General features: G+C 37.6%; 6 protein-coding genes and 1 pseudogene across 7 annotated transcripts in view; 3 read left to right on the forward strand and 4 right to left on the reverse strand.

Annotated features, from left to right (window-relative positions):
• The first annotated feature begins 2,346 nt into the window (after positions 1 to 2,346).
• LOC103680086 (olfactory receptor 52N2) lies at positions 2,347 to 3,348 on the forward strand. Its single transcript, XM_008709624.1, has one exon. It carries the CDS (start codon positions 2,377 to 2,379, stop codon positions 3,346 to 3,348), a length of 972 nt encoding a protein of 323 aa, XP_008707846.1. The 5' UTR covers positions 2,347 to 2,376.
• Positions 3,349 to 16,783: 13,435 nt separating this feature from the next.
• On the forward strand, positions 16,784 to 17,718 carry LOC103680085 (annotated as a pseudogene).
• Positions 17,719 to 25,115: 7,397 nt separating this feature from the next.
• LOC103680083 (olfactory receptor 52E4-like) lies at positions 25,116 to 26,291 on the forward strand. The gene has a single exon (XM_008709623.1). The coding sequence runs from the start codon at positions 25,116 to 25,118 to the stop codon at positions 26,289 to 26,291; it is 1,176 nt and encodes a 391-aa protein (XP_008707845.1).
• A 4,971-nt stretch (positions 26,292 to 31,262) lies between these two features.
• Positions 31,263 to 32,204, reverse strand: LOC103680036 (olfactory receptor 52E8-like). The gene has a single exon (XM_008709562.1). The coding sequence runs from the start codon at positions 32,202 to 32,204 to the stop codon at positions 31,263 to 31,265; it is 942 nt and encodes a 313-aa protein (XP_008707784.1).
• Positions 32,205 to 43,410: 11,206 nt separating this feature from the next.
• LOC103680082 (olfactory receptor 52E8-like) lies at positions 43,411 to 44,373 on the reverse strand. The gene has a single exon (XM_008709622.2). The coding sequence runs from the start codon at positions 44,365 to 44,367 to the stop codon at positions 43,411 to 43,413; it is 957 nt and encodes a 318-aa protein (XP_008707844.2). The 5' UTR covers positions 44,368 to 44,373.
• A 12,476-nt stretch (positions 44,374 to 56,849) lies between these two features.
• LOC103680081 (olfactory receptor 52E8) lies at positions 56,850 to 58,765 on the reverse strand. Its single transcript, XM_008709621.2, has one exon. It carries the CDS (start codon positions 57,783 to 57,785, stop codon positions 56,850 to 56,852), a length of 936 nt encoding a protein of 311 aa, XP_008707843.1. The 5' UTR covers positions 57,786 to 58,765.
• A 12,405-nt stretch (positions 58,766 to 71,170) lies between these two features.
• LOC103680080 (olfactory receptor 52E8-like) overlaps positions 71,171 to 72,089 on the reverse strand; it is a 1,397-nt gene continuing 478 nt past the window's right edge. Inside the window, exon 1 of one of the 2 annotated variants that reach the window (XM_008709620.2) lies at positions 71,171 to 72,089. This exon is cut by the window's right edge and continues 478 nt beyond it. In XM_008709620.2, the coding sequence (XP_008707842.2) occupies positions 71,171 to 72,089 (919 nt within the window). The other variant, XM_040630673.1, reaches the window with a different exon arrangement.

Consider the following 72,089-nt stretch of genomic DNA (forward strand, 5'->3'; position numbering starts at 1 on the left):
TCTTTGTGAACAAGTGGAAAGTAACTGAAGACTAGACTTGAATCCCAGAAGGCATTGAAAGGAGTTCCTGAAAGGGGTTTCCCTATAGAAATTTTCCTGTGCATCCCCCCTAGCAAGTGCCCTATAGTGTCTATGTGAATAAGTCCAGAAGTAGGAATCCAGCTATCTCACAGACAGGTTCTCTCTCACAGGAAGAGTTTCTCTGCAAAGATACCTCCCTTGGCTAAGACTGATTTCCTGTAAATTTACACATTTATTCTTTCTCTTCTTGGGACACTATTAAGAACAAGCTTTTTCCTCTTTCAATGTTGTAATGAATTATTTAAGCTGGTTATGCCCAGCAACTATTCCTCAGGACCAGGATCAGGATCACTAATTTAGGACCATGGATAGAGATGGATTAAACACATGACTTCAAAGTCGAACCAAATTAAATCTTGGCTCTACCAGTTTTTAAGTGTTGTCAACTTAGACTTTTTATTGAGTTACCTTGCACTTAACATTCCCTTATATATAAAATGAGGTTAATTACATGTATCCGTGGCATTAATAGAAGTTTGAATACAGGAGTCAACACCATTGAAATAGTAAATCCATTAGTGGAGCAGATTTTGTTTGGTTCACTAATGTATCCCCCCAAACTAGAATGATACCTGGCACATATATCAATCAATAAATACCTGTTAAGTGAATAATATGTGTTTAGCACATAATCTGACAATTACTATCTATTATTATAATAGCTCACATATACTGATTACTTACTAAATGCCAGGCATTTAAAAGGATCAACTCTCATTTAACTGTTCTAACACCTCTATAGTCTATACTATTATCACCTTCCCTTTACAAGTGATGAAAATTGTACAAGGGTTTGAAACGTGTTCAAGTCCATCCAGCTAGTTAGTGTTGGACACTTACGAAGCTTCACTATCTATGTTTCCATAAATAAGCATACAGTAAGACTCTGCTTTCATATTTTCAGAGGTCAGACGTATCCAACTAGTTTTCTTCCTTTTTATATTCTAAGTTTAAAAATAGCCTACTCAATAGCAAAATTCACATGCATCTTGGAGAATCCTCTGAGAGGGATAAGTGTACACAGAAATCTTATACTGAAGGGGAAAAAGAGCTGGCACTCTGCTTATTTGTGATTCATGAGTGTAGATTAATTGCTGAGTTATATGGTGTTGATGTTTGGAGGAGCCTGAGAGTTTTCCATGATAGGCAATCCGGTTTAGTTTATAAGCCAGTTATGCAGAATGAAATATTATTTCCCCTTTGTTATCTCAATATCCTGATCTTTTCAGTCTTGTGGCTGCAGTGTTCCCTTAGAAGGAAGTAGACATCAGTGGTGGCCTCCTATCCACACCATTCTCTCTGCAGACATCCCAACGGCCACCTGATGAGTTACCTAGAATTAGCAGGAGACTTGCAAGGATTTAGCTGGATAAGATGTCCCGGGATATCATTCGAATGACAAGAGATATTTATCATTTTTTTCTGCCTAAAATATAAATTCAAGATAAGAGAATATATTTTCCTTTCTTGAAGGCCCTAGTAACAAGTGTTTGTTTTCTAAAGCTCAATTCTCTTTTTTTCTGTGTGGCATGCAACTTTATTTTTTTACTTAAATTCAATTAGCCAAGATATAATACATCATTAGTTTTTGATGTAATGTTCAATGATTCATTAGTTGCATATAACACCCAGTGCTCATCACATCATGTGCCCTCCTTAATGCCCATCACCCAGTTACCCTATCCCCCCACCCACATCCCTTTCCAAAACCCTCAGTTTGTTTCCAGAGTCAAGAGCTTCTCATGGTTTGTCTCTAAAGTTCAATTCTCAATCACCCAATATAATTAAGGTTTTCAAAATCTAATACTACCTTTCACACCCTAAGTGCACAGTGACACTTGAATTATAGCAGGCTCAACAGCTCCATTTGTATATTAAATAAGATCACATGGGGTGCCTTATAGTGAGGTAGGAATAGTAATAACAGCAGCTAATATTTATTGAGCATTCACTATATACTATGCACAATTTTAGCACACTATATAAATGTATTATTGAATAATTCTGACAACGTTCTGAGGGTGGCTCAATTATTATCCTCATTTCAGATTTAGAAAAATGAGGCATAAAATGACGAAGCAGTTTGTCCACGTCGTGTGCAAGGTTAAGAACCAGAGATGGAATATGATGATGGATAATGTGACTCTAAGGAAACTTAATTACCAATTTTCATTTAAAAAAAAAAAATTCCTTTTGTACTTGGTTTCCAAGCCCCCTACTCACCCTTGAGTTATTTCTTGTCCAGGAAATCACCACTTTTAAAGAACATAAAATGCCCTCCTCTTGTCAGCCATTATGTGTGGGGAAAACAGCTCCAGCCTGACCCCAGGATTCTTCGTCTTGAATGGCGTCCCCGGGCTGGAAGCCGCGCACCCCTGGATCGCCCTGCCGTTCTGCTTCATGTACGTCACCGCTGTCCTGGGGAACTGTGGGCTCATCCACCTCATCGGCCACGAGGAGGCCCTGCACCGGCCCATGTACTACTTCCTGGCCCTGCTCTCCTTCACAGATGTCACCCTGTGCACCACCACCGTACCCAATATGCTGTGCATACTCTGGTTCAACCTCAAGGAGATCGACTTCAACGCCTGCCTGGCTCAGATGTTTTTTGTCCACATGCTGACTGGGATGGAGTCTGGGGTGCTCATGCTCATGGCCCTGGACCGCTATGTGGCCATCTGCTACCCCTTGCGGTATTCCACCATCCTCACCAACCCCGTCATCGCCAAGGCCGGTCTTGCCACCTTCCTGCGCGGTGTGCTGCTCATCCTCCCATTCGCTTTCCTCACCAAGCGTCTGCCCTATTGTCGGGGCAACTCCATTCCCCACACCTACTGCGACCACATGTCTGTGGCCAAGGTGTCCTGTGGTAATTTCAAGGTCAACGCTATCTATGGTCTGATGGTTGCTCTCCTGATTGGTGTGTTCGATATCTGCTGTATTTCTGTGTCTTACACTATGATATTGAGGGCGGTAGTGAGCCTGTCATCTGCAGATGCGCGTCACAAGGCCTTCAGCACCTGTACGTCTCATATCTGTGCCATTGTGATCACCTATGTTCCAGCTTTTTTCACGTTTTTCACCCACCGTTTTGGGGGACACAGTATCCCCCACCACATACACATCATTGTAGCCAACATTTACCTGCTACTGCCTCCTACAATGAACCCAATTGTTTATGGAGTCAAGACCAAGCAGATCCGGGAAGGAGTGATCAAGTTGTTACTTGGAGACAGGTTGTCTTTATCCAAAACAAATAAATCATAAGATAGATATATTGCTTAGGGGGAGGGGCATTTAAAGAGAATGGAGAAGACATTTGTAAATGCTGTGAGTAAAAGGATATTAAACACACACGTCCCTCTAATATGTAGATTTTCTGAAGCCTTTGTAAGTATATATTATGAAATGTTTCTACTGTGTAAGATCTGCCAAAGAAGAGAATGCAGACTAAAAAAGTAATGTACCCATTCCTTACAGGTTTTATGTTCTACAAAGGGTTTATAGGTTTCTATGTCTAGTGAGAAAAAGCAGGTAATAAAATGAGGGATGCAGGCCTGGTGTCGATACGTACTGTGCATGAGAAGAGGGGACTCTAGTGGTGGGAAGCAAGGATGTGCTCTCCGTAAAGAACAAACTGACATAAACCAAGCACGTTACTGCCATGCATAATGTGGGCCCAGCGCGGCGATATTGATCTAAAGACAATTAGATTGAGATGTTTTCTGACATCTCCTGATTTTATTGGCTAAATGTATTTTTTTAAAAATACTCTACATTTTATTTAAGACATGTCTAGGAATTGTTTTTTTCCCCATTTCATCAGTTTAGGACCTCCACTTAAAATGGACCTACAGGGGCGCCTGGGTGGTACAGTCAGTTGAGCGCCCAGCTCTCAGTTTTGGCTCAGGGTCGTGAGATTCAGCCCCACATCAGGCTCTGTGCTCACTGTGGAGTCTGCTTGGGATTCACTCTCTCTCTCTCCCTCTGCCCACTGCCCCAAACGCTCTCTCTCTCAAATAAACAAGTAAATAAATCTTTAAAGTGCACCTACAAAATGTAATTGTGACGTTATCAGTGAAACAGACAAAACCAACACTTAAATTACTAGTATGGATTATAATTCTTTCACTCATTCATTCATTTTGAGATACTTATTTAGGTCATATTATTGGTCATACATTAGGTTTATGAAAGAGAGAGGCAGAGTTGAATTGAGACAATCCCTGGCCTCAGGGTACTCAGAATCGGGACTCTGGCCAGGGACACAGGAGAGGAAACATAAATGAAGGAAAGAAGAGAGATGATACAAATGGATGCAGCGTGGACAGAATAAAATGTTAGTTAGGAAAGAGTTGGGGGGAACGTGAGTTTTCTATCCAGATAGTCCAGGATGTAAATCTTATGCCTTCGTTTCTGGCCACTCGACTTTAACAGGACATTTCATCTCTCTTAATTTCAGCTTCTAGGGCACCTGGGTCGCTCAGTTGGTTAAGTGGCTGCCTTCAACTCAGGTCACAATCCCAGGGTCCTGGGACGGAGCCCCACATCAGGCTCCTTGCTCAGTGGGGAGCCTGCTTCTCCCTCTCCCTCTGCCAGCTGCTGCCTCTGCTTGTGCTCACATGCTCTTTCTTTCTCTCTCTCTCTCTCTCTGTCAAGAAAGTGTTTAAATTTCAGCTTCTAAACTTTTTATCAAATGTGGGGAAAACATACCACAAAGATTTATCTGACTGATTAAATGCTCTAATGCAAAAAAAAGAAGAAGAAGAAGAACTTAGCATAATTTCTGATACATACTAACCACTTAGTAAATTATAGCTGAGATTATTGTTATTATAATCTATAGTTTCAACTCTGATTCGTTCTGAACATTATAGTTTGAAGAGAAACCTTTCCAGTTATACAGGTAGTAGAAATCAGTTTTATTTCATCTCCCAAACATGTCATCAAAATTAACCCATAAAGTTTTCTGGATACCTTCCATGTGCCTGATTCCATGATATGCACTGAAAAATAGAAGTGAATACAAACACACTAATGAATTTCTAGTTTAGTGGAAGATATAAAATGCAATGGAATCACTGTTATAAAATGGTAACAGGGTCATCATACAAAAATTATTACAAAATTCATGAAAAATAATGATTATCAATGGCCATTGTGGGTGGTAAGTAAAGCTTTTAGAGAGAAGTTAGTAGATGAGATGAATCTTGATACGTGTAAAAGTATTTTAAGAGAAAGGGTGGTAGAGCACCTGTGTGGCTCAGTTGTTAAGTGTCTGCCTTCAGCTCAGGTCATGATCCCAGGGTCCTGGGATCAAGCCCCTCATTGGGCTCTCCCCTCAACGGGAAGCCTGCTTCTCCCTCTCCCACTTCCCCTGCTTGTGTTCCCTCTCTCGCTGTCTCTCTCTCTGTCAAATAAGTAAATAAAATCTTAAAAAGAGAGAGAGAGAAAGGGTGGATGGGGATTATTATTTTTTTTTTTTAAAGATTTTATTTATTTATTTGACAGAGAGAGAGACAGCCAGCGAGAGAGGGAACACAGTCAGGGGGAGTGGGAGAGGAAGAAGCAGGCTTATAGTGGAGGAGCCTGATGTGGGGCTCGATCCCACAACGCCGGGATCACGCCCTGAGCCGAAGGCAGACGCTTAACCGCTGTGCCACCCAGGCACCCCAAATTTTTAAAAATGAAACAATATAGGCAAAATATCGAGGCTAAATAAAGCATAGCCAGTTTGAGCCTAGAAATGTTTTAGGGTGACTGGAGATAAAAGAGAAAGGGAGAGGAACAAAAGACTCAGAAAGATAGATAGAGGTCGTACCTGGAAGTCCCCTGTCTGTGAGTTTCTGCATGACCACAGTCATGCCAACCTCTGCTCTTGGACTCTAAGAGATACCAAGTTCTTAGAATTGCCCTTGACCTGAAAGTAGCTGCAGCCCCATTTGTCACCTGCTTGGACTCTTCAGATCTCCAGCATACCCTCTGCCCCTGAAGCCTGTCTCCCTCTCCTTCCTCCTCCACCTGTCTTCTCTCATCCCTAGAAACTCAATTTTCTCAGTTCCTACTCACTTCTCCAGTGCCCCACCCCAGCTTCTCAACCTTTGAGTCATTTTGGCAGAGTGGAGATTCCTTGTGTAGTCCCCCTGAGTAGCTTTCTGTCAAAGGGTCGATAGCTTGCCTCCATAGAAAATGGTTTTTCAGAAAATAATAGTGACAACAAGAAACATACAAGCATTTATTTTCCAGGTACTTTTCCAAGAGTTGTATACTTATTCGATCCTAAAAATAACTATGAGGATGATGCTATTTTACACCCAGTTTTCAGACAAGCAAACTGAGGTACAGAGAAGTTAATGACTAAATGAAAGTCACATACCCAGTAAATGATAAAGCATGTATTTAAACCCAGCCAGTTTGGTTCCAGAATCTTTGATTATAATGTCTATAATATACTGCATGTTTTCTCTAAGAGATTAAAAACATAAGGGTTTGTGGACCACTCTTTATGACTGCAATGGTGAAAAGTCCCCTCCCTGATGACCCTGCAACACTTCAAGGAATTTTTTAAATGGCTTATTAAAGCACAGAAGTTTGACATCAGATTCTTCAAGGTCCTTCATAGTACAGTCTCACGAGCAAACACTATTATTGCCTCTTTTCTAGTTTACCCTGACAGAGGACTACTACAAAGGGCCTGAGGACAAATTTTAACAAAAACTTTATGTTGTAACTTCTGGACTTTCTCCCACCATGAATGGAAATATCAACTTCTTGTTGATATTCAAATCAAGATATTCACCCTAACACCATAAGTCCTGTCTAGTACTCCTGATTTTCTTTGACCTGCTCTCATTTTTTTCATAGCACTTAGTCCTTTCTATTTTATAATACATCTCACCTAGTCATTATGTTAATGTTTATTGGATGCCCTCCCCAACTCTGCTGAGGATTTTAGTATCCTGAGCATAGATCTTTACCTTATTTGTTTACTGATGTGTCTCAAACTCCAGAGTGATTACCTGTCACATAGTAGGTACAATGAAAGCATTTCATCAGGGGCTTAATCTAGAAAAGGTGAGTAGGCAAATCTATGCTGGGAAAACAACATTTAAATTGTCATGTGAAAGTAGACAAAAAGCCAACTAGAAAAAGGGGGAAAAAAAAGTTCTGTATCTGACATGCTTTATCATGTGGTTATACTGTAAAATTTTATAACTCTCATTTTATTTCATAACATATTATGAACATTTTTCATGCCAATAAGCATACTCCCAACTTATAATTTTTGTTCTAGATAGTGATCATATATTTTCTTTGTAGGGGATGGAAACGTTTCTTCCTAGGGTCCCTGGCTGGTCTGAAAATTAAACTGACAAAGAGAGACTAACAGAAGAAAAGCATGTACATTTTATCGAATTTTTGCACGCACATGAGAGCCTTCATAAGAGAATGAAGTGAAGAGCAGGAAGCTTTTTTACTTTTTAGACAAAGAAACAATAGATGGGAAGAACTGACACACAGGTTTGGGTGAGGGGAAGTCAATGGGAAAGTAGCAACTAAGAAAATAACAGTGTAACAAGGTTGATTTGTAGATTCCTTTGGTGCATTTGCTGGGCTGGTAAGAGTCTGTTTCCACTAAAAGAATTTATTTCTTGCCTCCAGGCAAAACAGCAGAAACTTTGCTGCATTTACTTCTTAATTGCCTTCAGCTCAAAATAATTTTTTATGCCAAAGAGGCATATTTTGAATTTACAAATTCTGGTTTCCTTCAGTTTCATACATATGGGTCATATATGCATGAAATTCAATATTCAAATTTGCCAAACATTGTATAGTGAAATAAAATCTCTCACAACCTAACATTCCTCTCCGGAGGCAATCACTATCATCAGATCTTAATGTGTTCTTTCAGATTCTTCCATGTATATAGACTTTTTAAAATCAAAGTGGTAGCATACTGAATACTTCACTCCTTTTCATTTTATAATATATGCTGTTATTCCTATATCCCATATCTTTTTATATACAACTTCTTTCCTCTTTGTATGATAATTTCCCTCTTTTACTTGGGGTGTATCTAAACAATGTTGGGGAGCATAAGCTTTTACAAACCTCGTTTTTTTCCATTTAAGTGTAAAAGGAAACTTAAAAATTATTTCTGGGAGGAAATGTTGGATCTTAGGGCATCTTCCCTTTCTTCAGAGAGGTGATATCGATTTGTACCCCCATGAATAAAGTACAAGATCTACTTTTTCCCTATGTCCATTAAAAAATGTTTTAGTAAGTTTTCAAATATTTGCCATTTGGAGAGGTAAAACAGTGTATCTTTGTAATTTACACATTTTCTTATTTTGAATGAAATCAAGCATCCTTCCAAATGCTTATAACTGATTGATTTTTATGTGTACTACCTATTTATACCATCACCTGCTGTTTCATTAAGCATTTGAAAGTGATTTGTTTCAGCTCTTTACTTATTTAGGTATTCGTTCTTTCGCCTTTGACATGGATCACATCCCTCTGTGCCCTTGGGTCTCTCTCTGGACATTGTTTATGGCTGTTTGTCACAAGGAAATTTAGTTAGTTAGTTAGTTAGTTAGTTAGTTAGTTAGTTAGTTAGTAGAGCAGGGCGGGGGGTGGGGTGGGAGGCTGAGGGAGAGAGAGAATCTTAAGCAGTCTCCACACCCAGTGTGAAGCCCCACACAGGGCTCAATTTCACAACCCTGAGATCATGACCTGAGCCAAAATCAAGAGTCAGATGCTTAACTGTCTGAGCCACCCAGGTGCCCCAAGAATTTTTTTAAAGAGTCAAATGTCCTGAGCTTTCCTTTAATGACTACTGAGTTTTATTGTGAGTTTAGGATTATTTTTTGCTCATTTGGAACTATTAAAATAAAAGTACTTTTATTTTGCTCATCTGAAATTATTAAAAGTATTCTCCTATATTTTCTTCTATATTGTTGTTTTACTTTAATCCTCACTATTTAAAATAAGTGAAACAGAACACATGTACAAACAGTGCCCAAAGCTTAATAAATTATCAACATTCATGCAACTACAACACAGGTCAAGAACTAAAACACTGTCAGCCCCCAAAAGCCACTGTCATGGAAATTCCACTTTTCCTCCACACGCTCAAAGAGTAACCACTATCTTAACTTTTTTTTGGCCAATTTATCCTTGCTTTTCTCTCTGTACTTTCATCATTCCGCATGCATCCCTAAACGTTATAATTTAGCTTGATACATAGTTACCTATCTTATATAAATGGGACCATATGGTATATATTCTTTTGTGCCTGGCTTCTATTTCAACATAAGAATAATCCATGTTGTTGCATACATCTGTGATACAATCATGTCTATTGCTAGACATTATGTGAAAATACTACACTTCTTTTAATCCATTCTACCGTTAACAGACACTAAAGTTACTTTCAGGTTTGGGCCATTATGAATAATATTTTTACACATTTCTCCATGCTCATATGCATGTAATTCCCCTGATCCAGGGTGATCTGTTAACAGTTTCTGAAGAATGTCCAACCAGCCAAAAGCAGAGACCAGTGTTTGAACTTCTGATATGAGACCATTTCCTTGAGAGAAGTGCCCAGTCAATTGTTGGTGGATTCCATGATGATGGGAGTAATAGCAGGAGTGGCATTTCTTTATGTGAGGAGATATGAATGTCAGATACAAATATGTCTTTACTGTCTGCAATACGGTGGTTTGTGTTACGGTCAGGGGTTCATGCAACATTCTTGTGACACCAAATAATTTGTTTTTCAAATAAAGAGTTGTTACACTATAATCACACCCATGGAATTCATGGAATTTACTACGTACTTTATCACCCCAAGCAGACGGGCTAAGAAAATAATGGGATAGATTATGCAGGATAAGGAAAGTTGCCAGCTGAGAAAAAAACCTCCAAATGAGAGGTACTATCCTATAGCATGTGGTATATGCTTGAATAAGGACAACTTAGGTTGCCATATTCTCTCCAGTCAAATTTCTAAATCCAGTAACCAAGGGATGAGGGTAGGAGTAAACTTTCTCACTATTACATGTCATAACTGAGGGGGTTCCAGGCAGGCTACCACAGAATCTGCCTCTTCCGCTGGTGGATTATTCACAGCTAAAGGCAATCAAGGCCCAGCAGACTCAGGAAGAGCTTTTTACCTCCCCCTTAACATCCTAAAAGAATTTAGATGGGGGGCCTGTACCAAGAGAGCTATGATCAAAAATATTTTTTTATATGGGAAAGACTTATCTGCATGTTATAGCAAACCTTTGTTTACTAAGCATCTGTTCTCAGCTTCCTGTGAATTGTCTTCCTCCCCTTTGAGATCTCATCTCCCTCTCCCTTTCTGCTTAGCTCAAGATGGTGTATATAGGTTTCCACTGCTTTCCAAAAGTAGAGCATTTCTATGACATCTTTTGTAAGCTGAAATGGCATAAAGCAAAAAGCAATTGCCATTAATTTATATGGAAACAAATTTTTGAGTATTCCCAGAGTATATTTTCCTATCTGCTTATTATGAATTTGGCAAGTTGAAGGTACTAGTTTCCAAGAGAGATAATCTACTAGAAAATACAGCCATGATTCTACTTAATTAAAATCTAAGATTTCCCCCCAATCATTATGGATATGTAACGGTATTTTCCTAGTTAGGATGGTTAATCCTGACTATCAAGAAGAAATTCTGTTGTTTTTACACGGGTTTTAAAGATGAGGTTAATTTATGGCTGGACTGGAAATACTGCATATTTATCTCTGCAAATAACGGGTGTATAGTTTTTTAAATTCAGGGGCAAGCTAAGGGCAGTAGGGTTATAATGTGTCATTTAAAGTCTGAATTTTCCCTGATAACCCCAAGGTCAGTTTGCAACAGACTTCACTGATTAACAGGCACTTCTTAAAAGTAGAAATTTAAGTGACTAATAAAAAATAACAAGATTTTCAACCTTATTAGTACCCGGGAAATGCAAATTAAAACGACAATGACACATCTTGACATATATATCAATTCGCTAAATGGAAACATCTTTCAGTATGGACAGTTAGAAAATAGAGCAATGGGTGGGGCTCCTGGGTGGCTCAGTCCTTAAGTGTCTGCCTTCAGCTCAGTGGAAGGCTCAGTGGGATTGAGCCCTGCATCGTGCTCCCTGCTCTGGTCCCTCTCCCACTCCCCCTGCTTGTGTTCCCTCTCTCACTGCCTCTCTCTCTATCAAATAAATAAATAAAATCTTTAAAAAGAAAAGAAGAGAAGAGAAAAAAGAAAAGAAAAAAAGAAAAGAAAAGAAAAAGAAAAGAAAATAGAGCAATGGAAATGTCTATATTGTGAAGTCCAAAATATAAATTGGTATGCTCCACTTTGGACAGTATTAGTTAAAGATATACATATCCTACGACCCAATAATTTTACCCTCAGGGTTTCATCCTAATGGAATTCATAATTCTGTCTATGAGGATCTGGTTTTACTAAAGTAGACTGCAGATGGAAACATAATGATCAAGAGCCATGAAGACCAATACAACTTGTATCCCATTGAATGTATGGTTGAAGATCATCTGTGTGAGACAACCCTCAAAACTGATCTCCTGTCTGGGCCCCCAGGTGACACAGTCAGTTAAGCGACCAAATCTTGGTTTTGGCTCAGGTCGTGATCTCAGGGTCATGAGATCAAGCCCTGCATTGGGCTCCGTCCAGCACAGAGTCTACTTGAGAAGCTTTCTCCCTCTCCGTCTGACCCTCCCCTATGTGCTCTCTCTCTCTCTTTCTAAAATAAATAAATAATTTTTAAACAACAGCAACAACAACAACAACAACAAAAACCTGATTTCCCTCAAATTGAACTAGAATATTCCCAGCATCCTGGGGATAGTAAAAGTGAACAGAGTCAGTAGTGGCTACCATGAACAGAAAGGAAAACCAATTCAGAGGAGTGTCATTCAAAAGAGACACCTTAGCTTTCTCTTCTGGAATTTGGGAGGTGGGCAGAGGGTTGTGAACAATGACAAAGTTAAATTATCAAACACAGTAGCCATTAAGAGTTAGGAATCAGCTAAATATTTAAGGAGATCATATGTCAAGCTATATAGATTGGATTTGTTCAATTTCAACAAATAATTGTTGAATAATAATAATATTTTGTTGAATAATTGTTGAAATCGTAACTAATTGTTGAAATAATAATCCCTACAAATTTAGGGAATAAAACAGGAAATGAAGGCAATTTGAAGTGTGTAATATTCCAGCGGTCTAGGAAAGAGCTTTGGGGGCCTAAAACATGGAAAAAAGAAAAGACAGGTTGAAAGAAACATTTTTAAAAGTTAAAATCAGTATGATTTCTTTTCTTATTTGAATGTGTAGTATGTCCTATCTGAAATAAAGTTCTATTACTTTCAGATTATTTGGTCAATTTTTTCTTCCAAAATGAAAATTCAGCCCCATCTTTCCTCTTGGCTTACCTTGATGTTTACTTAAAATTTCACTCTTTCACCCTCCACATACCTTGGACTTTCACTGGGTAATATGAATTAAAGCTTTACTTTTTAATGTCCCCTCCCACATTCCAAATGCCATCACACAAATGGAAGTAATTCATTGGCCCCTCATGCTTTGAGGGACAAAATGAATGGGTACTTGCTTTGTATGAATTTCCTCACTGCTTAACAAGATAACAGAGATTCCTCTCTTTGTGATGCGTGAAGGACTTCAGCATAATTGTGTAAGCTTTCCTCTGGATTCCATAGAATACAGTAAGCCAGTCCAATCTATTTTCCTGCCAGGAAACTTTGGACACAATCACTCTTAAAGCAATGACTCTTCAGTTTCAATTGTTTGTAATGTTGAGTATATTTTCTACCACTTTCTTAGGAAAAACATACTAAATGAATAAATAAATCTTTACATTATTTTATTTATATTTTATTTATATATTTATTTATATTTTATTTATATATTTATTTATATTTTATTTTACATAAAAATAGAAGGCAGAATACAGACATCAGACTAAAAAAAGGGTAGCTTTTAGTAGGAGGTATAATGGACAAGATCATTTTGATCTCTTTCTCTTCCTATTAATTTGTCCTTCCACCCAAGTTTAGGGCGTAATAAAGTGAGGTTAGTGTATTGTATACTGTGAAGCTGTCCTGGGCCACACAAGTGAAACGTGCCTTACAGGACGGGTGGTAGTGGGAAGGAATTATGGAATATCTTGCTTAGCAGTGCTTCTGTTATAAACATTGGGGAAAGGGTTTTTAAAAAATGGAGTACTTAAAGTCTGAATATTATCTGCCTCATTTAACAAAGTAGAAAGTTCATCATGGGTTTAATTCTTGGTTAGTGGCGGGAGAAGACTACATATGTAACTAGAGTATCCCCCAAAAATTATGCCCTTCATGTAAAGTAAGAAGTTGTATCAGAGCAGGCACCCCTACTCCATGGAGGACATTCAAACGATGCCTCTTGCTGTGCTTTTGCTGCAGACGCTGAATCCCTCCGTTTCTGCCTCAAAAGCTCCCTCTTATTCCACTGAGATTTTAAAGGTTGGAGGTTTAGCTCTTGGCTACCTGAGTTCAGGGTCTTCCAGGAACAACAGCACCTATCTTAGCCGTGGCTCGTGGCATCTCTCAGGATCACACTGCTGCCAGCATCCCTGCGTTTGTCTATTTGAAGTCCCTTTAGAAGATCATTTATCCCTGTGCTGCGACTCCCCTTCAAATTTCCTTGTAAGAGGTATGGAAAATTGGCATGACGGGAGCCATTTTAGGTTTGCTAATTGAATTTACATAATTTACATAGTAATGATTATTTAGTACAATTTGTTGGCAACACGGGTATATCAGTGAGAGAAGAGAATCCTTTCGTGTGTGTGTGTGTGTGTGATGCTGTTTCCTATCATCAAAACCGATCGCAAATGTTCACCTGTTAACGCTGATCCATAAAACAATCATAGGGGGAAAAAGAGGCAAACCAAGAAACAGACTCTTAACTATAGAGAACAAACTGGTCGTCGTCAGAGGAGAAGTGGGTGGAAGGGTGAATTGATTGGGTGATGGGGATTAAGGAGTAAGTAAGTGCTGAATCACTAAATTATACAGCTGAAACTAGTATTACACTGCATATTAACAAACCGGAATTTGAGTAAAACTTAAAAAAAATTCTTTTTCACATAGATAGGAACTCTCAAATACTGATATTAGTTCTTCAGCTTGCAGTTTTAATTGAGTATATTTATCTCTTGGAAGGCACTTATAGTATCCTAGCAGACTTGCATCTTGGCCTTTTGCATTTTTTAAAGGTTTTTTAAAAATTTTATTTATTCATTTATTTGACAAAGAGAGAGAGAGAGAGAACAAGCTGGGGCTTGATCCTGGGACCCCGGAATGATGACCTGAGCCAAAGGCAGATGCTTAACTGACCGAGCCACCCAGGCGCCCCTGCCTTTTGCATTTTATTATATTGGAGATGATGGGGTTCAGGGCAGGCCACCTCAGAAATGCCTCTTTGGCATGCTGTTAATTTCCTGAAGACAATGAAGGCCCAAGAGACTTACAAAGAGCTTTTAACCTCCCCTTAACTGCCTAAGAGAAATTAAATAGAGGATCAGTACCAAGAAGAGAACTATTTCCAAAGATAACTGTTTTTTTTTTTTTTTTTTTTTTTTTTTTTTTTTTTTTACATAGGAAAGATTTGGCATGGTGTGGCAAACTTTAGTTTACCAAACACTGACTCTTCCCATCTCCTGTGAACTCTCTTCATCCCCTTTGTCCAAACCGCTACCCCCTTCTCGTTATCCCAGGACTGTATATAAGCCTCAACTGCTTTCTCAGTGGGTCTCATATCTTTGGGACCCCATACATAGGCAATTAAATTGTCTTAATCTCTTAATCTGTTCCATGTTAATTTAATTATTAGACCAGCCAAAGAACCTAGAGGGGAAAGGGAAAATTCCCTCCCCTACAGAGATCAGTCACTTCCAAATGAAGGTCAGACACTACATTTCTTTAATCCTAACTCTTTGTCCCATTTTCAGAAAAGCTTTATTCTGTTCTCAGAAACCAGCAAATCCCTGCCCACTATGTATATTGGAATTTTTTTAAAGTATTGCTGTTTTAACAGTCCCATCTGTTCCTCATCTCATTTCTGCTTGTAGGTGGAGGATAAGTGAGGAGTTTGGGGTTCTGTAAGGGAAGAGGAAATAAATGTGGAAGGGGAAATTACTGATTATTATATATAATGATTATTATAGGCATATATATTGATATATATAATTACTGATTATTATATATACTGATTATTATAGGCAGCATTTTGTATCTCTCAATTTAAATATTAAGGATGCATATTGTTCATAGTAGAATAATTAAGACCATACTTAAAAAGTGCTATGCCTCATCATTCTTTCCTAACCCAGCGATGATCGTCACTACCCACTGTAACTGAGGGTGAGGATGCTAATTCTTCCATCTCATGATTAAAGCACGTGTATTTCCCGAACTTAGGTCATGTGCATTCATGTTCCTCAGGGTCACAAAATGTGATTTTTGCTTTCTTCAATGTCATACATTGGGACACTGTCCATGAAAAAAAAATTGATATAGATGTAGACAGAGAAGGATTGGGGACGGAAAATAGAAAGATTGTTAAAATTTTCAACTCACTCAGAGTATTTAGTGAGCCACATATTGTTGCACTCAATAATAAGTCTTGGGCAGACCTAAAGGGCTCAACCACATTTAGGTTTTTTTGACAATACCGGGAGCCCAACATGAAGCTGGAGAGGAAGGAAAGGAAATGAACAGCGTCCTTGAGGAGCAATGTGGCTACAGTGGTCTGACGCACCTGATGTGGTACCAGTAGATTTGTGCTGATGGGTTATTTCCATTTATTAGCCACGTAAAGACATTAATAAGTCTCCTTAATTAATGAGTCCATTTTCTTCATTCGTTGTTGATCAAACAATGTACATTATAGGGAGAATAACCAAGGATATAACTGACAGTGTTTTGAAATCTCCTATCTCATAACCTGAAGAATAGTTGATACTCTGATGATAAACAGATCTCCTTACCCATACCCATTTTCAGAAATAGAAAAATCCTTGTAACTCATTTGGAAATTCACTAATAAAAAGACTTTCAACCATCCTAATGTTCACTATTTGATGCTTTCTCATTGGTCTAAGAATGTACTAATGCTTAGTTAGGAACAGAGTTTGAGGGCTTAGGGGACTTAGTATGGAAAATTTATATAAATATAAATATATAAATATATATTATATATATATTTATATATTTATATAAATATATAAATATATATATAATATATATTTATATATTTATATTTATATAAATTTTCCATACTAAGTCCCCTAAGCCCTCAAACTCTGTTCCTAACTAATATATATCTTCATGGCAAAGAGCAAGAATCCTGGCTTTAAGATTTATAATCAATGAAACCACACTAACATCAGTTCCTCATCTATAATACAATAATAATACTTACCCTTATTTAATACAATAAATAACCTCTCATGAGGTAATTAAGATAATTGAGATGATATATGCAAAAATGTTGTAATATTAACTAATGCACTGTAAGCAATCAATATACATTTGCCTAAACTTCTTTTCAGAGAGACATCAAAGCTGACATCAAAGTTGAAGAAGGCAACATACCCTCTAACTTGTCATCATGCATGATTACAACTATACTAGACTGACTCTGTCATCGTTCATATTGAACGGAGCACCTGGACTAGCAAGTGCTCATATCTGGATCTCTCTCCCATTTTGTTTCATGTACATTGTTACTATACTGGGGAATTTGGGCTCCGCTATCTCATTCATCTGGAGGAGGCCCTACACCAGCTCATGTATTATTTCTTGGCCTTATTCTCCTTCACTGACATTGTTCAGTGTGTACCTCAAATGCTGTGTAAGTTCTGGTTTGATCTCAAAGATATCAGCTTCGATGCTTGCCTGGTCCAGATGTGCTTTCTCCACACTATCACAGGGATAGAGTCCGGGGTGCTCATGCTCACGGCCCTGGACTGATATGTGGCCATCTGTTACCCTCTACACTAGGCCACTATCCTCTCCAATTCTATCATTGCCAAGGCTGGGCTTCTCACCTTCTTCCAGGTGTGATACTCATCATTTCTTTTTACTCACAAAACATCTGCCCTATTGCAAGGGTAATATAATCTCCCAACCTGCTGTGACCACATGACTGTGGCCAAGTTATCCTGTGGCAATATCAAGGTCAATGCCATCTACAGTCTGATGGTTGCCCTCCTGACTGGGGGCTTCGATGTCCTGTGCATCGCAATCTCCTACACCATGATCCTCTGGGCAGTGGTCAGCCTCTCCCCAGCAGAGGCTTGGTAAAAGGCCTTCAGCACCTAAACTGCCCACATCTGTGCTATAGTCATCACCTACGTCCCAGTCTTCTTCACTTTTTTTACCCACCATTTTTGGGGTCATACAATCCCCCACAACTTTCACATTTTTCTGGCTAACCTACACCTGCTTCTGCCACCCATCCTGGATCCTATTGTCTATGGGACAAAGACTAAACGCAAGAAGAGATGCTCAAACTTTTCCTTAGCAAAAGACCACTGAAGAAAGAGATAAAAGTAAACCCCATCATTATGGAGGAAGATGTTCTCATAGATGAAGAAGGCATCCATACCAGACAGATAGTGGATATGTGATTTGACAGCGACTAACCAATCTTCTTTTTTTAAAAAATTAATTTAGAGATTTTATTTATTTATTTGAGAGAGAGAGAGAGAGCACAGTGAGGGGGAGGGGAAGAAGGAGGGGGAGAAGCAGGTTCCCCACTGAGCAGGAAGCCCAATGTGGGGCTTGATCCCAGAACTCTGGGATCATGACCTACGCTGAAGGTAGACAATTAACCGACGGAGCCACTCAGGCGCCTGGCCAATCTTCTTCTTAATGGATCATTCTTATACTTTTCTGAACCTTGTATATCAACTTGAAAACTTTTCTTTAAAAAGGACCTACAAACCAATTTAATTAAATCCAATAAAACTAATGCTAATGCCTTTGTGTTATTTGCATGATACTGAATTTGATGCCACTTGAGAGTAATACAGTAAGACAGAGTTTTGTCTCTGAAGAACTTTCCAGCTAGTAGATAATATTGAAAAAAGGGACCATACTAGTTATTCAAAAACACGGATAAATTGTAGTAAAAGCACTTTCCCTAGAACTCCATCGATTTTTGTTAAACTAGAAAATGTATTTTCCATCAAGGAATAAACATGCAATGCTGCCCATTCATTTGTTTATTCATACATACCACAAACATATTTTGAGCACCTACCTTCTTAGGAAATTGTAGTACAAACACCGATAAAAATGGGCTTTGCTACATATGTATACACACATGAAACCATCATTACCTTGATTACAATGACATTAATTAGCATATTCATCACCTTTAAAATTTCCTTTTACATCTTTGTGATCCAACCATCACCTAAACCTGACAGCACTGACGTTCTTTCTGTCACTATAGATTAGCTCTATAAAATTCTGGAATTTTATATAAATGAAATATTACTGAATGTCATCTTTTCAGTCTGGCTGCTTCCATGACCACTTTGAGTTTCATCAAATCATTGTTGTGCTAATCACACATACGGTTTTCTTGCTGAGTAGTATTCCATTTTATGGATGTACCAAAATTTGTTTATCCATTTATCTGTTGTTGGGCATTTCCTTTATTTCCAGCTTTTGTATATTACAAACAAAGCTGTTACGGGCATTCATGTGCAAGTCTTTGACCAAGCATATACTTTCATTTCTCTTGAGTAAAAGCCTAGGAGTGGTAGCAGATATACATAAAGCCTTCCTAAGAAACTGACAAAATTATTTCTATAATAGTTGCATTTTACATTCTCACAAGCAGTGCATAAAAGTTCTACTTGTTCCACACCCTCACAAACATTTAGCATGGTCAGTCTTTTAAATTTTAGTCATTTTAGCAAGGGTCTATTGGTATCTTATTGTGTCTTTAAGTTACATTTACCTAATGACTGAAGATGTGGAGCATGTTTACCTTGCTTATTTGTCACCTGTATATGCAGAAAATGTGTGAGATAAGAAATGTTTACTGTTTTAAGCTGCTGAATCCTGGGGTAATTGAACTATATTTTTCCTCTTTTTGAAAAAATTGAAGAGGCTATTGTTAACAATACAGCATTGTGTACTTAAACATTTGCTAGGAGGGGACAGTAAATCTCACATCAAATGTTCTAAATGAGGAAAACATAAATACTAAGTAAAGAAGGCAGGAGGAAACTTTTGGAAGTGATGGATTTTTATTTTATTTGTTATTTTATTTTATTTTTTGAGAAAGAGCATGAACAGAGGGCAGGGGCAGAGGGAGAAGGAGAGAGAGAATCTTAAGCAGTCTCCACACTCAGCGTGGAGCCTGACACAGGGCTTGATCTCACAGCCCTGAGATCTTGACCTGAGCCAAAATCACGAGTCAGATGCTCAAATGACTGAGCCACCCAGGGGCCCCAGAAGCGATGAATATGTTTATGTCATTGATTGTGGTGATGGTTTCACAGGTGTATATTTATTCCCAGACTCACTGTCATATACATTAAATACGTATGTCTTTTTTAAGTCAGTTGTACTTCAATTAAAAGGTTAAAAAAAAGAAAACATAAACTAATTAAAAAGAAATTCTCACAGGGGAGTTTATAAAGTGTACTTCCTATCACTGACTTCTAGTCTCCAGATCTCTCGCCAGAAAAAAATGTCCAATACCAGTTTCTTGTGATTCCTTCGAGACAATTTATGCACTTCTCTTCATTTCCTTTGAAAGCCACATAGCATCACATTATATTGATACACAGTAATTAAATGTAAGTAGTTCTCAGTTGATAATCATGTACATTATCATCTTTACAGGAAAAATGATAAAATATGAAGTCATTAATGTTTAAGTGGTTAATTTCTTATCAAATAAACAGAAAAATAAAAAGGTTTTGAACACAGAGACTTTAGCACCAAGTACAGAACTCATTAAAGAGAAAGAAAATCACTCTAATAGCATTATTTTTTGTTTACTAGAACAATTCTTAGAACATATCAGGTGCTCAATAAATATTTGTTGGAAGGATGGGGATGTGTGCATGCATGGATACATGGATGTTTGGATGGACAACTGCCTGTCTATAAAATGGGAGTTCATTCACCAGCTGGAAAGTCAAATAGACTGAAACCAGAAGAAGTGTTAGAAGACTTTGTCTGCATCATAGATAGTACAGATAAAGTGGGAATTAAGGAAGTTTGAGATCTATCATGAAATAGAGTTTAAAGTAAGGTTTAATTGAAGGATTCTCTCCATGCATGCATTCCAGAAATACAGTTCACCTCTAACACATTGCCATGGAAAACAGTCACTGTTCGGTGCTCAAGCTTGTTCATATTGGTGGTATTCCAAGAGGCAGATCAGGGCACTTGTCAGCCATGTTGTCATCAGCAACAAGGCTTGGCTGCAAGCCCTTGGGTGATGCCAGAGAAGTGTTGATTCTCATCCCCTGATACTGAATGGCAGAAAGGGGTGACTGGTCAAGTCTCTCACATAACATACTGCTGAATCAGCATTATTTGGCCTCCAGCCTCCTAATCGCTCTAGTTATTATTCTCCCAAATAGTGTGAGCTGGTAAAATAAAGTTAGAAGCCAGTTGTCTATCCCATCTTATTATCTTGGATCCTAGTCTCTGATTGGTGATTTAATGTAACTTAGGGTCCCACTGCCCAAGGGTCAGGGTTCTTTTCCTAGAGTCCGACATCTGACCCCACAGAGTATCTCATACTACTCTAGAACACATTAATAAGGAAAAAATCCATGCTTGTGCTACTACTCCTTTCTCCCTAAGTGCCTTAAATAATTTGTTTTCCCCTAAAGGCCTGGTCAGTGTCTGACACAGTGAGCTACGCATCTGGTCAGTCAACTGTGTGCCTTCTGGAAATGAGCCAAGTGAATGGAGATTAGAGAGCCCCTTTAGAGGTAGGAACAGTCTGCTTAAAGTGGCAGTAATAGTCAAAGTTAAGGAATGGAATGGGGAGGATGGTCATCAAATATTTATGGTGACTTGTTTTCCAATACGTGCAATTTTGCAGGGGTGAATCTCTCATAAACAGAGACAGTATTCCAAAATTGTTTTATTATTTTTTAATGGCTCTGACGGGACCTAACCAAGATGTCATAGATTTATTGAGGGGCAGGCTAAACTAGCATCTTGATGTGGGAAAAGGAGATAAGCTTCATTGTGTAGAAGAAAATACAATTTAAAAATCCAAATGCATCGTAGAGACTTCTCATGAAATCTCCTTGTATCTCTATGTCATAGCAAGGTGAAACAAACAAATGAATTCCTTGAGTCTCATCCTGAGACTGAGAGGGTCACTCAGCACTCCATTGCTGGGCTGCTATTTGTCCTCATTAAGTGGGAACAAGGAGAGAGGCTTACTGTGTATGGTACCTCTATGGTACTGTGATTTCCCATCTTCTTCCTCCCATCATGTAGTTCATAATTGCAAGGGAAATCAGGTAATTTCACTGAATTAACAGGTGAGCTTCCCTGTTTCAGGGGACAGATGTGATGAGATTTATTGTGTTCCCAACTCTGTTTTATGGCAAAAACATTGGATTGTAAGGGCTTGCTCTATGATTGTCAAAGGGATTGCTCTATGATTGTCAAAGGGTTTGGAGCTCATGCCCTCACTCATCACTTAGGTCATGGCACACAGAAGATATTAATGAAGAATGTGAACCATCTGGAAGATGAGGGCAATGAGATTATAAAACTGTACTCCATCCCTGAGAGATTAGAATTGTCAAGCAGTTATTCCACAGATATGACCTTAGGGAAATCACATGCCAAAGATCCTCCTAGGACCCCAGAGTTATCTGATGACTTGAATGACAAATCAGAGATATTGACTTCCAAATATAGATTCCACTGAATACCAGTTTAAGCACTGCAAAGATAACTCACTATCATTAAGATATCCAAACCTTATCTAATTGTTATGTCATGGCTTATATCTTCCACAGGTCTTGGAGCAGAAACCTCTGAAAAGGTTGATACAAAGACAAATTGTGTGTGCCCAGTGCCTGCTTCCCCTGAAGAATTAAATGAACCACTTGCACCATGACATAAACACCCTGAATAAAGTGCCTTATAAACTGCCCATTGGTGGTGTTCATGAGTACATTCATCACTATCCACCAGTGCTATCTTCAATGATGTCAGTGAGGACACTCTGAGCATTATGGATTTAAGTGTCTTGAGTTTCTGATGGCATTGGGCAGGATGAATTGAAGCCATTCCTTGGAATAAGTGGTCAGACTGATAAGAAAGGGTTAGTTTTTCAGATTCCCTGCAGGTTGGCCACTTGGACAGGCAGTTAGTTGGTCTCCTGCAGAATACCATGAAAACTGGCTACAGATAAGTTACAACCAATACTGGAATAATGTTGAGAGGTGGATCGTGCCAGCAGTTCACCACATCACATATGGTAGTAAATTATTTAGTTCTCTGCCATTCCTTCCCCTTGTCTAATTCTCCCATTTCTCATGGATTTCTCAGATTTCCATATTGCACTCACTAACCTGTATCCACTCATATATGAGGGATTTCTAGCCTCTTTACAGCAATTATTCTGTTGTCCTGCTTGGGTAAACCTACTCACTTGTGGTATAGCCTAGACCCTGCAAACCTAATATATGTTGATCTGAACAAAAAGGACATAAAGCCTAGACAGCATGAGAAGGAGTGTTTGAGCTCTCAATTCTGACTTGGTAGAATAGGGCTGCTGCTTCCAGGTCACAAGGACGTTGGATCCTCAGGGGAGGAGATACTGAATCTCTGTGTATGAATCCAAAATGCAATATGTAATGGAGGACCTAAAAACCAACTACTGCTCCAATCTCTGTGAAATTCCACTAATTACACAATTCTAAAAGATTTGGCATGTGCACTGTCTAGCCATTCCCCCTCATTTAAACTAGAGCAGGATAACTCAGAAGGTGTTAGAGCCCTCCTCCTCACTGCTATTCAGTACCACTTTTACGTGCCACGACTTTAGCATTATTTTTGTACTCATTATTTCTCCAGCCTATGTTATACATTTCCAATTATTTTACCTTGTTTCTATTATTGTAAATCAAAACCAACACCTCCTAAAAGTTTAATGCTATTGGGCCAAAGGTAAAGCTGGGGGATAGAATCTGTGGGGATGGTCAGAGTAGAGACTAATGACGTAAGGTGGCAACCATAGATCCCGTAGTTCAGAAAGAAAGCCACAGGAGAATTAACTATCTTTTTTCAGGAAGAGGAAACTTCCAGACCCTAGGGATTAAGGGTTCTGTGGGAGATTGATTGGGGTTTGGACATCTGTTGCAGCATAAATATAAACTTTCCTTTGTAGGCATGACAAATACAATGAAGTCTGAATATTGCTGTAATCTGACCCTAAAAGAATCATGGTAATGGCTAATACAGGCGGTGCTGCTCAAGGCTGGGTTCTGGGTGCCAGGCACTAGAAATGAGGGATAGGAAGTCTGAGAAATAGTTGAAACAAGAAACTCCTGAAATAGGGTGGAAGCTGTGAGGAACAGAAGAGCATAAGGTAGGTATTGTTTAAATATTTTTGGTAGGGGTAAAGTCTCTTACTTTGTTTCTCAATTTCAGTATTTTCTAAGTATAGCTCAAACAGGGTATTTAAAAATAAAGTACATTCTTTTGTTTTTGTTCTCACTATCCAGATTTTTTAGAGTAAATTTTGATAGAAATTTCTATAGAAAACTTGAGAAAGCCCTCAGAAATAAGTACTTCATCTGTCCATCTTACCTGAGTCTCAACTGAGCTGAGGGGCTTCGGGAACCTTCCAAACAGAAGCACCTCACTCCAACTTACCACACCACCCATGGACCGTAGAAAAAGAGGAAAATAAACTGAGGAGGAAGAGTTCAATTTCCTTCTTTACTCCTCACACACCTACTACCTGATGCCCCAGAGAGAGAGTCCCCAGCTTTCCTAAAACCCTATTTCACAGCCTTATCAGAGAAGAGCAATTACCACTTTCAGTTCATGGCCCACAGGGCTGAAGGAGCCTCCTTTTCAGATTCAAAGCCAAGTATCATCCCATCTCTCAAACGTATTTAATGTTGATGGTTGCCAGAGGGGAGAGGGATGCGGGGGGATGAGCAAAATGGGTGAAGGGGAGTAGGAGATACAGGCTTCCAGTTATGGGATGAATAAGTCACAGGAAGAAAAAGCACAGAATAGAGAATATAGTCAATGATACTGCAATAGCGGTGGAAGGGGACAAGTGGTAGCTACACTTGTGATGAATATAGACGTTAGACACTTAAAACTAAGGTAACATTGTGTGTCAACAACACTCAAATAAAAAACATATTTAATGTTCATTATTAACTTTACACTAAATCACCCCAGTATTGTATTCATTTATCTGCTTAATATCACTTTGTTAGAGGGAACTTCCCTCATGATAAATTTAAATAGACACCAACTTCATTAGCATCCAATCATCAGGCGTTGTTTTTCTTTAAGTCACTTGTCTATTATATGTACCTGGCATCTATATGAACATGCACATATATGACATCTATACATATGAATGTACATATATGACATCTATACATGTAAATGTACACCCACACACACTTATTTTTTGTTTTTTTGGATATTGTCTGTCTCATCCCCCAAACCATAATATTATATAATCAGATTTTCTCAGATATGTTCGCTAGACTTAGCAGAATTATTAATATTTCTTAATATCTGAATGAATCCATACTTTAAAGGCTGGCATACAATCTCCCTCACGGTTTCCTGTTGATCACCACTCCAAGTTTATTGTATTCTTTTAATGGATGTGGTTTGACTTTTTAAATATTTAATAACTTGTTTTCTCTGCAGTTCCAAAATAACAGAGAGAGATGTCCCCCTCAAATGATACCACGTTCCACCCCTCCTATTTTCTCCTGCTGGGAGTTCCGGGCCTTGAAGAGATGCACCTCTGGATTGGGTTTCCTTTTTGTTCTGTGTATTTGATTGCCCTTGTGGGGAACATCACTATCTTGTGTGTAATCAAGAATGAACACAGTCTTCATCAGCCTATGTTTTACTTCTTGGCTATGTTAGCCTCCGTTGATCTGGGCCTGTCCACATCCACTATCCCCAAAATGTTGGGCATATTCTGGTTTAATTTCAAGGAGATTAGCTTTGAGGGCTGTGTCACCCAGATGTTCTTCATTCATATATTCACTGCCATGGAGACGGTTGTGTTGGTGGCGATGGCCTTTGATCGCCATGTTGCCATCTGCAATCCTCTGAGATATAGCCTGATTCTCACAAATAGGATGATTGGTCTCATCCTTGTTGTGCTGTTTGGCGTCAATTTCATTTTGATTATCCCTCTGGTGTTTCTCATCTTGAGGCTTCCCTTCTGTGGACACCATATAATCCCTCACACATACTGCGAGCACATGGGAATTGCACGGCTGGCCTGTGCCAATATAAAAGTAAACATGATATTTGGATTAATTCTTATATCAATGGTGTTTGTTGATGTTGTTCTGATTGTCATCTCCTACGTGAGAATACTCCGAGCTGTCTTCTGCCTTCCTTCTCAGGACGCCAGACTCAAAGCACTTAATACGTGTGGCTCCCATATCTGTGTTATTCTAGCCTTCTTCACTCCAGCCTTTTTCTCCTTCTTGACCCACCGGTTTGGTAGGAATGTTCCCGTATACATTCACATTCTCCTGGCCAATCCATATGTTGTCGTTCCACCTGCCCTCAATCCTGTCATCTATGGAGTGAGGACTAAGCAGATTCGGGAAAAGGTTTCAAGTATCTTTCTGAAAAATGACTGGCATAACTGTCTCAGAGATAATTCACTAATCTCGGGGAAAGAGATTGTGTTTCTCAACTACGGAATCTTGCAACAGAAAAAGGACTGGGATCTTAGTATTACTTCATTCATAATTTCCCTAGATATCCCATCTAGAACATATAGTAGGATTAATGTCAAAACAATCACTGTGAAAATTTATGGAATACATAAAGTTTTGGACAACTTAGTTATAAGATTTTATTACTTTCCTGTATAATCTTTACAGAGCAGGTCTTACAGAAAGGACTATGTGGAATGAAATGGTTTTTATTTGCAAATAGTTAACTCTGGTGGCCACATTACCAAATTTATATATATCTCTAAATCAAGGACTACAGGTCCTTAATACTTGTGACAGATTCTTTCATTCCTTTCTTAATTGTTTTTATCCATAATTTTATTGATATTTTATTATCTGCCAGAAACTGATAAGTCATAAAAATATAAACATAAAAATGTATGTGACATTTCAAGGTCTTATAGAAAGAAGAATTTGGAGAAATTTTCCCCCTGACTGACTCTGTGTGGAATCTTCCCAGGCTCATCACATCTATGCCGATCTCCCATAATTGTCTTACTGTTCAAAGTGAACCAGTCTGTCTTTAGATGTATGCATCTTCAATACTGCAAAACTTAAAGAAATATAAATATATTTATATCTCTTTCTCGCTCTAATGGTAAAGGGGGACTTCATAGAAGCATCAGTATAATGAGGAATTTAAGATGCTCAGGAATGAACACCTCTAAATGGGTGAATTCCTAAACATGTCAATTACATTCTTGAAGATCAAATCTAAAGCCATAGATAGTAACTACTCTTGGATTCACAAACTTTAGTTATTCATTCATGCATTATTTATTAAATACTTTACCCAGCACTTTTTAATTTGCACTTCCTCCTTGTGGCTTATCAGATGAATCTGAGTATCCTATCCACATTTTATAGTCTTTGATCAATGATATGTATTTGGCCAATGTTTACCTCATGGTGTCTTGCTACGCATATAGTAGGTGCTTAATAATTTTTTATTTTAAGAAAATTTATCTTCCAAAGAAGACATACAGATGGCCAACAGGTACATGAAAATTTGCTTAGCATAAATAATCATCAGGGAAATACACATCAAAACGATAGTGAAGTAGGGGCGCCTGGGTGGCTCAATTGGTTGAATGTCTGACTCTTGGTTTCAGCTCAGGTCATGATCTCCTGGGTCGTGGGATCAAGCCCCACATCAGGCTCCATTCTCAGCAGGGATTCTCAGCTTGGGGATTCTCTCCCTCTACCCTTCTTGTGCTCATGCTCTCTCTCTCTCTCAAATAGATAAATAAAATCTAAAAAAAAAATTACAGTGAGATATCACCCCACACTTGTTAGAATGACTATTATCAAAAAGACAAGAAATAACAAGTGTTGGTGAATATATGGAGAAAAGGGAACCCTTTTGCTCTTTTGGTGAGCATGTAACTTTGTGTAGCCCCTATGAGAACAGTATGGAGTTTCCTCAAGAAATTAAAAACAGACTACCATGTGATCCAGAAATCCCAATTCTTGGTATTTATCTGAAGGAAAGGAAAATGCTAACTGGAAAAGATATCTGCATCCCCATGTTTATTGCAACATTACTGACAATAGCCTTATGTAGCAAACTATATGTTCATCCATGGATGAGTAGATAAAGAAAATGTGGTACACACAGGAATACTATTTAGCCATAAAAAAACAAGAAAATCTTGTCATTCGTGGCAATACAGATGGACCTTGACAGCATCATGCTGAGTGAAATAAGTGAAAGAAAGAAAAACAAATACTGTATGATCTCACTTATATATAGACTCTAAAAAAACAAACAACAAAACAAAAAGAACACATAGATATAGAGAACAGACTGTTGGATGCCAGAGGTGGGGGAGTGAGTGAAATGGGAGAAGGGGGCCAAAAGTACAAACTTCCAGTTATAAAATAAATAAGTCATGGGGATGTGATGTACAACACAGGGACTATAGTCAATAACATTGTATTATATATTTGAAAGGTGCTAAATGAGTAGATCTTACAAGAAAAAAATCACAAGAAAAAAAAGTACAACCATGTGATGAACTAAACTTATTGTGGGATCACTTCACAATATACTCAAATATTGAAGCATTATGTTGCTCACCTGAAACTAATAAAATGTATATGTCAATTATATCTCAATAAAAGATTTAAAAGATATTAACAAAAATTATCAAGTACAACATACACATAGTAAAATGAAAGAATCTTACACATACCACTTTATGGATTTTTATGAATGCACAAACTATGTAAGGAATACCATTCTTAAAAGTTTCTAAGTCCCTTTCCAGGGTCTGGGACTAGCTACCCTTCCCCAAGCTCAAAGTACCCCTCTAAGAGCCTTCCTGTTTCTCCACTTTAGGACACTCCCTTTTGGGACACTTCCTAACCCAATATTCTGCATTAATGGTGTTGTACAGATGCCCAAAGAACTCCAGAGGTAATGCCTATAGTTTCCCAAGGCCTTTTGAATGATCTCTATTCTAGTGTGATGGCCAGGAGAGCAGATTGCTCCACTGGGTGTACAGTATTTATTTCAGGGACTGCTAAAGGCCAGTCTACAAGAACAGTGCTGGCATGCTGATTTAGAGTGGTTCAAATTGTATATGTGGTCAGAGGCCCCATAGAAAGTATTTGCTGAGTACTTGCACACCTTGTGGGCCACCCAGAACCTATGTAACTGCTGCTCAGATGAAAATACGTGGCACTACCAACAACCCAGAAGAAGACTTCATGCCCCTACCAGTGAATAACTTCCAGAGTTCATCATTTTTTATATCTACGACTATAGATTGGATACTTTATGACTTTAATATTAATTAATATTAATATTAATTAAATCATGTGATATATCTTTTGTGATCGCTTACTTCACTCAAATTATGTCTGTGAGATTAATTCATATGATTGGATTTAACTGTAGCTTGTTACTTTTTGTCGTTGGATAGTATTCCTCTTCATAAATGTACCCAATGTAATTATTAATTGTGGATGGACATTGGAGTTTTATCTCATTTTTGACTATTTTGAATAAAGTTGTTATTATTATTTCTCTACATGTTGTTTGGAGACATCTGCCATCAGTAATAATTCCTTTGTATGACTGTTGAGTGATTGGGAGAATAGTTCACCAGTTACAAAGAAGCCAATTGCTGTATATCCTCATCAGCACTAGGGGTTTGGTATGTGTGTTGGTGTAAGGGTGGGCATGTATGGCGGCACCTGGGTGGCACAGCGGTTAAGCGTCTGCCTTCGGCTCAGGGCGTGATCCTGGCGTTATGGGATCGAGCCCCACATCAGGCTTCTCTGCTATGAGCCTGCTTCTTCCTCTCCCACTCCCCCTGCTTGTGTTCCCTCTCTCGCTGGCTGTCTCTATCTCTGTCAAATACATAAAATAAAATCTTTAAAAAAAAAAAAAGGGTGGGCATGTATGTTTATGTTTATTTGTTGCCATTATTTGTTAACTTCAGGTAATGCTATTGTGATGTGGCTTTAATATACATCACCTTACCACTAATGATGTTGTAAAAACTATAGCTATTGGCCATTTGGTTGTTCTCTTTAGTGGAACACGATTTTATTTAAAGTCTGTGCTCATCTCTTTAAAATTGTATTATCTTTTCCTTAGGAAGTTGTAAATCTTCTTTTTATAGTCTTTGTATAAATCCTTTCTCAGATATATATCCTGCAAATATCTGCTCCCGCTATATGGATTGACTTTTCACTCTTTATGTGGTATTTTTTGAGGAATACAAGTTTTCATGTTCAATAAAATCAAATTTATTAATATTTTACATTAAAGTTATTGCTCTTTGTGTGCTGTTGAAGAAATCTTTGTTGAACTCATTAACATGAAGATATTCTTTCATATTCTTCAATATTCTTTTTATTCAGTATTTTTTTATTTAAATTCCAGTTAGCATGCAGCATAATATTAGTTTCAGGTGTACAATAGAGTGATGCAACACTTCCATACATCCAGTGCTCATCACCAAATTCACTCCTTTTAAAAATAAATATACATATTTCTTATTTTGATGAAGTCCTTACAGTCATAGTAGGGACTTTGTAAGTCAGGTGATCAATGGATCTTCAAAATCATCCTGTGGTTATTTCCCCAGTTACAGATGCATAATTGGAATATACTCAGCAACCAGCAGAATCCCTCTTGCTCCATGAAAGTGGGTCTTTGTTCTATACAAGCCTTCGACTGATTGGGTAAGGCCCACACATTTTATGGAGGTCCCAGTTTTTGCTATGTAACCAGTAAGATTTAAAACAACAACAACAACAACTCTCATTAATTTTGTGTGTTGGCCTAGGTGAAACAAAGGTATCTTTCCACATTTTTAGTGGTTCACAACAAAGATAAAGTTCATTCTGCACAATTGAGAAAAGGTCCTATGAATTGTGGCTGAATTTTTTTGGATCTTTGTATGTTTACCTGTTCTATTTCTTGTTCCTGCTGTATTTTACCTTAACCTTACTTAAAGCCAAAAATGAGTATACTTCATGAAGCCCCATGAATCCTTTCAAATATTTTTGGCTGTAGTTGCTGTAATTGCTATTTCAAAACTTATAAAAATGGAGTATACAATGATGTCTATGGTGTTTTATTGACTATTTTCTTCCCTGTGGTTACATGATTAAGGAAGTCAACTGTGCCAAGGGAGAAATAAAATTGGTGTTTGATTTCTTTAATTGTTGCTCCTGGAACCACACCTTATGGCTTGTCTTGTCGGTCCCATTACAGCTATGATAGTTCTTGGCAGTTCAGCATTCCTCCACCATAATCAGTAAACTTTGTTCAGAGACTAATTAATAGTGCTCGGGAAAAAAAAAAATAGTACTTGAGTTGCACTAAGACTTTATCCTTGGATCCTGATTTTAATATGAGCTCCAGAAATAAGTGACCCGTATTTATTTAACAATAATGTTTACAGTTAGTTAGGAACAATATCTACTATGTCAATGTATCTCTAATTTGATATTGCACATAAATGAGGAAATATCGTGTTTAACATCGTATACTGGAAAGCATTTACTCTATAAAAGCTTAAGAACACTTGCCTCTTTTATGGATGAAAAGGGAAAAGATTTGAAGACTCTTTCCGAATCAAGTGTTCAGAGTCAAACTTCCTTAAAAAGGAAGATTGTCACCACCCGCTCTCGGATCTGCTTGGTTCTCACTCCATAAATAATGGGGTTAAGAGCAGGAGGGATGATCACATATAAATTAGCCAGGAGGATGTGGATATAACGTGGAATATTGTGTCCAAATCGATGTGTCATAAAGGAGAAAAATGCTGGAGTGAAAAAAGCTAAGATGACACATCCATGGGAACCACAGGTATTAAGAGCTTTAAGCCTGGCCTCCCAGGAGGGGAGTCTGAAGACAGCGTGCAGAATCTTCACATAGGAGATAGCAATCAAAACAACATCCAAAAGTATCATAGAGATGAGGATTAATCCAAACACTATATTGACCTTTATGCTGACACAGGCCAGGCGGGCAATGCCCATGTGCTCACAGTAGGTATGGGGTATAATATTATGTCCACAGAACGAAAGCCTTAGAAGGAGAAACACAAGCGGAAACACTAAAGCAAAATTTTTCAACATTCCTACTCCAGCAATAATACAAATAGTTCTGTTGGTGAGGATTGTGTTGTATCGTAGAGGGTGGCAAATGGCTACGTAACGATCAAAAGCCATGGCTACAAGCATGAATGTTTCAAAGCCTGTAAACAGGTGTATGAAAAACATCTGAGCTAAGCATCCTCCAAAGTCAATCTCACTGAGGCCAAACCAGAAAATGCTCAGCATCTTGGGAATAGTGGCAGTGGAGAGGCCCAGGTCAGTGAAAGCCAACATGGCCAATAAGTAGAACATGGGTTGGTGAAGGCTGTGCTCAGTCTGGATCACAAACAGGATGATGACATTCCCCAGGAGGGCAATCAGATACACTGTACCAAAGGGGACACCCAGCCAGAACTGCGTATTTTCCAGTCCTGGGATTCCCAAAAGCAGGAAGGATGAGGGCTGAATACATGAGGTATTGGCTGGAGACATACTGGCAAAGGCTTCTAATGGTCACACTCTCCTCATTTGAAGGAATCTTTAGTTCTTTGTAAGGTTTCCCAATGCCTCATCAATATTGCTAATACTGAATAAGAACAAAAAAGGATGTAATTACTGTATTTCCTCTAGGAATACAGAAGATCATGTTTTCCCTCATACTTTCGTTGATACGTACATATGACAAATGAAGAATATTCCGCAAGAAATGAAAGGATATTTACGTATTGGATGAGATCATCTAAATTAATTTTAGTGAGAACACTGACTAAGCCAGTGGAAATAAGTTTCTATTTTAGGCTCTAACTTTTAAAAATATTTAATTATAGATTGGGAGAAGATATACACATTGATAGCCCAGTGATAATAGACTATAATCTGTGAGTACTGACAATATTATAGATTTCAGAAGCATCTTTTAAAATCATTTGTTTAAAAACAAACCAAAAGCAGAAACATACCCATAAATACAGAAAACAAACTTACGGTTGCCAGAGGGCAGGGATATGGGAGAATGGACAAAATGGATGAAGGGCGGTAGGAGATACAGGCTTCTAGTTACAGAATGATTAACTCACAGGGATGAAAAAGTTAGAGCAGAGGGAATATAGTCAATGGTACTATAATTGTGTTGTATGGTGACAGATGGTAAGCATGGCATAATGTATCAACTTGTCAAATCACTATGTTGTACACCTGAAACTAATGTAACATTGTGTATCAACTATACTTCCAAAAAATTAATAATAATAATAAAGTTAAATATCATCTGTTTAACTGAAAATATGAGTCCAATATATTCCTCTATGCATTTCCACTTACAACCAATGGACTTTTATTTCTGCTACTTAATATGGCCTATCTTTCTTCTTCAACTTGTTTATAAATAGCTTGCATCAAAATCTAAGCATATTTTTTGCTTTTTCTAAATTTGTGTTACTTTTGCATCAAGGGATGAAAACATTTGCTTCATTTTTTGAAACAAAGACCTTGCTTTATGAGGCCACAGAGTTCACAAAATTCAAGGTAACATAATTAATCTTAGATATAAAACCACCATTTTTAGAAAGATTGACTGAGGCTTAAAGCACTGACTGAACCATTCAGGCTCCGTATTTATTATGTCCCCTATTTCTCGTAGCAGACAAGTTGGCTTCCCTTCACTTCTAAACAATCCATACCATTTCCAACTTTGTCCCTAAATGTGAATTCATTATTATTGTCATTGCTTTTAGGAGGGAGAGGACAACTACAGAATAGTGTTATATAAGCATTTAATATTATTTATTTCAATTTCACAAAGAAATTTCAGACAAATTATACCACTTGCTACTCACATCAACCACATGGGAAAAACAGGACAGATACTGGCTCCTGAATCAGTTGATTTCTTTTATGTCCGGATCACAGGAGCTCGTCTCCATCCTCAAAATGACTGCTTGGTTGCAGTCACCAGCTCTGTGACCTCCTGGTAGTCCTAGGATTCTACCCAAATGCACGTATTTATGGAGTTTTCCTATAGTATCAAGCATTTAGCCCTTTATTCGATTTCTTGAGCTACTTGCCCTTATCATCAGCATCCCGAATTTCCTCCCCATTTCCTCTTCTTCATTCTCAACTACTTCTTGCATATTTTCTAACATAATTGTTCTAAATTTATATTTCTAAAGAACTGGGAACAAAAGATGAATGTATTCTTAATTATAACCAATAAAGAACAGCCCTTTGAAGAGTATGAAATAGCATTAATATGAGACATGACCTCCTCCTAAAATCCAAGGAAGTTAGGATGCTACACAATATACTATGCACTTGAGATCATAGACAATCAAAGTAGATTTTAAGAATAAAAGAGAAATGCCCTGTGAAAGAAAAAAGAGGAAGATGAAATCTCTGAAAGTGGTAATGTACCTGTAGGAGAGATCCTCAAGACAGGTGTGAGGAAAAGAGAGGAGGAACCAACATCATCCTCCAGTTAATCCTCCACATTTTCCTAAGTTACCCACTCGCAAAAAGGCCTTCACTGAACTCAGTGTATTGGCTGATAACAGTCTCTCCTAAGACCCTCTTATTCTACCCATAGCTCTCTGCGTGTCTACTTAATGTCGGAGTTCCCACCGAATTGTAAGCTTCAGGCAGACTTGCAGAGGAGGCCAGTGAGCACTTTTTCATCATTATTTCTCTAGCACAATATCTGGCAGATGGCTGCCACTCAAAACATTCGTAAATGAAAGACTGGACAAGTAGGTAATTGTTAATTCTACTCCTCATCAAAAGTCCTCATGGTAGGAGGACAGGAACAGAAATCACACAGTTTATGTGGCAGTTAAGGATAGAGAAATGAGACTCAAACCCATGATCCTTATAAGGAAACTGTGAATGTACACATTAAGTCCTTGATCAGAGGCCTTCCTGACAAGGGGTCTATTAATGGGCCTCTGGTGCAGCAGAGGGAGAATACAAGGCATTGTAGGGAAGGCTTAGCAATAGCAGGCGGTGCAACAATCAGAAATAGGCAGTAATGTGTAACTGATAGATTTATGTACATCTTATTTTTCTCATGGAAACCCTTGACTCTTGTCCTGCTCTACGGTATTAATGAAATATCAATAGAAAAGTTCCATAGTAGTGCATGTTCCAAAATCTGAGTTATTCGATCTTTTACAATGCCAACTTGTTTTCACATAAAATCATTATTTACTCTATACTAGAGTGCCTAAATAAGTAGAATCTTTCAAGGGCCAAAAGGATGAGGGCAGAGACTTGTGAAATCTGTAATCAAAGCCTCAGACTTGCAAGGGAATTTAGGAGGCCTCATGTAGGAAAAATAGACTAGGACAAGAGATAGAAAAGGAATGGCTTAAAGACAGCCTCATTCTGCATGCCCACCTATCCAAAAGACGCTTATGCCCTCTATCCAGATCTTTATCCATGTGGAGAATGAACAACAAAAGCTCAAGAACTGTGTTAAAACCAAAACCACATTCCATCAGGTATTCTGCAGTGCTGCGTAAAGGGAGAGCCCTCGCTGAGAGCAGAATTGTTCCTTTGCACACCACTGAGCAGGACTCGTTCAGGAGCAATGGCCATCTGCCAGATTCGTATCAACCCAAATGAGACCCACCCTCCCAATCCAGACCAAACAGGCAGGTGCAGAGCTAAATAAACACATACATGTTCATGATGTGGGGAAGGAAAGATCATCTTAGTTGTACCAAACTAGGCCCGGTGTTAGGAAAAGAGTAAAAGACGGACTGGAAGAGTTAGAGTAATGAGTGAGTGAGTTCTGCTGATAGGAAAGTGATGTCTTTAAATAAATTTATCATTTTTTTCAATTGTTTTGCATTTTTATCTATAGCTTATGTATGTAATGCTAAGAGTGCTTGATAATAGGGAAGACTAAAGCAAGAGTGAATATGTATATAAACATGTAGCCATATAGAATGCATACATCAGAATGGAAAAGCCCCTTGTAATTTTAAGAGGCTGCATACGGTTTGGAACTGAAGGTATTAAACAATTGCTTTCGTCACCCTTAGTGACAATGAAATAAAAATAGAAAATGTATTAATTTGATTTGGGAAAAATTTGAGAATGTCAAATTTTTGGATATAAAATACAAAAGAAATTCTGAAGTAAGGAATCACATGATAAAGTTCAGTAGAATTAGGCTACCAGAGAGTTAGAAATGGGAAGGAAAGGAAGAGAGAGAGAAGAGGAAAGACAGAATGGGGAGGGGGAGAGGGAAATGAGGCAAAACAGAACAGAGTGGGAAAAAGAAAACAGAAGGGAGGGAAAGAAATGTAGTAATACCTCAATAAAATAAGTTGTTCGCTTAGGTTTTTTAAATTTTCCTTATCATTAAAGGAGGTGTGCTTGTTGTGAAAAAAAAATGATAAAACACTAAAATATGCAAAATTATCTGAAATTCTACCAATTAGAAATTTAATATAAAATATTTTACTTTATGTCTTCCAAATTAATATTTGTATCATATATAAATGTGTATCATCAATTTAATGAGGGAATTTAATCAACAGACCAAGCTCAAACCTTCCCGGCCTATATGTTTGAACACATAGAGCAGTCAAGCCTGTAACCAACTCACCAGCTTCGGAAAGTGCCAATATTGAAAGAATCTACAATCCTGACCAATAACTGCTCCAAGCATGTCTTAGCATTGTAACTGGGGTTCAAGGAGAAAAGTTTATACTGAGATTGAAAATCCTCTCCCTGAAGGAGAGTAGCTGCTCTTCTGGGGTCACATGGGACGAGGACATGAACAATGAATTCGCAAGTTCTCACCATTGGTTTATGGGCAGAAAAAAGCGCAGGGGCAACAGAATCTCTTGGGACTTTCAAGTTTCTTCCCTTAGCTTCCCAATTTGAAAGAATTTCTCATTCTCTAACAACCCACTCTTTCTAATTATTCTCTTGCCATCGGTCCCACAAGAATAATATCTGAGCCAAACTATAATTTCTCCAACTCATTACCCATGACTGTTCTATACTCTAATGATTGTGACATTCTTTTCCAGCAAATATCATTTACTTGATCTAGAAATTAGGTTAGCCACTGAGCACTTATTTAAAACTATGTGGTCAGTAATGTTTTGCATCTGTAAATCTTTACCCCAAGAAGCTGATATTCTGGTTGCATAGTTAATACTAACCACATATGAACATGCAAATAACTAAGTTTTAACATTTATGGGGCCAACTTCAGAACTACAGCAATTCAGGAAACCGGTGAGTTTTCTAGGCTTCCTAACTCAGTTTCCTTTAGGAGAGGCTTAGAAGGTGGCACGATAAAAACTGAACAGCAAAATAGAAACATACATCGTTTGAGGACATCACAGAAAGATTAGGTATTGTGTGTAGCCTGGATACGAATACAATCATGAGAGACTGGTTTTCTTCTGAGAGAGAAAAGAGCAGTTCTAGTATCTGTCAGCTGATAGCTGTCCTGGCACAAACATCTTGATTGATGATGTCCACTTGATAGAAACCATTTCACTAAGCACGAGCACCTTGAGAGCATCTGCTCCTGAAAAACATCCCCTAACAAGTCCAAATCCAATATCCAGCCCTTCCTTGAACACTCTTACTGAAACCCCTGACATTTCACCCCTGCATGTGGTGTCCCCTGTTACAGCAGGTGATGAATCCTCCTTTTTTAAAAACTGTAATCGTATTCCTGGTGATTGTTGGCTAGAGAGCGTTGATACTCCCTGTGTATAAGACTGTCAGTTGGTCCACAGGCTCACCAGTAATTGGCATTCTCAGGATTCTTTCATCTGAAGAGGTTCTAGTGCTGCCTCATTGTGTTTTAGTGTACATTTCCCTGAAGTCCAGTGATGCTGAGCATCTTTCTATGTATTTATTTGCCATCCATATAATTTTCTTTGGTGAAGTGCCTGTTCAAATCATTTGCCCACGTTTTAAATTGGGTCGTTTCCTTATTATTGAGTTTGGAAGTTCTTTATGTATTCTGGATACAAGTCTTTCACGACATATGTGTTTTGCACATGTTGTCTCCTGCTCTGTTACTTGTTTTTTCCTTCCCTAAACAGTGGCTTTTAAAGAACAACAACAACAAAAATTATTTATTAAGGTATTGGTTTAATTCCAGTATAGTTAACATACAGTGTTATATTAGTGTCAGGTGTACAATATAGTGATTCAACCCTTCCATACAATACCCAGTGCTCATTACAGCAAGTGCCCTCCTTAATCCCCATCACCTATTTCACCCGTCCCCCCACCCACCTCCCCTCTGGTAACCATCAGTTTGTTCTTTACAGTTTAGAGTCTGTTTCTTGGTTTGTCTCTCTCTCTCTCTTTTTCCTTTGCTCATGTGTAATTTATTTCTTAAATTCCACATATGAGTGAAATTTATGGTATTTGTTTTTCTCTGACTAATTTCACTTAGCATAATACTCTCTAGCTTCATCTGTGTTGTTGCACATGGCAAGATTTCATTATTTTTTATGGCTGAATAATAATCCATAGTATATATATTTACCACATCTTCTTTATCCATTCATCTCTCAGTGGACATTTGGGCTGCTTCCATCATTTGGCTATTGTAGTTAATACCGCTATAAATATTAGGGTGCATGTATGCCTTAGAGTTAGTGTTTTTGTGCTCTTTGCATAAATACTCATAGTGAGATTACTAGATCATAGGGAAGTTCTATGTTTAACTTTTTGGGGAACCTCCATCCTTTTCCCACAGTGGCTGCCAAGTAGGTTTAGAGGGAACATACCTCAACATAATAAAGGCCTTAGATGAAAAACCCAGAGTGAACATCATACTCAATGGGGAAAAACTGAAAGCTTTTCCCCTAAAGTCAGGAACAAAACAAGGATGTCCATTTTCATTACTTTTATTCAACATGGTACTGGAAGCCCTAGCCACAGCAATCACACAACAAAAAGAAATAAAAGGCATCCAAATTGGTAAGAAAGAAGTAATATTTTCACTATTTGCACATGATATAATACTATACATAGAGAACCCTAAAGACTCCACCAAAACCCTACTAGAACTGATCAATGAATTCAGTAAGGTAGTAGGAAATAAAATCAGTATATGAAAATCTGTTGCATTTCTATATACTAATAATGAAGCGGCAGAAAGTGAAATTAAGAAAACAATCCCACTTAACAATTGTGCCAAAAATAATAAAGTACATAGGAATAAACCTAACCAAAGAGGTTAAAGACCTGTACTCTGAAAACTATGAAACACCAATGAAGGAAATGGAAGATGACACAAAGAAATGAAAAGACATTCCATGCTCATGGATTGGAAGAGCAAATATTGTTAAAAGATCCATACTACTCAAAGTAATCTACAGATTTAATGCAATTTCTATCAAAATACCACCAACATTTTTCACAGAACTGGAACAAACAGTTTTAAAATTTGTATGGAACCACAAAAGACCCCAAATAGCTAAAGCAATCTTGAAAAAGAAAAACAAAGCTGGAGGCATCACAATTCCAGACTTCAAGTTATACTACAAAGCTGTAGTAATCAAAACAGTATGGTATTGGCACAAAAACAGACACATAGATCAATAAAACAGAATAGAAAAACCAGAAATAAACCCACAATTATATGGTCAACTAATCTTCAACAGATGAGGAATGAATATACAATGGGAAAAAGAGTCTCATCAATGAAGGGTGTTGGGAAAACTGGAGAGCTACATGCAAAAGAATGAACCAGATCACTGTCTTTCACCATACACAAAAATAAATTCAAAATGGATTAAAGACCTAAATGTGAGGTGAGACCTGAAACCATAAATCCTAGAAAAGAGCATAGGCAGTAATTTCTCTGACATAGGGCATAGCAACGTTTTTCTGGATCTGTCTTCTGAAGCAAGGGAAACGAAAGCAAAAGTAACCACAATTCTGATTTCTAACACTTGCCTACAAGGAAGCAAAAGATTAGCAGCACACCTGGAACCATTTTTTCTCTTCCACCCTTGTGGCCCAGGAAAAACAATTGATCTAGTTAATTTCCCTTATAAGTATAATAACTAGACATCCTGGTAAGGATAAGTCATTGGTATTGGTTTATGTGAATCTGATTTGACACGTCAGTCCTTGTGTTAGCACTCTTATTCTTGAAATTAAATCAACATGTGTATAGATGTAGATACATGTGTGTATGTTTTTTCTATCCGGCTCATTTGTTGTTTATACTCCTAGTTTGTTCATTCTCATTGGTACATAGTATTTCTCTGTATAAATATATCACACCTTCTTTATGCATTCTAGTATTAATGTACATTTGAGCTGTCTCATTTAGTGTTACATATGGTGCTTCTGTGATCATTGATGTACGTATCTCCAAATGAATTTATGTAATGCTTTTGCTGGGTATATTCCTAGAAATGAAATTTTGAGGTCATGGGATATGCACATGACTAGCTTTTTGTGATACTGCCAGTTTTCTAAATTGATTTTACCAATTTACCTTCTCACTAGCAATGTCTCAGGATTCTAGTTGCTCTACATACCTGATGCTGCTTAACATTTTTAATTTTATCCATTCTGGTCAATACATAGTGGAAGTGCTTGGTGATTTCAAATGTATTTTCCTTATGTCTAAGGAGGTAGACCATCTTTTCATATTCACTGGAAATACAGATATCCTCCTTTATGAAGTCCTCATACAAGTCCATTGTTAATTTTTCTATGTGGTGGTATTCCTTTTTCTTATCTATTTATAGGAGTCTTCTATATATTCTATAATACAAGTCATCTGGTTTTCCTATTTTCTCTGTTAATGGTGTATTTGATGAAAGATATTCTTAATTTAAATATACACTGACTAGTCAATATGTTCCCAATATTGTTAGTATACCAATATGTCTGTACTTGTGTCTTATTTTAGAATCTTTCCTTATTATAAGGTTCTGAAAATATTTTCTCCTTTTTTTTCCCCTAGAAGCTGTATTTTTCTTTTCAAGTTTATATCTACAATTCACTTGGGAAGGATTTTTTGTGTGATGTGGGATAAACATCAAGATTCATTACTTTTTCATATGACTCTCCAATTGATCCAGTACCTTTTATTGATAATATCTTTTGTCGTTGTAGTGCCATGTTATGTCTGTCATAATTCAAGCAAATATGTATCTGGGGGTCTGCTTCTAGACTCTGTGCAGCTTCATTGGACTGGTTTTCTACAATTGCAACAAAAGCACACCATCCAATTACTATAGCTTTGTTATAGGTCTTTTCTATAGCTTAAGAGCAGATCTTGTGTTCTGACAGAATAAGTCTTCCAACTTTGTTCTTCAGGAAAAACTTAGCTAATCTTGGCTAAACACATATATATTTGGACTGTTTCTGGTCCATGAGTATGATATCATTCCAGATACTCATGATTACGCTGAGGTAACACCCATCCTCTCCCAAATTTCAGTGTGTTAAAGACGTAAAGATTTAATTCTTGTTTATGCTACACAACTAATAGAGGCTTTGGGGGTGGAGACTCTATTGTAGTCACTCAAGGATCTATTGTGATGAAGGCATCAGAATTTTATGACCTGGCATATTAACAAAACCTTTCAGGGTACACAAGAGTAGGGGGAGAGAAATGGAGAAGCATATAATCACTCTTAAATGTTTCCTTTCAGAATTGATACATGTCCGGTCACTTTTATAAATATTTTATTTGCCACACCAAGTCCCGTGGCCAAGTTTAACTGAAGAGTTTGGACACATGTAATCCTCCCACATTCGTGGAAGAAAAAGAAAGCTGGAAATGTCAGCGAACACTAGTAATGTCTAACCTAGGGGTGCCAAGCAAATATTTTTAATTTTAACTTTCCAATTACTAAAAACCATATTTGCAAGCTATAGATTCTTCCTCAAAAATCTCCACAAACTGTTTTTCGTACTGAGATTATTTCATCCAAAGGTCCAAGTTGCTATAGATAATGTTATTAATTTTTACATTTACTTAAGTCTAAATATGATATCATTTTTGTTAGTGCACCAATAGATAAGCTCTCTGTTGTCTATCTGGATGATTAAAGCTTTGTTACTTTATCTAGAGTTAGAGGCTTTGACTATACAGGCTAGCGTGACAATTACTTTGATGTCTCTTTATTCAATTGCCCTTTTGTGTTCTTTTGATCTACTAGAGTTTCTAAGTACAAAAATTTAACTGTAGTATATGAATTTTGCTAACAAATATTGTATATGAATTCTATGCTGTCCCATTTACAATATTTTTGCTAGAACTAACTACAAGATTTTAGAAGGCAATATCTAATTTTTTTCTCTGACATTTTCTGATCATGCAGTGAAATGTCCATGCTCATAAAGTGATGAAAACTCAGAAGTCTTAAATGAAGTAAAAGAGAACATAACTCTGGCAGACTCTCTTGAATGTAGTTTCAAATAATATCTCCTCAAAAATCAGAAGAGCAGCACCTGGAGGCTCAGTTAGTTAAGCCTCCGACTTGACTTTGGCTGAGATCATGATCTCAGGGTCATGAGATGGAGCCCCACCTGTGGGCTCCACACTCAGTGGGGTGTCTACCAGGGATTCTCTCTCCCTCTCCCTCTGCCCCTTCCCACCGTGCACTTTCTCTCCCTCTCTCTCTCTCGAAAAAAAAAAAAATCAAAATAAAACAAACAAAAAACAAAATCTCCTTTACGACTAGGTCAATAATTTTCCATATGACTATTTTAGAAATTGAAAAAAAGTCAAATACATTTCTAGTTTTGTGTGGCTATTTTTAATATATTAGCCCAACATTTGAAATATTTATTTAATATTATTACGAAGATTCTACAAAGCACCTTCCAATTAAAAGTTAATATGTAATCCTATAGCATAATGTTCTTTGCCTTAATACCCTAACTGCCATCATGGGTTTCTTACAATATAGGATTCTGTCTTTCTATCTATCACCAAACAGCCACATATAATTTAGCACATGCAGAAGTTAATGAATATTCACTTAATGAATGTGTTTCACAACTATGTACCATTATTCCCTGCTCTATTTCATTTCTAAATGCATGCCTTCTATTTCTCTAGATACCTGGAGCCAAAATCTCAATCATAATTTTTTATGGAGAATTTTTTCATCCACAGTTTACTTATGTGAAAATGCATATATTAAGAGTGACCACATCATAGAATTCACATAAGAAATAGGTGTGTAAATGTAAGTAGATTATTTAGAACAGTAAATGCTAATGAGTTCAATAATGTCATTGTTATTATTTTGAGAATTTTGCCACCAAAATTATCTACAATCCCTGAACAAATTTCATTCTGTTGCTTTCATATATCTTCTGATGATTCAGAAACTGGTATAACTCTAAAACCACCTGACTTAAGAATGTACTCCTCACTAACAGCTGAATTTTCAGACGAATCATTTAGGATCCTAAGTATCAAACCCTCATCTGAAAACTTGTGAATATAGTAATGACTTTATAGGACTACCTTGATTATCAAATAGTATAAATATAAGCATTTTGTAAAAGATGCAATCCTTAAAAATTATAATATTATCACCAACAAATTTATTATTATCTGTAAACTCAAGGATTACAGAAAAATGCTATTTCTGTTTATATTCATCTTTGTTACTTCTATTTTTTTAGACAATAACCTCCTTCTAATGAGCAAATGGAGCAAATATGAACTGTAATTCTAGGAATAGGAATGGTTAACGGTCTTTAAAAAAAAAATCCTCAAAACCCGCTCCCTAATCTGCTTGGTCCTGACCCCATAGATTACAGGATTCAGGGCTGGTGGAACAACCACATATAGATTGGCTAAAAGGATATGGATATACTGGGGTATATTATGGCCAAAACGGTGTGTCAAGAAAGAGAAAAATGCTGGTGTGAAAAAAGCTAAGATAACACCAATGTGGGAGCCACAGGTGTTGAGAGCTTTACACCGGGCTTCCCAGGAGGGCAGGCAGAAGACAGCGTGGAGGATCCTGACATAGGACAGAGTAATAAGAAGCACATCCGATAGTAAAATAGACATATCCCCAAGACCAAATATTACATTGACTTTGATGCTGGCACAGGCCAGACGGGCAATGCCCATGTGTTCACAGTAGGTATGAGGGATGACATGGTGGCCACAGAAGGGCAGCCTCAGGAGAAGAAACACCAGTGGGGTCACCATGCATAGACTCCGCAGGATAGCAATGCCTCCAATGATGCTGATGATTCTGCTGGTGAGGATCATGGTGTACCGAAGGGGTTTACAAATGGCAATGTAGCGGTCAAAGGCCATGGCCACCAACACAACGCTCTCCATGCCAGTGAAGAAGTGGATGAAGAACATCTGCAAAAGGCAGCTTTCAAAAGATATATCCCTGAGTCTGAACCAGAAGATGCCCAGCATTTTGGGGATGGTGGCTGTGGACAAGCCCAGGTCGATGGAGTCCAACATGGCCAGGAAGTAGTACATGGGCTCATGGAGACTATGTTCAGTCTGGATCACAAACAAGACAGCAACATTCCCCAGGAGTGCAATAAGATATACAAAGAAAAAGGGAAATCCAATCCAGAAGTGCACACCTTCCAGCCCTGGGATACCCAGGAGGAGGAATGAAGAAGGATGGAACTGGGTGTCATTAAGAATGGACATTGTCTCTGTCACTGTTGGTGACTGCATATAACAGTGTTAGATGTCAACTTCCCAGTAGTGATTCTTGTTCCACTTCTGTCTTTTTCCTGACCCCTGGTTAAATGTAAAATCAGTTTGTAATATTCATATTCTCCCATTTCTTCCAATGTTATCAAAACTCTTCTGCCATCCTTACCTGAACATCAGAGGGCTCCAGGAATAGAGCCAATCTCTCTATTCCCCAGATCACTCCCATATATCAAAGACTGAACAAGAGAGGGAAGAAGAATATACATCTATCAGGTAAGGAGTAGGACTAATACAGGTTTTTGTTCTTTGTATCTCATGGTGTTACAAACACTGCATTTAATTTATATGAAAAATAGACTGGTGATGGGTAGTAAGGAGGGCACGTATTGCATGGTGCACTGGGTGTTATACGCAACTAATGAATCATCGAACCTTGCATCAGAAGCCAGGGATGTACTGTATGGTGACGAACATAATGTAATAAAAAAACATTTTAAAAAATAATAATAATAATTTTAAAAAAATGCTTTACCACATGTAATTCAACCCATACTCTTCTTGGGGAATTTGAGGACCATTTAGTGTGTGTGTGTGAGTATGTTCATGTATATGTATATTATGCATATGTATATACATACATATGAATGTGTATGTAAATATACATATTTGCATGTGTATATATATATATATGTGTGTGTATTTGACTATGCATATATCTCTGTTTGATTCTGAAACAGAGATAACAAATTTACTTTTGTTTATTCATGCCCTTGAAACTACTTCACACATACAAATTCTCAGGGAGAAAAAAATTTGTTAAATGAATAAGTCAGAAGTTAGTCATAACAACAACCAGCAAGCCCCAAATGATTAGTAACATAATCTCTATCTTAACTAAGTCTTCCAAAAGTCAATCCATAAAATTTCAAATTAATTTAAGAAGCTGTTTTGGGATGTCTAATCAGGGATATTTAAAGGGTTTTTAATTTTTTGAGCTCTAGCTTATTCAAATCCTATCTATTCTTTTTTATACGAGGAAAAGAGAGTATTATTTTGGATACCCTTGAAATTAGAATCCAACAAACTGTCCTCTATCCCAGATCTTGATGTTTTCTGGTATTTCTTTAAGGACTAAATAAAAAGGAATTTATTAAGAGATTTGTTATATAGTAACTAGCTTGAGTACCAAAATGTTGCAGTTTTTTATCCTGAATTAATATTTTAAGAAAACAGGAAGAGTTCTCTATTGGGTAACTTCTTGAGATAAAACTATTTTGAAAACAACTTGAAAATGGTAGATGCTGAGGATCGGTGGCTGGAAAATGGGGGAGTTCATACTTGAGTAGTACTCATCAGAGATAGATATACAAAAAAACCATCACAGCCTCTAGCTAAGAAAGTGGTCCATGTGAGAGGCCTGGTAGAAGTGGCAGAAAGAAGGGATAAATTAGGATAGAAATTTAGATGGAAAATTTGAATAAGACCTGACCGATGCTTTCACAGTGGAGTGAGGGAAATATAAATGAAAAAATGAAAACTGAATAAAATGTTGCATTATGGTAGAAAAATACAGCAAATGCTATTGTTATGAATAGGACAAAAGAAACTCCATGGAGAAGGTAAATGGATCAAGGGCAACTTTGTGCACAGGACAAGCAAAGGAAGTTTATTCTAGGTAGAGAGAAATACATATATGTTTTGAGAACATAATAATCAAAACATAATAATAAACATAATAATCGAAATTATTACTGGCCCTGCCTCATAGGGTGAGTTCATTGGTTTGCCATTTAAGACTTGGGCTCTGTGGCTCTTTTTGCAACCTTTTCCACATTCTGGAGATTAATGGTTCTATCTTTAAATAAAAAGCATCTGGGTCACTTGAGCAAAGTAGAGCATGAGGTTGTAGAATTATTATGTTTTTACATCCAAAGAAGAAAGCTAATCTCATTCTCACTTCTGATTTTCCAGGACCATTAACTTCCTACAAGTTGGTACCCTCCTGAGTGTTTCAACAGCCACATTTCCAAATCAGTTAACCAACCAGTCACTTATTCATTCCTTCACTATATGCTGATCTTTTCTATCAATGTATATTCACATATCCCTAAATCTTCGCCAGGTACGGCAATGAGACGCCAGGTACGGCAATGAGACGAGGCCCCAGACTCTCCCCCTGGGGACCATGATTTCTAATGTCCTGAAATGAATTATACCAGACATTTTCTCAGTTCTGTGTCATGTTACTCATTACTTTACCATATTCCACAGCCTCCACCTACCCACTCACCTTTCCCCACACACATAAACACCATTTCATGTCCTGTAAATGATAAGGAAAGGAGGAATGATTCTTTATTCCAGTGTTTTGCAACCAGCAGCCATTTTCTCCCTAGGGTATAGTTGGCAATGCCTGCAAATATTTCTGACTGTCAGAACTTGAGGGAAGTGCTACCAGCGTCCAATGGGTAGGTGCCAGAGATGCTGTTTAACACCCCACACTGCACAGAACAGCCCCCCTCCCAGAACAAAGAATGATCTGACCCAAAACGTCAGTAGTGCCACGGCTGAGAAACTCTGCTGTACACCTTTTTATCTTCTTATGCCTAATTCCAAGTCCCACAGCATATGATACTCTAAAATAACAAGAACGACCCATGTGCTATCGCCTTTCTTAGCTACTTTCTCATCCTGGTCTTGGGCCCTCTTCAAAATAAAGCAAAACAAAATGGAACAAACCCTACCAGCATTCAGTTATGCTTCATGATGTTTCATCCATGAATTCCATTGTTAAAAACATACCCGTCTATCTAATTTATTAGGACTGACAATGTATCAGTTACCGAGAACACATGGTCCTTGATCTCTTGATGTTCGCATTTGGTCCCTAGTACATAAGGTAAGAAAAAGTAGCTGAGCTGATTCAGAGTTTTCTTCTGCATGTGACCTGGGGCGGCATGTGTAGGACTATAAACACAAAGAGAAATATGTACACGTAGGAATGTCTGCGGCCATTATAGTTTATGGGTGTAAAATTTGTAATACCCAAAGCTTGTCTGTGTATTCACTTTCTCCTTTTTCCTGTATTTATGTATTTCCTGTATTTATCTGTATTATGTGCTTACTTTCCTCCCTGCTCCCTATTCTGGGTGAGCATGAACTCATTCCCTATTTCTCATGCTATTTCCCACAGCCCCCCAAGGGCAATACAGCCTTACCTTGCTTTCCAAATGTCTCTGAGAGGATGGATTTTGGAAACATTGTCTGGCATTTCTCTGGGTCCCCACTTTTCTAGGCAAGGAAGAGGCATTTATATTGATGCAGCTGCCGTCCTTCCAGTGGGATCGGGCTGTAGTCTCCCTGGATTCTTGGCATCAACTGTGATATTCACTGGAGAGTTCTAAGAGACCTTCCCACCTTCACTGGAACTATGGAGCAAGAGTCATCTATTCTTTCCTTTCCAATGAGATTCAGTATCTTTTCTGCTTTCCAAATTTAAAGTCTAAGCTCCTGATTAATACCTGAACTGTTAAGATGTCAGCTGCCTTCTTCAATGACATGTTCCATCAGTCTTCCCTGGCTCTTTTGGTTCTACATCATCTGTATTATAGCTTAAATCTGATGTGCCCGTAGTTCCTTTGTCCCACTTCTCATGACCTATTTTGGTGAAAGACCTGACAAAGCAACAAAGATATGAGGAGACGAGATCTGGGAAAGAAGGAAGCTCAATAAGGTGAGCCCGACTTCTTACTCATCATTACCCCACTAGTTGTTTAATGATTACAGGAGCAGGGAAAAGGGCCGATGACCAGGGCGGAGGAAAGCCACTCAGACACAAGGAAACTTACAGAGCTTAGCTTCATACAAGAGTGTTAACTGAGCCCATCCAACCACTTTCCTAGCCTGGGCTCCAGACATTAAAGTGAAGAAACTAGCTTAGGGTCACCTACTCCACCTGTTGCAGTTCTTTAAAGGACTTTTATCCGTTTCAGCTACCTCATCTGATACTCTGTTTTATAGAGAAAATAAAGAAGTTTCCCTAGTACTTTTTTTTCTGAATTCCTGACCTATAAAATCTGTGAACATAATAAAATATATAATCTGTTGACTTCATACCATTAAGTTTCAGGATAATTTATACACAAGAATAGAAAAACCAAGAGAAAAATGGCTACTTTTAACCAAGTTCCATCTTATTAACACCCCAAAACATGTGTCATTGGTTTGAGGGCTGTGCACAGGGAGGAAGATTGATGGGCCTTAAGAAGACTTCTAGTGAAGGCAGAAGAAAAGTGAGGAAGACAGAATTGAAAGCTTGGTAAGAAGGATCTTTTCTATATAGAGATATAAAATTTAGCCAAACTGTTGCATTCGGTAAAATGGAAAATAGAAAATATGTATAAAGAACTGGTGGATTGTGCCAAAGAGACTTCCAGGCAGAATGACAGAAGGGCCAGCTGGTTTCTTTTAGCTATATATATAATAAAATTTGAATAGAGAGAGAAGAGTTAAAGATGGGATTATTTGGTTTTCAAACAAAATTTAGAGAAAATATAAATGTACTGGTTTTTATTTTTTTTAGTTTTATTTAAATAAAATTAGCTAATATTTTTTCATTATGTTCAGTTAGCCAACATATAGTACATCATAAGTTTCTGTTGTAGTGTTCAATGATTTATTAGTTGTTTATAACACCCAGTGCTCATCCCAACATGTGCTTTCCTTAATACCCATCACCCGGTCACCCCTCTCCCTTCTGTAACCCTCAGTTTGTTTCTTGGAGTCCAGAGTCTCTCATGATTCATCTCCCTCTCTGATTTTTTCCCATTCAGTTTTCCCTCCCTTCTCCTGTGGTCCTCTGCTCTATTATTTGTGTTCCACATATGAATGAAACCATATGGTAATTGTCTTTCTCTGCTTGGCTTATTTCACTTAGCATAATCCCCTCCAGTTCCATCCATGTAGATGCAAATGGTGGGCATTCATCTTTTCTGATGGCTGAGTAATATTCCATAGTATATATATACCACATCTTCTTTATCCATTCATCTGTTGAAGGGCATCTCTGTTCCTTCCACAGTTTGGCTATTGATGTGCTGGTTTTTAAAATCAAGTCTATTTCCATTCTCACCCTCTCCTCACTGCAAAACATTCTCAAAATAAGAAATAGCTCCAAGCCCAAGATCATACTAATAGTGTGACTGTAAAATCTTTAAGATCTCAAAGACTTAGGTTAGTTTCTCATACATCATTTCTGACAGGATGTTAAGGGCATGACTCACAGACTTTCTTCATTAATCTGTGAAGCTACTAAGAATCTTAATGGCAGTATCCCTAAAGGAGACTCACAGAAGGTCTAAAGTAGAGAAAGATATATCTTGAAGGGAATTCTAATTGTGGCTTTTGTTTAATGGACCAGGTTTGTAAATTGACACACAAGAAACCCACAAAATTTTTAAAGACCTTATGCCAGCTTGGAATGAAAAAGACAGAAACAGTGCTAAAGGAAAAGAAGACATTGGACAACTGAATTTTGACAGGTAAGAAGGAAATGGAAAATAGTTACCAAGGGGGCAACAAGAGCTACATTATATAAAAAGGGAAGTATGACTCAGATGGTGGAATCAAGAGCCCAGAGGCAAAACCAAGAGTAATAAGGGATCACTTCCAGAGCAATAATCAGCAAACACGTTCTGCATGGTCATGGGCCAATGATTATCGTGTCCCTCTCATTTTCCCTTTATTGAATTGGAATGTGTCGTATGCTTGTGCTGTGCCTGTTTCATTATTGTATGTTGGATGTAGGGTAGGATACTTTCTGCATGAGTTCACAGGTCTCTGTACAAAAATAAATCATACTCAACGAACCAAAAACAGAGTCTCAGGTGCACTTGAAACTGATTGAGATAGGGATATAACGTACCTTGAGACTAAGCATGATAGTATAATGGAATAGAAACTTCCATATGTTTGTTTGTTTTACATGAAGGAGGAAGGTAAATAATTGTGGCCAAAAGGTGGACTGTGATATTATTTTTAGTTGTCTTTTTCTTTAATTGTGGGTAAATATACATAAACTTCCCCATTAGTGACATTTAGAACATATACAATGTTTTGCTACCATCACCACTATCTAGTTCTACAGCATTTTTATCACTTCAAGAGGAAACCCTGTACTAAGGAAGCAGCCACTGCACATTTCTCCCCTTTCCCCAGACCCTGGGAACCAGCGATTTGCTTTTCGTCACTGTGGATTTTCCTATCCTGGGTTTCACACAATGTGTGGCCTTTTGTATCTAGCTTCTTTTGCTTTCCATAATGTCTTAAGGTTCATACATGTAGCAGGATGTGCCAGGATTTCATTATTATTTATGGCTGAATATTATTCAATTCTATGGTTATACCACATGTTGTATATTCATTCTTTAACTGATGAACACTTGAGTGGCTTCCAGCTTTTAGCTATGGTAAGTAGTACCATTAAAAACATTAGTATGGAAGTTTTTGTTCAGATACCTGTTTTCAATTCTTCCAAGTATATATCCAGGAATAGAACCGCTGGGTCCTATCCAAGTCTAGGTTTGCATTTTAGAGGAACCACTCAGTTATTTTCCACAGCACTTGCACTATTTTACATTCCAAATGAAAATACGTGAGGAATCCCACTTCTCCACATACCCGTCAATACTTGCTTATTTTGTCTCTTTAAAAAATTATTATTACAGCTTTCATTGTGTGTCTGGTGAAATCTCATGCATTTGATTTGCATTTCACTAATGACTAATGTTACTGAGCCCCACCTTAATGTTGGCCATTTACATATTCTATTTAAAGAAATGTCTATTCAAGCTCTTTGCCCATTTTCTGATTGAGTTGCTTGTGTTCTTGTTGTTGACTTGCAAGAGTTGTTTATATATTCTGGGTACTAGACCTTTTTCAAATATATGGTTTGCAAACACTTTTTCCCATTTTACAGTTTCTCTTTTTACTCTCTCGAAGTGTCATTTAATGAACTTCTAAAATTTTGATGAACCCCAATTTATCAATTTCTCTCTTGTTTCTTATTTTTGGCATTATATCTAAGTAACTATTGCCAAATTCAAGGTCACACAGATTTACTCCTTTGTATTCTTCTAATGTTTTCATATTTATTGTTCTGGTATTTAGGTCTTTGATTCATTTTCATTCTCTTTGTGTATGTGATGTGAGGTAAAGGTCCACCTTTATTCTTTCGCATGTGGACACCTGGTTGCACCATTACCATTTTTACTTTATCTTTTTTAAGATTTTATTTATTTATTTGAAAGAGAAAAAGAGCACAAGCAGGGTTGGGGAAGAGGCAGAGGAAGAAGCAGATTCTCCACTGAGCAGGGAGCCTGATGCAGGGCTCGATCCCAGCACCCTGAGATCATGACTTGAGTGCAAGTCAGACACTTAACCAACTGAGCCTCTCCATTACCATTTTTAAAGAAACTATTTGTTCCTCTTTTGAATTGTAATGAATATAGATATTTGACTATATGTTCTTGAGGTTTTTTTTTTTTTTTTAAGATTTTATTTATTTATTTGACAGAGAGAGACAGCCAGCGAGAGAAGGAACACAAGCAGGGGGAGTGGGAGAGGAAGAAACAGGCTCCCAGCAGAGCAGGGAGCCTGATGTGGAGCTTGATCCCAGGACCCTGGAATCACACGCTGAGCCGAAGGCAGATGCTTAATGACTGAGCCACTCAGGTGCCCCTTGAGTTTGTTTCTTAAATTTAATCTCTATTCCATTCATCTGTAGGTCTATCTTTATGCCAGCATCATATTGTATTAATTACCATAGCTTTGTAGGAAGTGTGAATCTTTCAAACTTTTTTTTTTTTGAGACTATTTTGACTATTTGGCACTCCTTGCAATTCAATATGAATTTTAAGATCTGAATTTCTCTTTCTGCAAAGAAGGTTACTGAAATTTTAATAACAATTGCATTGAATCTATGGATTGCTGTGGAGAATATTGCTATCTTAATAATATTAAGTCTTCAATCTATAGACAAAGGATGTGTTTCCATTTACTTAGTTCTATCATTTCTTTCATCGATGTTTTGTAATTTTCATTGTGCAAATTTTGCTTAAATGTGTTTCTGAGTACGTTATTCTTTTAATGTTAGTGTAAAGGGAATTGTTTTTTACTTTGTGTGTTTTTAATCGAGAGTGTATAGAAATACATTGGTTTGGTGGGTTTCCTTTTCTTCCTGCAATTTTGCTGAATATTTTATTATAGATAAATATGAATACATCAATGTGGCTATTTACTCTAATAGGTTTTTTTGTCTGTATTGCTAATTGCTCTGGCTAGAACTTTCAGCACTACCTTGAATACCAAGAATGAGAACAGACATTCTTGTCCTGTTCCTGATCTTAGGGGAAAACTGTTTGGTCTTTTATCATTGAATATAATGTTAGCTGTTGATTTTTCATAAATGTCCTTTATGGTGAGAAGTTCTCCTCAATTCCTAATTTGCTGAGTGTTTTATTATGAAAGTGTGGCCTGTGTTCTTTAAAAACCATTGACACTTCACTCATCAAAAAGTGTCTGATTTTTCTCTCTCTGAATTTGAGGAGGCAGATGGCTGTTTAAAACAATAAGTGTTTTGAAGGCAGTGTTATATAAGTCCTCAGAATTGATGTTAATAGACCATGCAACTTCCATCTCATACTGCTGGGCAGACTACTTGTTTGGGCCTTTGTAAGAAGGTTGATCCTGAGACCACTATACTGGAGAAACCACATGCAGGTTCTCTGGACAAGAGTCCTGGATGAGCCCTTCAACTATCCTGGCCTAGAAGCCAGACATGAGAGGAGAAATTATTTGAAAGCCCACTAGTTCCAGCCACCAGTCATATGGGTCACTCTCAGCAATTGGAATGATTACATTGGAGGTCCTAAACAGTATGAAGCAGAGAACAGAGCTGCTTAACCTTTCTAAATTCCAGTCAAGAAAATGTATGAGATAAGTTAGATTGTTTCATGCCTTCATGCCTCTAAACAGAAAGTGGATTAAACAGTAATAGGTAACCAAGCCACTTAGGTTTAACCGGAATCACATGAGACAAAGAGAGAGAAAATGACATAGAAGCAATATTTCAAAGGATTTCTGCTATATATTTATTTTTATAAAACTACAAAGACATAATTTCATTCAGAAAGACATGATTTCATTCAAACTACATGATTTCCTCCACTATGCAAAAGCTTTTTATTTTGATGCAGTCTCAATGGTTTATTTTTGGTTTTGTTTCCTTCTCTTAGGAGACATATCTAGAAAAATGTTGCTATAGGCAATGTCAAAGAAATTACTGCCTATGTTCTCTTCTAAGAATTTTATGGTTTTATGTCTCACATATAGGTGTTCATCCATTTTGAGGTTATTTTTGTGTAAGGTGTCAGAAAGTAGTCCAGTTTCATTCTTTTGTATTAGCTGTTCAGTTTTCCCAGCACCATTTATTTAAAAGAGCAAAAGAAACTATCAACAAAACAAAAAGGCAACCTACTGGATGAGAGAATATATTTGCAAATGACATATCCAATAAGAGGTTAATATCCAAAATGTATAAAGAACTTATAAAACTCAACACACACACACACACACACACACACACACACACACACACACACACAAATCTAATTAAAAAATGGGCAGAAGACACAGACATTTCTCCAAAGAAGAAGACATACAAATGGCCAACAACCACATGAAAAGATGCTCACTATCACTAATCAGTAGAGAAATGCAAATCAAAACCACAATGAGATGTCACCTCACACCTGCCAGAATGGTTAGAGTCAAAAACACAAGAAATAACCAGTGTTGGCATGGACGTAAGTTAAAAGAAACCCTCATGCACTGTTGGTGGGAATGTAAATTGGTGCAGCCATGTGGAAAACTGTATGGAGGTTCCTCAAAAAATTAAAAATAGAATTACCATATGATGTAATAATTCCACCACTGGGTATTTACACCCCAAGATGAAAACATTACTTTGAAAAGATATGTGTATCCCTATGTTTATTGAGCATTATTTACAATAGCCAATGAAGCTACCTAAGTGTCCATTGATATGTGAACGGATAAGGACGTAGTGCATGTGCGCGTGCACACACACACGCGCGCGCGCGCACACACACACACACACACACAGTGGAATATTACCCAGCCATAAAAAAGAATGAGATCTTGCCATTTGTGACAACATGGATGGCCCTAGATGGCATTATGTTAGGTGAAACAAGCCAGACAGAGAAAGGCAAATACTATATTTGTCTTTTCCATTTCCATTTATTCCGTTTATATTTGGAATCTAAAAAAACCCAAGTGAATAAACAAACAAAAAGCAGAATCAAACCTATGAATATAGAGAACAAACTAATGGTTACCAGAGGGGAGGAGAATGAGGGGATGTGCAAAAAAGGAAGGGGAGTGGAGGATATAGGCTTCCGTTATAGAATGAGTAAGTCACTGAAAATAAAAGGTAAAGCACAGGGAATATAGTCAATGTTATTGTAACAGTGTTGTATGGTGACAGATGGCAGCTACACTGTGGTAACCACAGCATAATGTATAAACATGTTGAATTACTAGTAGTACACCTGAAACTAATGTAACATTGTGCATCAACTATACTCAGATAAAACAATTTTTTTACAAATCTACAAATTTCAATCATAATGACTTTGTTTTAAAAAAGAATAGCACATCAAGTCTGAGCACTGGGTGTTATATGCACTAATGAATCGTTGAACACTACGTCAAAAACTTATGATGTACTATATGCTGGCTAACTGAACATAATAAAAAAAGTAACATTGCTGAAAACTAAAGACAAAAATAACTAAAAGCTTCAAGCTAAATAAAACACATCAGCTTTGAAAAACCTCAAAGTGATTTGCCTATCTCTTTCTTTCCCCTTTGCTCACTTGTTTCTTAAATCCCACATACGAGTGACATCATATGGTATTTGTCTTTCTCAGACTGACTTATTTCACTTAACATTATACTTTCTGGGTCCACCCATGTTATTGCCAATGTCAAGACTTCATTCTTCTTTATGGCTGAATAATATTCTACTGTGTGTGTGTGTGTGTGTGTGTGTGTGTGTGTGTGTGCACATGCACTACATCTTTATAAATACACACACACACACACACACCCCACATCTTTATCCATTCATCAGTTGATGGACACTTGAGCAGTTTCCATAATTTGGCTATTGTAGATAATGCTGCATGTTTCACTGAAAACAGACTCTTATCTACAGAAAACAAACTAACGTTTACCAGAAGGTAGGTAGATGGGGGAACGGGTTAAATATGTAATGGGGATTAGGAGGGCACCAGGTATTGTATGGAAGTGTTAAATCACTATATTATACACCTGAAACAAATATTACACGGTATATTAACTAATTGGAATTAAGTAAAAACTTAAAAAACTTAAAATAAAATAAAATAAAATAAAATAAATTACCAAAAAAAGATATAAGGATTTGTAAACTTATGTGTAGTAGCATGTGAGAGTAGCTTTATGCTTAACTCATTAAAACTGCAGTGGGCATTAAAAAAAAGTCCAGAAAGATATTAAAAAAAAAGTTAAAGTGAAAATATAAAGCATGACACCAAAATGTTGAAAATACATCATAAAAAATGACCTTTCATCAACTTGGTTCCCAAGAAATAGCTTCTGAGATGGAGAGTTTCATATAGAAGATACACTGAGAAGTACTCTCAGGAAATACACCTCTAAGGGAATTTGTATTGGACAGAGAGAGGGGCTGACTTTCAACCCTGTGGTTTTAATATGCATATCCATAGTGACGAATTATAAAGTGCATTTTTATGTACTTATTGACTAGTTATTTATGTGTATTAACAAATGTATGTATGATACTTTTCTAATCTAATTGAGTAATTTGACACTTTATAATTGAATTACAAGAGTTCTTTATATATTTTTATACAAGCCCTTTATCGTACACGAGGTATAAATATTTTCTCTCAGATTATGTCTTCCTTTTTCATTTTATTACTAGTATCTTTTGAAGAAAATATATATATTATTTTAATTTTAGTGAAGTCCAATCATTTAAAAATATTTCTTACTATTGTTCTCATATCTATAAAATTTTATGTGAGCAATATTACAAATAATTTTTGTGTTGGTTTTTATACTTTAGCACTTGTCCATTGTAGGTTAATTTTTCTATGATGTAAAATAAGAATCTAAATTATTCTTTTTGCATTTGGATATCTAATTGTCCCAATCCGATATTATCAATGTACATATTATTAACTTTAAATATAAAACCTGCCATTCAAAGATAATGTTACTGGTCTCAATATTCCCCTGCAATTCATCCTCCTTCCTGCTGGGTTAGACATAAAATAACCCTACTTTTTAAAATGCAGGAAACATGAACTCTAACACAGACCTTCCTAGCTATCTGTCTTGAGGAAAACCCTCTGGACTCGTTCCCTAATCTGCTTGGTCCTGACACCGTAGATTACAGGATTGAGGGCTGGGGGAACAACCACATAGAGGTTGGCCAAGAAAATGTGGATATATTGAGGAATATTGTGGCCAAATCGGTGTGTCAAGAAAGAGAAAAACGCTGGTGTGAAAAAAGCTAAGAGGACACCAATGTGGGAGCCACAAGTGTTAAGAGCTTTGAGTCGAGCCTCCCTGGAGGGCAGGCAGAAGACAGCATGGAGGATCCTGACATAGGACAGAATTATAAGGAGCACATCCAATAATAAGAGAGAAATGTTGCCAAGGCCAAACAGAATGTTCACTTTGATGCTGGCACAGGCCAGACGGGCAATGCCCATGTGTTCACAGTAGGTATGAGGGATGACATGGTGGCCACAGAAGGGCAGCCTCAGGAGAAGAAACACCAGTGGGGTCACCATGCATAGACTCCGCAGGATAGCAATGCCTCCAATGATGCTGATGATTCTGCTGGTGAGGATCATGGTGTACCGAAGGGGTTTACAAATGGCAATGTAGCGGTCAAAGGCCATAGCCACCAACACAACGCTCTCCATGCCAGTGAAGAAGTGGATGAAGAACATCTGCAAAAGGCAGTTTTCAAAAGATATATCCCTAAGTCTGAACCAGAAGATGCCCAGCATTTTGGGGATGGCGGCTGTGGACAAGCCCAGGTCGATGGAGTCCAACATGGCCAGGAAGTAGTACATGGGCTCATGGAGACTATGTTCAGTCTGGATCACAAACAAGACAGCAACATTCCCCAGGAGTGCAATAAGATATACAAAGAAAAAGGGAAATCCAATCCAGAAGTGTACACCTTCCAGCCCTGGGATACCCAGGAGGAGGAATGAAGAAGGATGGAACTGGGTGTCATTAGGCATAGCTATTCTTTCTGCCACAGTGTTTGCACAATTCTATTGCAGATACAATTATTGACTTCCCATTAGTGAATTTTTTTCCTCTTCTCCCTTTGCCTAGATTCCTGGTAAAACGTAAAACAGCATTGTAACTTTTCTTTGTTTCCATTCAGAATGAACATAAACTACTCTTCTCATATTCTGCTAGCCTCACTTGAGTGTAAAACCAGAATCAAGCTGACTCTGCAGCCATATTCCATACTAGACAATGTTAGACATGAAGAAGGGATAAGAGAAAAACATCTCTGTGACATATAGAAGTTCATAATCATAAGCCTAGATAAAACCAGGTTGGAAAACAAAGTTCCAGGCTCTGCATATCTGGTACTTTTACACACACCTAAAGTGCACAGTGATTTTTTTTGGTATTTGTGATCTCAACCATTCCCTTATTAGGGACATGCAAACACCAAAGGTAAAGTGTACAACTATGTGTGTAAGCATTTTCATGCTAGTGAAACTACTGTCTGATTTTGAGGACAAAAATAAAGACTTATGCTTGTTTATTCACATGTATTATAAATGGTCTGGCACATAAAAATTCTTAATTATAAAAGTTCATTAAATAAAGAAATTAAGTAAGAAGCAGACCAGTAACTAATTTCAATACATTGTCTCAGAAAATACCTTCCCATCCAATCATAACTGATTTTGAAATAAAAGAAATTATAACAATCATTCTGAAAAATGATTGAAAAATGAGAAAGAAATAATTGTCAGAGTATTTTTACTTATAATTAAATGAATTCAAAAATTACATTAATATAGATAAGCCTGTCATTTGGAGAGCCCACACAGTGAAATACCCACTAAAGAAACTCTCAAGGGATGAGCCACCTGGAGATTGGATAATTGTTTGTGCTACACAATTTTCAAATATTATCTCAGACTTACATAGAAAGGGAGAACTCAGAAGGACTTTACCAACATAATTTATCTCCTACCAGCACTGTTTTCTATCTGGGATGTTAGTGTCTTTATGGATGTTTCCCTGTTCATTGCACAGAAGAATTTCAAGGGACTTTGTTTTGAGTCCTCTTTTTAACTATGGGAAGGCTATAAACCCGTTTACAGGGAATTTAGGATTTAGAGCAATCAACATGAGAGACAGCTATTACTGAACAACTTAAGTGATTGAGTGTGATGTATGTAATGCACGGAAAAATTTCATTCAAATTCAGAGGAAATGTGGACATTTGGGGGAATTCAGAGCTGAATGGCACTCAGCAAAAATAAATACATATGAAGGTCAGTACTCTACTTGAAACCCAGAACGAAACACGTACCTGGAAAACAACTGCAGCCATTTGAAGCTAATAACGTTTAGTAAATAAAAATAAAATACTGGAAATTCTTTCTGAAAAGAGAATATATATGTAAATTTGGTTTACTGAGGCTGGAGAGGATATCTTTGAAGTTCTCAGTTGGTTAATGAGAAGGTGAAGGTTAAAGATACAATTCTTCTGTTTCTCACTGGAGAATACACAAGGGAGGTGGAGTAGTACACGTCACAATTTATCCCATCAAAGATCTCACAGGTCATATATGTGCCAGCAATGATCAGGTGATTAAAATGCCAGTTTGAATAAGACCCTGTCACATACTCTCAAGAAGACCCATGGGGCATCTGGAAGGATCAGTCCGTTAAGCGTCTGACTCTTGATTTCAGTCCAGGTCATGATCTCAGGGTCATAGAATTGAGCCCTGCACCAGGCTTTGAACTCAGCACAAAGTCTGCTTGTCCCTCTCCCTCTTCTCCTCCCCCTGATTGCTCCTCTTCTCTCTGTCTCTCAAATTATATAAATATAAAATGAGGAAGATAAATTTCCAAAGGAGAAATTTGAAAACTGCAGGGCTAGTGCTGTGATAGAAATTTGGGCACAGTGCTGTAAGTGTGGTGATGGGGCAATAAAAACTCCACGGAGAAGTTAGACTATGCTAAAAAGCCATTTAAAACCATTGCACAACCATTTAAAAAGAAGCAGAAGCAAAAGGAGGAGGAGGAGGAGGTGGAGGAGGAGGAGGAAGAAATTTTGTTCAGAATGGAAGGCACAGGATAAAGTGAGGAAAGAAAGCACAGTAGCCTGCCAGAACATAACCCTATAATCTTGGTCCTGTTTTTTACTTTTTACAGAGATTAAGGTAGGCTTATAAAGGTCTATGGACTCTTCAATGCTCATTATCTCAGTCACTTTTAGAGCTACATAAAATACAAACAAAAAATAAAATAAGCCATGTCCCAAGAAAATTTATCCCACTTACAATTGTGAATTTTCTAAAAGATTTTTTGAAAGATTTATTTATTTATTTGAGAGGGATAAAGAGAGAAATAGCAGGGGAGGGGCAGAGGAAGAGAATCCTCAAGCAGACTCCCACTGAGTGGAGAGCCTGACGTGGGGCTCAATCTCACAACCCTGAGATCATGACCTGAGCCAACGCCAAAAATTGACACTTAACCGACTGAGCCCCCCAGGTACCCCCAAAGATTCCTTTTAAATGGAGCTTCTTTTCTATCTGAGAAAACATCATTTCTAAGTCTACAAATATTGCTGAAAGCACCCAGTCACTTATCACCCTACATTGTGTACAGATATATTATTTCAACGTTTATTTGTGTATCCTATAGCCTGGATCATGTTCAGAAGTAACACTACATTCCAGTCCTTTCTCTCTGAATTCTGAATTTGAAGGTCCTCTCTGGAATTTTCTAGCAGTCATTTCCTCAACCTTAAATCTTCTTACTCTACCCTATTCCAATTACCTCCACCACAGCCCACATACATGCCTCATTCTGGGCCACATATCTGAGAAGGGTGAGAAGAGATGATACGCGTGCTCTCATTTTATCCTGCTTAATCCCTCAATCTCATGGCCATCGTTCCCTTTATCAGCTGTTTCACAACCTTAATCTTGGGTTGCATTTTTATAAAACTCTATCGCTTAAGTCCATGCTTCATAAATAATTTCTTCACAAATTTTTGCATTCAAAAATATATTTGTTGATTATCTTTACTATACTTGGTACTTTTTAGAAGAAATGAAGTCCACCCTTTCCTTCTTGCTATCATATGTGACACCTATATATGGATTCAGAAACAATAGTTAAGTGGATACAGGATATATCAGTGCATCTTCAGTTGGTCATAGATATACACATATTTAGGAAAACATGTGTAGCCATGGGAAGTCATGAGTGTGATTGTGTTTTCCCTCTTCATACTTTGACTTGCCCTCCTACATGGATTTGGCATAAGCCCTTTCCCATCTCTCCCACTGAATCCCACACTTCAATCTTGATATGGCTTACCTTAGTCTTAAATCTCTAAGAAGGGACACTCTGTAACACCACTTGGCAGCTTTGTGGGGCACACTATTTAACATGTTTAATACGTTTTTATTAAAGCCCTGCTTCCCCTGAGATGGGTACTATTGTATCTTTGAGATTTTGACATCGTTTAATTAGTAGCCACTAGGGAATCTCTTTTGCAATACTGATCACTCTCCCCTTCATAATACTTTGTCCTCACGAGATTTCTGAGAAAGAAAAAAAAAGTCTTTTACGTCTTCATATATCTTATTGGTGACAAGGCAAGTACACATGAGTTATTTGGAAAATGCTCCAAAAAACTTGTCTGATAAAACCACAATTGTCTGTAGGAAAAAGAGCATGCATTAAATGCATGTATTTGGAAAGAAAGCGTGTTGAAATAAGTAGTTTAAGTATCCATTCTAACTAATCAGAAATGACAAAATAATTATACAGGGTGAAAAGAGTAACAAACATAAATGATTAAAATAATAAAATAGAAAAACTATAACCAATCAACAAGGTACAACATCATTCTTCAGAAAAACTACTAAAATTTTGTAAACACTTATTAATCATAAAAAGAGAAACAGAATAAATTCCCAAAATATATTATAAAATATAATAAAACGTTATCATATATAACTCTATTTGTATGAATTTTCTACTTGATATCAAGCTAGGGAAGCAACCTCACCAAAAAGACATGAGAACAAATAGAAGTCTGCGTAGTGCGTAGTTCATAGTGCCTGTGTTCCTAAAACTCCCACAATCATCATGCTCGAAAATATTTGAAATATTTTCCCCAAGGATCAGGAACAAAATAGAGTTAATAATTATTACCATTTTTTTAAAGATTTTATTTATTTATATGACACAGAGAGAGACAGCCAGTGAGAGAGGGAACACAAGCAGAGGGAGTGGGAGAGGAAGAAGCAGGCTCCCAGCATAGGAGCCTGATGTGGGGCTCGATCCCAGAATGCCGGGATTGTGCCCTGAGCCGAAGGCAGAGGCTTAACGACTGAGCCACCCAGGTGCCCCAATAATTATTACCATTTCTATTCCTAATTGTATCTGGTGATTAGTCCCTATAAAAAAGACAAAAAGTAATACATCAAAAATTAAGAGATATCATATCCATTAGAATGGCTACTACACAAAAAACAGTAAGTATTGGCAAGGGTGTGAATAAATTTGAACTCTTATCACTAAGAGTGGGGAAGTGAAAGGGTACAATCACTGTAGAAAACAGTATGGTGGCTCCTCAAAAAATTAAAAATAGAATTACCATATGATCCAGCAGTTCCACGTCCAGATAGATATACAAAAGAGTTGAAAGAAGGGACCTGAAGAGATATTTGTACATCTATATTCATAGCGCCATTATTCACCATAGCTAAAACATGGAAGCAACTCAAATGTCCGTTGATATATGAATGGATAAGCAAAGTGTGGTATACACATCCAATGGAATATTATTCAGCCTTAAAAAGGAAGGAAGTTTTGACACATGCTACAACATGGATGAACCTTGAGGACATCATGCTAAGTGAAATAAGCCAGTTACAAAAAGACAAATATTATATGATTCCAATTACATGAGATTTTAATTTTTTTTAATTATTAAGTTCAATTAGCTAACATATAGTACATCATTAGTTTTTGATGTATTGTTCAATGATTCATTAGTTGCATGTAACACCCAGTGCTCATCAGATCACGTGCCTTCCTTAATACCCATTACCCAGTTACCCCATCCTCCCACCCCCCTCCCTCCTGCAACGCTCAATTTGTTTCCCAGAGTCCAGAGTCTCTCACAATCTGTCTCCTTCTCTGATTTCTTCCCATTCAGGTTTCCCTCCCTTCCCCTATTGTCCTCTGCTCTATTCCTTATATTCTATGTATTAGTGAAACCATATGATAATTGTCTTTCTCTGCTTGACTTATTTCATTTAGCATAATACACTCCAGTTCCATCCATGTTGATGCAAATGGTAGTTTTCATCCTTTTTGATAGCTGAGTAATATTCCATTGTAAATATGAACCACATCTTTTTTTTTTTTTAAGATTTTATTTATTTATTCGACAGAGATAGAGACAGCGAGAGAGGGAACACAAGCAGGCGGAGTGGGAGAGGAAGAAGCAGGCTCACAGCGGAGGAGCCTGATGTGGGGCTCGATCCCGTAACGCCGGGATCACGCCCTGAGCCGAAGGCAGATGCTTAACCACTGTGCCACCCAGGCGCCCCTGAACCACATCTTCTTTATCCATTTATCTGTCAAAGGACATCTTGACTCCTTCCACAGTTTAGTTATTGTGGACACTGCTCTTACGAGCATTGAGGTGCAGGTGCCCCTTCTTTTCACTACATCTGTATCTCTTGGGTAAATACCCAGTAGTGCAATTGCCAGGTCATAGGGTAGCTCTATCTTTAATTTTTTGAGGAACCTCCATACTATTTTCCAAAGTGGCTGTACCAACTTGCATTCCCACCAACAGTGTAAGAGGGTTCCCCTTTCTCTACATCCTCGCCAACGTTTATTGTTCCCTGTCTTGTTAATTTTAGCCATTATAAATGGAGTAACATGGTATCGCATTGTGGTTTTGATTAGTACTTCCCTGATGGCAAGTGATGTGGAGCATTTTTTTCGTGTGTATGTCTTCTTTGGAGAAGTGTCTGTTCATGTCTTCTGCCCATTTCTTGACAAGATTATTTGGTTTTGGGTGTTGAGTTTGAGAGGTTCTATATAGGTCTTGGGTATCAGCCCTTTATCTGTTATGTCATTTGCAAATATCTTTTCCCATTCCACAGGTTGCCTTTTAGTTCTGTCTACTGTTTCCTTTATTGTGCAGAAGATTTTTATCTTGATGAAGCCCCAATAGCTCATTTTTCAAGTAGTCCAAATCATAAAAACAAAATAAAATGGTGTTTGCCAAGGGGTATTCAAGTGAGTAGTGGGGAGTTATTATTTAATGGGTATAGAGTTTCAATTTTATAAGATGGAAAACATTAAGGAGATGGATGGTGTTGTTGGCTGCAAAACATTATAAATGTATTTAGTAAAACTAAATTGTACACTTAAAAATGGTTAATGATAAATTTTGTGTTATGCGCATTTTGCCAAAATAAAAAAATGGGGGGGGGGGTAAAAGGTAAGAGGTATAGGCAGTGGGAGCCACAGTCATCTCAGTGTTCATCGGGGGCATGCACTACCAACAAATCACATGGCCATTAAAAACCCTCAGGTCCTCATGAGCTATCAGTCCATATGTACTTTCCTCACCTTGTGGGTGTCTCTAGGAAGCAGCTCATTGTTAGCTCCTCTCAGAGTGAGTGGGCTAAAGAGAGCAAAATAAGTTGCTAAAAATAAAAGCTATAGTCTTTTTGAAACCAAAACTCGGAAGTGACATCCCATCAACTCTTGCCCCATTTGATTTGCTAGAAGGGAGTCACTAAAACCCACAACCAAGGGGAGAGGATTACATAGGGCGTCAATACTGAGAGGTAAGGATCAGTGGAAGCAATTTTTGAGGTTGCCTACTACAGGCCAAAAATGGAAATAACCTTATTGTTAACAGTAGAATAGATCGATAAAGTATGGTATATTCACACTGCACAATAACATACAACAATAGAAATGAGCAAATCACTCCCACATGCAATGACCAGAATGGATCTCATTAAAGAGTTGAATTTTTTTAAAAAAGATTTATCTATTTATTTATTTAAGAGAGAGAGAGCAAAAGTGGCAGGAGAGGGAGAGAGAATCTCAATCACACTCCATGCTGAGTGAGGAGCCCAATGTGGAGTTTGATCTCTCGACACTGAGAACACAACCTGGGCTGAAACCAAGACACTCAACTGACTGCACCCCCAGGTACCCCAAGAGTTGAATTTTTAAAAGCCACATATAAATGTGACCATAGTGTGATGATTTCATTTATATAAAGTTAAAACTAGACAAAACTTGTAGACAGTGATAGAAATTAGGATAATGATTATTTTTTGGTAGGTAGGAACTGCAAAGGGGCATATTAGTCTGAGTTCTCCAGAGAAACAGAAACAATAAGTGATAGATGATAAATTGATTGATCGATCGATAGATATATACATATATACATACATAGAGATAGTGATTAACACTGTAAGGAATAGGCTCACCCATAAGGAATGGGCTCACTAAGATCTGAAGTCAGCTATGGAGACACAGGAGAACCAATGATATAGTTCTGGTCCTACTACATGGGCCAGAGAACCAAGAGAACTAGTAGTATATGTACCAGTCTGAGTCTAAGGCCCTGAGAACCAAGAGAGCCAATGGTGTAATTCCTGCCTGAATCTGAGTCCAAAACTGAAGGCAGGAAAGACTATGTCCCAACTCAAAGTCAGATAGGAAAAAGAATTCCTACTCATTCTTTTGTTTCATTCAGGCCTTCGCCAGATTGGATGAGACCGATCGGCAGTGGGGAGGGCAATCTGCTTCACTCAGTCTACTGATTCAAATGCTAATCTCATGCAGAAATGCACCCACAGACACACCCAAAAATAATTTTTAACCAAATATCTGAGCACTGTGTGACCCAGTCAAGTTGGCATATAAAATTAAACATCATACTGGGTTTTTTGTTTGCTAGTAAATTCTGTTTCTAATGAGTTGTGGTTCATGGATTCTATCACTTTCTGAAAATTTATTGAACTGCTTACCAGTGATTTGTACATTTTCTCTACTTATTGTGCTTTTAGTTATTTTTTGGCATTATAAGAAACTCTATCCTCAGCCCTCCTTCCTTCCTCTCCCTATTTTATCCCTACATAAATTTGCTGTCACATTAAGAAACCAACTTGGCTATTGTAAGAAGCAGATAACCATGTCTAGAAACAGGTGCAGCTAAAATGAGCTTTACAAAGAAGTTACACTGTCATTTTATCATTAATCAAATCTAGCATCATTAATAAGGGAATAATGAAATGTTCTGTTATGTCCTAATGTGACTCAATGTTGAGCTCAGAGCACCACTTATACAGTAGTCTTATTAAAGTTTCTGATTCCATATGTAATAAGAATATAAAAATATGACATAATACATAGAAAATCACCTAGTGCCTTGAACGATTTCACACAGACACACAAAGACACATACACATACAGAGACACATATAGTGGAACAGTGGTTATATCACAAAAATCCATTTATAGACAAGTATACTGTAGTATTTATGGGTGAAGTATCATAATATCTGTAATTTACCTTAGCATGTTTCATAAATTACATGTGTGTGTATTTGCATGTGCACATGTGAAACATACATGTGAAAATACTAACAATTCTTGAATGTGGATATATGGTTGTTTGACACCCTATTTTTTCAATTTTCTGTATGTATGACAAATGTTTTATAAAACATTTTTAAATGACAAAGCACTCCTAATTTTTTTGAAGTATTGAGAAAATGAAATGAGATAAACTCTGCTGTACAGGTAGACCTGTTATGAAACAACAGAATTCAAGGTAACAATTATTTAAAGGAAGAGACATAAGATACATGAGAATCAAGAATATTTATCCACTTCAAAATATAACTTCAAAATATTCAAAGCAAAAAGTAATAGACAGATGGAATGGCTAAAATCAACAACACAAGAAACAACAGGTGTTAGTGAGGATGCGGTGAAAGGGGAACCCTCTTGCACTGTTGGTTAGAATGCAAACTGGTGCAGCCACTCTGGAAAACAGTATGGAGGTTCCTCAAAAAGTTCAAAATAGGGGACACATGGGTGGCAGAGTGTATTGAGCATCCGACTCTTGGCTTCAGCTCAGGTCCTGATTGCAGGGTCATGAAATCGAGCCCCAGGTTGGATCTGAAGACTCTCTTTCCGGCTTCTTCTGCCCTTTCCCCTGTTCATGTTCACTCTCTCTCTCTCTCTCTTGCTCTAAAATAAATTAAATATTTTTTTAAAAGTTAAAAATAGAACTACCTTACAATCTAGCATTTGCACTATGGGGTATTTACCCGAAGAATATAAAAATACTAATTCAAGGGGATACACACACCCTGATGTTTATAGCAGTGCTATCAACCATAGCCAAATTATGGAAAGAGCCCAAGTGTCCATCAAATAATGAGTGGATAAAGAAGAGGTGGTATATACATACAGTGGAATACTACTCACCCATAAAAAAGAATGAAACCTTGCCATTTGCAATGACATGGATGAAGCTAGAGAGTATAATGCTAAATGAAATAAGTCAGTCAGAAAGACAAATACCATACGATTTCACTCATATGTGGAATTTAAGAAATAAAACAAAGGGGAAAAAAAGAAACGGAGAGAGAGGCAAACCAAGAAACAGACTCTTAACTATAAAGAACAAAATGATGGTTCCCAGAGGGGAGGTGGGGGGGGGAGGTGATGGGGACTAATGAGGGCTCTTGTGATGAGCACAGGGTGCTGTATGGACGTATTGAATCACCATATTGTACACCTGAAACTAGTATCATACAGTATGGTAGCGAACTGGAATTTAAATTAAAACTTAAAAATAAATAAATAAATTTAAAACAAAATAGGTGACAGATAATAAATATGAAATTTGCCTTAATGAAATCTAAAATACAAAATAATCTGTGGGTTGAGATTAAATATGTGAAGTATTATCAAAAATTAGGATCTCAGAAATATTTCTTTTCTTGCTTATTTCTTCCACCCATTTCTATACAACTAATCTCTTCTTGTACTCTAAAATTCACTCGAAGATCTAAAAGATCTATTCCTTGTATTTTTTTGTCTGAGACCCAGACCTGTGCCTGCTGCTGAGTATCTCTTCTGAAAAGTTCCTTGAAGCTCTAGAGCCAACAGCAGTCTATACCAGCCCTCATTTTAGAGAGTTAATCCTTCAAGAGATTCAAAGACTAAATTAGTTGTTTAGAAAGAAGTTAATTCTCGTGTTTCTCAGATTACTTAGCTAAAGGGACACCAGCAGGAAGTGCTGGTGACAGTACAGTTCCCCTGCGTTCTGGGGGTGTGGGAGGCTTACTGTCAGGTTCTGAGGAAAAAGAGCTTTATGTTCATCTGTAGAGACACTGTAGCAAGGGGACAGATGACTGTTTTTGACGAAAGCACAAAATGCAAAGGATAATGTACCTGATCTTCTCACATAAAAGGGATAAAACAAGGAAGAGGTAAGAGATTTCTTTAGGGTCGAGAGCTTCTCTCATAGAACAACGTTGCCAGAATCCTGCAATTAACAGCAACCATTCAGGCTCAAGTATCTGAGAGTATCAATCCCTCTCTAGCCCATTCATTAAGATGCCAAAATAATTTTCTAATATTTAAGTCCGATTCTCTCTATTCTCTGCTTAAAGGGATCATTAGGTCTATATCATCTACAGGGTACAGTTCAAACTTCTCAGCTGGTCACGTAAAGGTATCTATTCTGTGCCCGATGCCGGCATCTAAATAATCACCTGGGAAAATTTATCTTTACATCAATTGGTCAATTCAGAAAAGTCCTTGAACTTTCAGTGTTATTTCATATTTCCTTATCCTGGAGCACCCCTCTCTTGCCAAACTTTCTCTGTTCCTCATTACCACCATTAGAATGTTTAGTGACCATTTTTTAATAATTTCATCAGAGAGGTCATAATGTCCAGGAATACTTCTCAGCAATTCCCTAATAAACCCTGCATACCACCCCTAACCTGACACGTGTTCTGTTTATATGTTATATGCCTCACCCTCATTAATATATGTTGTGTCCCTCTGTGTCCCATGGATTTAGAAATTATTTTGGAGGAGGAAAGTCAGAGAAAAATCTTGTCCATCTCTATATAGAAGTGCTGATTCAATGGCTGAGACATAACACACATTCAGTCCACACCAATTTAAACACTCCTATGAACACATGTACACACACTTAAACACACACATAAGCACTCACATACACATACACAGGACACATATGTTTAAACTGTTACAACTACTAACTCAGAGACAGAAAGAAAAAACAAAACCAGAGGAAGACGCAGAGACAAATACAGTAATGGAAATATATTTGGGGTCTCTGCGACTTTTTTCTGTATGTGATTGTGAAAGAATATGTGTCTACCGATTCACTCTTGCAATCCTTTTTATTTATCCATTTTACTTTTCATCAGGTTATTTTTCTCTCTCTATCCACATTCCTTGGTATCCTTTCTTTCTATACCTTCCCTCTACCTGGCTGAGCTCTGTCTCTTTCCAAATTCTCCTGCAGCTGCCATGTCCACATAGGTTCCTTTGGAGTAGACTCAGGCACATTACCATGGTCTGAGAATATTATCTAAGAATGGAACCATCAAGTACTTCCACAATCTCCCAGCCTAAATTCCGCAGCTAGAGCCAAAGGAGTGAGATGTTCCATGTCATCACTCCCTGAAACCTACCACAGGAAAAGGACAGAAACTGAGCCTAGACCCTAGTACTTGAAAGTATTTGGACACAGGACAGGATGCAATGATCTCAAAATGCCTTCTAGTCTTCTTAGGGGTTCCATCACACTGGCCTCGGCATTGGTCTCTGCCAACTCCACTAGTGTTTATCCTACTTTCTCCTAAGGTAACCAATTTGTGATTTGGAATTTTTGACAACTGCACCAAGCTGGTTTAGCACACTTTCCTATTAAGGAAACTCAAAAGCAAAAAGACATAAATGAAGCTGTCAGCTCAACCTCCCATTCGTGAATCAAAACTTTGTGGCTTCCCTGCTTCCAGGGCAGAGAATGCTGTACTATTTCACAGTGTCTATGAATAGAAGACACAGATATTTCTGCACAGTGCATCCTGCTTTTATCTGGTCACCCAGTGATTGCCTTCATGACTGCTTGCTCCAGGAGATCACTGAATCACTGCTGAATTAGGTATCTTGCTTTATATATTCCTCAACATGCCACCAGTATAGTCTACTGCCTATTTCTCTATTTCTCTATCTTAACTATATAAATGGCACATGAAGTAGATATAAAAAGCATTTACTGAAGATATTCTTAAAACAGTCTTCCTCCAAAATCTTTCAGTCTTCTATGAATGGAACAGCTAATTACCACACCTTTCAAAAATTTATTACTCTGACATTTATTTCTCTGAACTAATTCAGAATGAAATTTCCTAACGTAAGTGCTTAAAGACAATAGATTGTGTCCTTGCCTGTTTAATGTTCAAAAATAGATACGTGTACAGTCCAGAATTTAATATAGGTATATAGATAATGATTATATTATATGAATATCATTTATAGAAATAATCCAAAAAATTAAATATATATTAATTTATGAATGCATAAGCCAGTCTAAGGCTCTATTTTTTCCTTTTTCCTTTAATTTCTAATTTCATGACTGTGCCAGCTTCCCTACACACATGGGGGAAATGATATAACTACTGGGTCAGATTATGGTGAACATTATATGCATATATGTCTATAAAATAATGTGTTAATATCTATCTCTATATATACTATTTCTATATATACATTTAGAATACATTGCTATATTAGTGTAAGATATTATTATTTTTTATAATTCTAGCTGCCACATTACTTGTTTATAATCTCTCAGATATTATCAATGTTATTCCACATTCTGTTCCATTAATAACCCTCTGAAGTATAGGAGGATTGCAACCTGAAGACACCTCTTTGGCTTAAATGACTACTTCCTACTAATGATGGAATTTGAATAAATCACTTATCTTTTCTAAACATCAATATATTCATCTCAAAAATGGAGAAAGTGCTATATATTTTACAGTACTATCTTGAGGGTATAGCAAAATAATGGAAGTACTTATAAAATTAGATTTGCATACAAATTTCAACATCATCACCAACATTCTCATTATTACTAATTCTTAAAGAAAAGTTGCAGCTTCTGGATAAATAATATTGGTCTCAATATTCCCCCCTGCAATTCATCCTCCTTCCTGCTGGGTTAGACATAAAATAACCCTACTTTTTAAAATGCAGGAAACATGAACTCTAACACAGACCTTCCAAGACCTCTGACTAGTTAGCTATCTGTCTTGAGGAAAACCCTCAGGACTCGTTCCCTAATCTGCTTGGTCCTGACACCATAGATTACAGGATTGAGGGCTGGGGGAACAACCACATAGAGATTGGCCAAGAAAATGTGGATATATTGAGGAATATTGTGGCCAAATCGGTGTGTCAAGAAAGAGAAAAACGCTGGTGTGAAAAAAGCTAAGAGGACACCAATGTGGGAGCCACAAGTGTTAAGAGCTTTGAGTCGAGCCTCCCTGGAGGGCAGGCAGAAGACAGCATGGAGGATCCTGACATAGGACAGAATTATAAGGAGCACATCCAATAATAAGAGAGAAATGTTGCCAAGGCCAAACAGAATGTTCACTTTGATGCTGGCACAGGCCAGACGGGCAATGCCCATGTGTTCACAGTAGGTATGAGGGATGACATGGTGGCCACAGAAGGGCAGCCTCAGGAGAAGAAACACCAGTGGGGTCACCATGCATAGACTCCGCAGGATAGCAATGCCTCCAATGATGCTGATGATTCTGCTGGTGAGGATCATGGTGTACCGAAGGGGTTTACAAATGGCAATGTAGCGGTCAAAGGCCATGGCCACCAACACAATGCTCTCCATGACAGTGAAGAAGTGGATGAAGAACATCTGCAAAAGGCAGCTTTCAAAAGATATATCCCTGAGTCTGAACCAGAAGATGCCCAGCATTTTGGGGATGGCAACTGTGGACAAGCCCAGGTCGATGGAGTCCAACATGGCCAGGAAGTAGTACATGGGCTCATGGAGACTATGTTCAGTCTGGATCGCCAACAGGACAACAGCATTCCCCAGGAGTGCAATAAGATATACAAAGAAAAAGGGAAATCCAATCCAGAAGTGCATACCTTCCAGCCCTGGGATACCCAGGAGGAGGAATGAAGAAGGATGGAAC

This window comes from Ursus maritimus, unplaced genomic scaffold (genome assembly GCF_017311325.1).
Source record: "Ursus maritimus isolate PB19 unplaced genomic scaffold, ASM1731132v1 scaffold_16, whole genome shotgun sequence".
Taxonomy (NCBI): Eukaryota; Metazoa; Chordata; class Mammalia; order Carnivora; family Ursidae; genus Ursus; species Ursus maritimus.

Bases quoted from the DNA above. Each gene is read 5' to 3' on its own strand.
- LOC103680086 (XM_008709624.1), top strand. From the start codon at position 2,377: ATGTGTGGGGAAAACAGCTCCAGCCTGACCCCAGGATTCTTCGTCTTG.
- LOC103680083 (XM_008709623.1), top strand. From the start codon at position 25,116: ATGTCCCCCTCAAATGATACCACGTTCCACCCCTCCTATTTTCTCCTG.
- LOC103680036 (XM_008709562.1), bottom strand. From the start codon at position 32,204: ATGTCTCCAGCCAATACCTCATGTATTCAGCCCTCATCCTTCCTGCTT.
- LOC103680082 (XM_008709622.2), bottom strand. From the start codon at position 44,367: ATGTCCATTCTTAATGACACCCAGTTCCATCCTTCTTCATTCCTCCTC.
- LOC103680081 (XM_008709621.2), bottom strand. From the start codon at position 57,785: ATGCCTAATGACACCCAGTTCCATCCTTCTTCATTCCTCCTCCTGGGT.